The following is a 70,401-nucleotide window of genomic DNA, read 5'->3' on the forward strand; positions in this document are numbered from 1 at the left end:
GGAAGGGGGCATTCCCATCCCTACCTGGAGATGACATTGGGAATTGAACCTGGGGCCTTTCTGGATGCAAACCAGGTGCTCTACAACTCCTGGGGGAAATTGTATACAGAAATCACGCCGTAGACAAATCACGTATAACTCAAGCAATAAATAATTGGAGGGTGGGGTATCGCAGAATAAATTAATGAGCTTACAGGAGGCCGAGACGCTGGTAACACGAAACAGCGGGAGGTTTGCAGAACGTCTACTGAGATTAAAATCGGGGTGTTATTAACACGTCCCTATTCTGCATTAGTGGAGAGCGGAAGGCTGCAGCTCCACTAACTGACCCAGGCAGGTTGGTACACCTGATGGAGCCCGTTCAGGTCCCAGGTTCTGCTTTTCTCTCTTAACCCAGACTCAACTGCCTGATCCCTGCTCCCCTTTTGTGGTCCTCCCACATTTCCTTCCCCACAATTACCCAGGACCAGCTGGGAACTCAATTAGCGCAAGCAGCTTGTCCCAACCACCCAGGTGTCCACAGGCAAATCGTCCCCCACCCCCCTTGCAAATCCATTTACCAGGAAACTCTCCAAAAGCTTTTTCAGTGTGAAAACAATGTATGGGTTTATTATTATTATTATTATTATTATTATTATTATTATTATTATTATTTTGGAGAGGTGGGGATCGTCTCTGTTCCACATCTCACATTACTTGGCGTTGAAAAATGCAAACAGCTCTGGGGTGGAGCAGCCGCATCTGCAATTACACACTGCTCTGGGCTGTCTGGTTTTATTTACACATCTATACAAACTGAACAAGCATCTTAAAAAGCAGACATCACCATGCCGACAAAGGTCCGTATAGTTAAAGCTATGGTTTTCCCAGTAGTAATGCATGGAAGTGAGAGCTGGACCATAAAGAAGGCTGACCGACGAAGAATTGATGCTTTTGAATTATGGTGCTGGAGGAGACTCTTGAGAGTCCCGTGGACTACAAGAAGATCAAACCTATCCATTCTGAAGGAAATCAGCCCTGAGTGCTCACTAGAAGGACAGATCCTGTAGCTGAGGCTCCAATACTTTGGCCACCTCATGAGAAGAGAAGACTCCTTGGAAAAGAACTTGATGTTGGGGAAAATTGAGGGCACAAGGAGAAGGGGACGACAGAGGATGAGATGGTTGGACAGTGTTCTCGAAGCTACCAACGTGAAGTCTTACCAAACTGCGGGAGGCAGTGGAAAACAGGAGTGCCTGGCGTGCTCTGGTCCATGGGGTCACGAAGAGTCGGACACGACTAAATAACAACACGGTGGCTCCCCATTTGTGGAATACTCTCCCCAGGGAGGCTCATCTGACACCTTCATTACATATCTTTAGGCACCAGGCAAAAACATTCCTCTGTAACCAGGCCTTTGGCTGACTGGACATTTAATGCCCTTTTAAATGTCTTTGTCTGAGGGGGCTACTGGCTTGCTTTTGTTTTATTAAGTATTTTGTGTTCTCATTTTGTATTGTTATGTTATGAACCGCCCTGTGATCTTCATCTGAAGGGCAGTACACAAATTTAATAAACAGCAGCAACAACAGCAACAATAACAACAACAGCCCACCACTCTTCTCAAACTACAGTTGCCAGGATTCTCTGAGAGAAGATGTGACTTTTAAAAGTCTTCCATCTCCTCCATTGCAGCACCTGAAATGGCTGCTGTTCTCTTGCGAGGAGAAACAGGGTGGCCTGTTTTTGTTTTTTTCCAGGACACTTGCAGGGTTTGCTTTAGTGGTGCTCACTGTAGGAAGGCAGATTACCACCCGATACTTCACCCCCTTTTGCCTCTGGCCCGGCCCACCCCTGGCATGCGGCCCCTGGAAGATTGCTCATAAGCGAATGTGGCCCTTGGGCTGGGACTGATCCCCTGCACAAGCCTGCACTGGGAACGTAGGGTGCTGCTGCCTTACCCTAAACCGGCTCATCCAGCTCAACATTGTCTACACTGACTGGCAGCAGCTGTCCGGGGTTTCAGGCAGATGTCTCTCTCTCAGCCCTACCTGGAGATGCCATTGGGGACTTGAACCCATTGAGCCAGACTCTTCCCGCAAAGGAATCACGGAGAAGCCAACCTGTGGCTGTACAGAATTGCAGGTTCCGGTTGTGGACACTCAATGGTCCTTCACCATGCCCAGACTCCTCCACCCGTGTGGAGACCCCCTTGCCTGGACGTATGTGTGTGAGTGAGTGTGAGTGTGAGTGTGTGTGAGTGAGTGTGTTGCAGGGCAGGCGTGGGCCTCCTTGGCAGCTTAGCAAGGAGCCGGTGGGTCAAACAGGTGTTATTTAACCCAGTGCAGGAATGCTAAGTGGCTGATCAGTGTGGCTGTTGTCACCCTAATCCCTTAAGGCTCATCAATTCCTGCTTCAGGGGAAGCTACTTGCTGGCCTGATCCTGGGAAAGGCTATTTAACACAGCTGCCGCTTGGCGCACACCCTGGGCGCAGGCAATCCGCTTTGTGTGCCACCAGCCTCTCAGCTGCTTAAATCCCCCCCTCACCCCTCTTTGTCTCTCCCCCCCCTTCCTCTCCCCTGCCTAAATTCCCCCCTGCCCTTCGCAGGCTTGCTGGGAACCAGACACACCAACAAGTTGGCCCTAGGGAACAATCTCTTTGCTCAAAGGGAAGACACCATACCCTCCAACAGAAGGAAATAGAGACATTTCCCACTCCCCAATAAGTGACCCTCCTTGGCCCCCCCCATTTTTTTGTCCACCCCTCCAAGCATCTCCTCCACCACTATGCCAATGGGAGACAGCACCCATGCCCTCCTCCACCGTCCTGAGAAAGTCCCTTAATCCTAGTTTGATTTCATTATTTGGTTGATTTACAAAAAGGAAAAAACACACACACCCACACCGATAAATAAATGTTAGAAAGATGCAAGATGAGACGTGGATGCACAAAGCAATTTTTTTTAAAACCGAGGTTCCTTGTGCTCTGCTCCGTTCTCCCTTTCCTCTCACCCAGGACGGCCCTGCCCTCTGATCGCACCTCGGAGCACCTCATTGTCCTCCCCAAGCTTGGTGCTGGTGTTGTTGTTGTTGGGGGAAATAGGGACATTACGGTATCAAATCAGAAGCCTTTAGTCTGTCCCTGGAAAATCAGGACGCTTGGAGGGTATGAGATGCTGTGTCACCTGTCCTGGCCGACAGCAGTTCTCTCAGGAGTTGATAATAATAATAATAATAATAATAATAATAATAATAATAATAATAATAATAATTTATTATTTATACCCTGCCCATCTGGCTGGGTTTCCCCAGCCACTCTGGGCGGCTTCCAACAGAATATTAAAATACAATAGTTTATTAAACATTATCCATCTGCGGGTGAGAAACCTGCGGGAGAGAAACCGAAAAGGGGGAAATCTGGGCGGCTCTGCCGCTTTTACCTGGCCCTTGACCCTGCCCCCGGCCTCTGTCCTTTGTCCCATCCTGGCCGGAGGCAGGCCAAGAGCAGACCTGAGCCAGGGGGAGTGGAACCTGACCAGGTGATCCCGCCCAGTGCCGCAAACACCGCCCACCTGGGAAGGGAGGGCGGGAATTATTAAACATTATCCACTATGTGGAATACCGTAGACTCCTGACAACGGCTAGATTAAATGTCCTCGAATCTGCGGTATTGTGGGCAAGGTATAGGGGAGTCCCATACGCCCAGAGAACTTGTCATTGTGCCCTGGGAGAGGTAGAGTCCACTGAACATATTCTCCTGAGCTGCCCTTTCTATACAGATTTTAGGCAAAATCTTATAGCCCCACTCTTATCTCAGCTCTCTATCCAGAGAAAGACAGGTTTTATATTTGTTGAATAATGTTACGGGGAAAACATCTTCCTTGGTGGCCAAATTTCTTTTTCTAGCTCTTAAGCATCATAAGACTAAAATTGATTGCATTGACATGGGTTTATCTGTATAGCTTCATGTTATTGTTGGCTATGTTTTATTCTGAAGTTCCTCTAGATGTTTTAATTTTGTATGGATAAATGTATTTTTTCTGACTGTCGGTCGAATAAAGAGTGATAATGATGATTAAACATTAAAAGCTTCCCTAAACAGGGCTGCCTTCAGATGTCTTCTAAAAGTCTGGGACTTGTTGTTCTCTTTGACATCTGGTGGAAGGGCATTCCACGGGGCGGGTGCCACTACCAAGAAGGCCCTCTGCCTGATTCCCTGTAACTTGGCTTCTTGCAGTGAGGGAACCGCCAGAAGGCCCTCGGAGCTGGACCTCAGTGTCCGGGCAGAACAATGGGGGTGGAGACGCTCCTTCAGATATACTGGGCCGAGGCCGTTTAGGGCTTTAAAGGTCAGCACCAACACTTTGAATTGTGCTCGGAAACGTACTGAGAGCCAATGTAGGTCTTTCAAGACCGGTGTTATGTGGTCTCGGTGGCCGCTCCCAGTCACCAGTCTAGCTGCCGCATTCTGGATTAGTTGTAGTTTCTGGGTCACCTTCAAAGGTAGCCCCACGTAGAGCGTGTTGCAGTAGTCCAAGCGGGAGATAACTAGAGCATGCACCACTCTGGCGAGACAGCCTGCGGGCAGGTAGGGTCTGGAGCTGATAGACAGCTGCCCTGGACACAGAATTAACCTGCGCCTCCATGGACAGCTGTGAGTCCAAAATGACTCCCAGGCTGCGCACCTGGTCCTTCAGGGGCACAGTTACCCCATTCAGGACCAGGGAGTCCTCCACAGCAGCCTGCCTCCTGTCCCCCAAAAACAGTACTTCTGTCTTGTCAGGATTCAACCTCAATCTGTTAGCCGCCATCCATCCTCCAACCGCCTCCAGACACTCACACAGGACCTTCACCACCTTCACTGGTTCTGATTTGAAAGAAGGTCTTATCTTAACCTGTCCCTTGAGAGCCCCCCCTTTTTTTGGAGAGGATGGGGATGGGATACAGAATTGTTCCATCTAGCGTAGTACTATCTATTACACACTGATGGGCAGCCGCTCTCCAGGGTTTCCGGCAGAATTTCCCAGCCCAACCTAGACTACAGACGGCGGGGATTGAACCTGGCCCCTGCGCCATTGAGCCCCTTCCATTGTTATCTCTTATCCTCTCAGGATGAACGCTTAAGAAATGAGTTCTGGAACTCTTGGACCAAGTGGGAGACTGGCTGTGGCAGACACCGATTGGCTAGCATCCATAGCGTGACACTTCCTCCACCAGCCCTCCCCAACCCCCCGGGGCCATTTTGCAAGTGTTTTTTCAAATGTTAGCAATTTAGTTGGTTTGGTTTTTTTTTTTTTAAGGGAAGGATGGAGTGGATGTATAAATGAATAAACATGGCAGGGGTTACTCCCTCCCACAGAGCCGAAGGACAAAAATGGTCCGGATATACCCACCTCGAATGCAAATTTTGAAGACATCGGGTGAAGATCCCGCTGCGACTGCTCTTAAAACCTGACGCCTGTCTCCATCCTGCTGCTGTTTAATGACCTCACTTCATGCCTAAGCAAACACCCAGAGGGTGGAGAGATCCTCACATTTTCCTGCTTTCTAGCTACAGAGGTTTGTCTCATTCTATTCAGGCCAGGCCCAAAATGCATGGCAGGCAACATGCCTGCGCTATGTGGATATGATCCTTTGTGAGGGTGGGTGGAAGGAGTCTTGCAAATGAATCCGTCCTAAATTATCAGTCCAGCGACTTCATCTTTATCATAATCGTCACAAATTATTTGTTACTCATAAGAACATGGGATCAGGCCGAAGGCCCAGCAAGCCCATACACTGCAGGTGTCCTGAGGGGGGGGGGGGAATGGGACATCCTGTTTTCTCGTACAGGAGAATCCGAGTTGCTTTTTTTTAAGTCCTCAAAAAGTTCACCAGCATTTCAGAACAAATATCTCCCAAATATACACATTTTCCTCCGAAACATTGCCTAAATATACACATTTTTGCTGAGCAATTTCCCGAAATATAATGCTTTTTCGCATGCTGTTTTCACAAATGTACGCATTTCAGCGCACAACTTTACCCTAGGCCTTTAAAGATGAACTGAACACAAATCCCCCCCCCACTATAAGGGCTGTTGGGTAAAGAAATACGGTAATGACCTGCGAAGCTGACCTTAAGGCCCAGGCCCGTTTGTGTGGAAGTCAATTCAAGTGGTGATTCTCTCTCTCTCTCTCTCTCTCTCTCTCTCTCTCTCACACACACACACACACACACACACAGAGAGAGAGAGAGAGAGAGAGTGTATCTGTGTGTGTAAAATAGATACAAAAAAATTTAAGCGCCAGATTAAACTGCTCCATATTTAAAGGGAATTGCCGATGACTCGAACGAAGCCAAACTGAGATACCTACTGAATGATGAAGACCCTCCAAGATCACTTACGGTTGCCAGATTTCTGATCACCGTCCTATCCCAAAAGAAGAAAAACGGACTTCTGGGCGGATTGGACATTCCTTTTAAATCATGACTCAGGATGTAATAATTATGTGTTACCCTAATTGATGTTTTTATAATTTTTTATAGTTTTTATAGTTTTATAAATAGGGGGTGATGTTTTATGTTGTAAATTTACTGCTTAGTCTGGTACTTTAAAGTCCTTTCGAAGTTCTAAGTAGAAAGGCTAAGTATACATATGTTGTTTGAAAAATCGTGCGTGATGGGCCAATGGCCATAATAATAAATATCTATCTATCTAACTGCAGAATCAATTGCGCTGGGGGGAAACTGGGGTCAGAATCTAGGGTTGACCCCGATAAAACCAGCAGGAGACCCCAGATTCACTTCAGGAGGGGGACTCGGGTCTCCCAATCTCGCCCGCCCATCTGCCTCTCCCTTCCTTCCCGCTTCGCAGCGCTTAATGCCAGAAAGACCTTCTGTGATCGCCTAGCGGCTGAAGTCCAACCTCCCCTTTGACACATTAATAAGTCAGTGCTTCAAACCACTCACAAGGCAACCTCTCCCTGAGCTGTTTAAAACCCTCTTGCGTGGCGATTAGCTCCCGGTAATCAGGGTGCCAAAGCATCAGGGCTTCATCCCGAGGCGTTCGAGAAGAAACTCTAGGTGCAGAAAGGGCGATTCTTTTGCTGCAAACAGAAACCGGCTGAGGGTCCCCGAGGAGCGCTGGGACCTTTAAGGATAACCCCGAACCTCTAGATTCTCCACCTGGGTGTCTCCAGCTATTCCCCAGCTCTAAAACCCACCAAGGAAGGCATTTGGAGTGTAAAAAAAAAGGTAGGCCTAAACAACATTTGTGTGTGAATAGCATTTTTAAAATGGGGGGAGTTGAGATAAGTAGGGCTTGGATATCTATAGGGAAAGGTCTGATATACAGGTGAAACAGAAAAATTATAATACCGTGGAAAGGTTCGTTTCTTTCAGTAATTCAACTTAAAAGGTGAAACTAATACATGAGATAGACTCATGACATGCAAAGCGAGATATGTCAAGCCTTTATTTGTTATAATTGTGATGATTATGGCGTACGGCTGATGAGAACCCCAAATTAACAATGTCAACTTTGGGGTTTTCATCAGCTGTACGCCATAATCATCACAATTATAACAAACAGAGGCTTGACATATCTCGCTTTGCATGTCATGAGTCTATCTCATATATTAAACTCCAGTAGCTAATGAAAGGGCAGATCCTGGATGGACAGATCCTGAAGCTGAGGCTCCAATACTTTGGCCACCTCATGAGAAGAGAAGACTCCCTGGAAAAGACCCTGATGTTGGGAAAGATGGAGGGCACAAGGAGAAGGGGACGACAGAGGATGAGATGGTTGGACAGTGTTCTTGAAGCGACTGGCATGAGTTTGGCCAAACTGCGGGAGGCAGTGGAGGATAGGGGTGCCTGGTGTGCTCTGGTCTATGGGGTCACGAAGAGTCGGACACGACTGAACGACTGAACAACAACAAAGCTAATGAAAACAATTGCTTACATAAATGGACTTTTCCACGATATTATAATTTTTCGAGTTTCACCTGTAGATGCGATTTCAGGTTTCAGTTCAAGGTGGAGTTGCCAACTGTTTGGGAGGGTGGGGAGGAAATCCCGGCCTATTCCTGCACCTTTAATGGCGTCTTGATCTGTGGAAATCAACGAGGGGAGAGGAAATAAAGGCGATGGATGGCCTGTTTATTCCTGCAGATCAAGTCGCTGGTTAAGGTGCAGCGGAAAGAGGCTTGTTTGAAAGTTGGCCATCCGAGAGGCAGGGTGTGTGCGGGTGACAAAGGAGTTTCGGAGGGGTGTGATTTGGAATGGCAAAGTTGGAAAGGAGGGGTGGCAGGGATCTCGAGATGGTTTGCTGTAGGGTGTGCTTTTTGTGATCTCCTAAGAGACAGAGATGTAGTTGCTCTCCTGAAGAATCATTACATGGGATCTAAAAGCCATTTGGGCTGGGGAGAGGAGCAAAGGGTGTCCCACCTCCCTCCTCCATCAACGGCGCCCCCAACCTTTGCATAGTAGGGTGGGTTTCTAGCTACATCAAGTGGATATGGTGCCCTGGGAAATTCCCTCTGGCTAGAAGAGTCTAGCAGCCAATTAACTACCGGGCTAAGTTCAAGTTTTGGTTGCATAAATCTCTATTAGCGCTTAGGACCAGGATACCGGAAAGATCATCTCACCTCTTATGTACCAAATCAGTCAGTGCACTCTGCAGGGGAAGGACTCCCGCAGGAGACCATTTTAGAGGATGTCCCTTCCTCACAATGTAGGAATTGGGCCTTTTGTGTAGCTGCCCCAACTTTGGAAGTCCCTCTCCTTAGCTATTAGAAAGTCAGAGTTCCCGGCGTGCACAGCGGGAGGATGGCGGACTTTAACATCTTTGCTATCTATCACGAGTTAATTTGGCGGCTGCGATGGGAGTAAGCAGCCTCCCACCTCCCCGGGACGACGGGGAGGGCTGCCTTTGCCCGCGGTACTCCTTAACCCGCTTTGGGTCCTTCGGGACCGGTGGGGGAGTCTGGGCACATAGGGCTCGTTTTCAGATGCAGCTCCTTGAGCCGGCCCCGTTCGTGCACGCTCCCTTCAATTGGATATATAAATTTGTTTAAAGATTTTGGGCATGTCTCGGACAAAGGAGTGGGAAGACTGTTGCTGACTGCAGCCCTGAGTGATTAAGAATGAAGATTGGAAGAAGACGCGGACTTTACATTGGTATGTGAAGGAGGGAAAAGAAGGGGGGGGTAAGCTCTGGAATCTCCGTTTGTTTTGCCTCAATATCTACTTAACACGGGCGAAACCTCCCCCTAGAAAATCCACTTTCACAGGCAAATGGCAAGTGGACTTTAAAGACAGAATGGAAATTAGAGTGGAAATTACAAAAATAAACTGTGTGGAGGTGAAACTTGATCTGGACTTGACTTAACAGAAATGGAGGATCCTCGGCTGGCTGTGACGCAGCTGGAATTAACTGCCGAGTGCTGATGATAGCCTGTGGAGCTGTACACCACTTCAAAGGGAGAAGCCGGATTTGATGGACGATTGATAGTGGAATTTACGAGGGTCTGGCCCTCCCAGAGAGGAGTGGGGACGGCTCGCAGGGGAAGAAATTGGTGTGTCGCAGTTTGATTTACAAGTTTGACTTATGAGAGACTTTCAAGATGGCGTCAGCCGAAATGCGATATTGGGAGAGGATGGCTTTTTCCACACAGAGACATTATTTACTATAAGAGTGTCTGCTTGCTGGCATTTATCAGAGGCTGTGAAAATAACTGACTTTATGAAGCAACTGGAAAAGATCATAAGAAAGCACTCCGGAGTCCGAGACATGGGGAATTCACAAGTTAAAAATTTGGCATAATTGGAATTGTTATAATTGGAATTGTATAATTAATTTGGCATTGTAATTTGTTTGGTAATTGGAAATATATATTGGAAAATCAATAAATATGTTTAAAAAAAAAAATAGAAAGTCTGCAAGGGTGTCGCTGGGGGGGCAGGCTGCCCCGGGTTCCAGGGGAGGGGGAGTGACTCTCAGCATGCCCGCCCCACAACTCATAAGTTGCTAAGTGCAGCAGCTGGCTTACACAGCACACACTTTGCTTTTTCCTTCATGCTGGGAAGAGCCACAGAAGCACAACTCTGCCCAGCCAGGGCTCCACCCAGCAGCCTGGCACATGTCACCAGGGCACTGCCTTCTCAGGGGGCACAAAGGTGCCATCTTCCAGGGGTGACATTTGGCACCTCCACCTAGAACCTCAAGCACAAGCCAGAGCAAATCCAGTGGCTTTGGGCTTAGGACTCACCACAGCACTGCAAACGTATTAGCTGTGCTTGTTTTACTCAGTTCACCTGGACCTGGGGTACCATCCGCCCACACCCCTTCTAGTCACAGTGAGCGTTTTGCGTTTTGCGGCAAAGCATTGTGGGGGGGAACACAAAACGCTCACTGTGGCTAGAAGGGGTGTGGGCGGATGTGGGGGGGGGGTGACCAAAAAACCCCCACACCAGGTAGCACTTGGGCTTGCTACGCCTCTGAAAGCCTGGCCATCTCTGTTGTCTTTTTGTGGCCTACCAAAGACCTTCCTCTTTGTATGAGCCTTTTAAGAAGAGATATTCATCCCAGTCTGCATCTGCATTGGAACTGGCTTTTAAGAAGTTTTAAAGGCACTTCTGTTATTTTATCATTTGCTGTTTGCTCTCCTGAGTTCCTCTGAGAGGGTGGGCAGGGTGTACATTTATTGTTGTTGTTTGTTTGTTTGTTTGTTATCATGCCCAAGGCCACCCAGAGAGACTTACAACCAACCAAACTAACAGACAATAAACCCCACACAGAGACATTAACATACCTCGCAAGCGTCCGGGATAAACCGAGATGTCCCGTTTTTTATCGCGAGGAAATGGAGCCCATTTCCCACCCCCAAAAGCACTATTTTTAGGGGCTGCGATCTTGCACAGCCACCCAAAATGTGCAACTTTTGGTGCATCTTTGGGAGGGGGAAACCAGGGCGCGAAATCACGCAGGATTACAACAACCCAAATGGGTATAGTTGCGATTAAAAAATGGGAGGTTAGAAACCAGGAGGATGACATCCCGGATGTTGGCTTCAAAGTGTGGGAGGGTATGCATCAAAACCAAGAGGAAATAAAAATACATTTAAAACATCCCGGCCATTTCCTAAATGGCTACAGGTAGTTAAAGGCCAAAGGCTTTGTTATAGAGGAAAGGTTTTGCCTGGCGCCTAAAGATATGTAAGGAAGGTGCCTGGCAGGCCTCCCTGGGAAGAGCATTCCACAAATGGGGAGCAACCACAAAGGAGGACTGTTCTCGTGTTGCTGCCCTCCAGACTTCTCATGGAGGGGCCACACAAAGAAGGGCATCAGATTATGAGTGCAGGGTCCGGAAAATAAATAGAAATACATAAAAGAAATAGTCCAGATGCCTCTGAATACCAGTTGCTGGGAATCAACAGTGGCTTCTGCTTCCAGAATCAGAGGCTGTAGTTGGAGGAGAACAGCAGTGGGCCTACTGACCTCATGTCCACCTTGCAGGCTTCCGTGAAGCCTTTGCTTGGCCACTGTGAGAACAGGATGCTGGACTAGATGGGCCTTTGCCCTGATCCGGCAACTGAGGCTCTTCTATTCCAGAAGAGAATCTGATTTGGGGAGAGGGTTGCAACCCCTCGCCCCTGTTCCTATGACAACATCACTGAGGGCTTCTTCTTTTTTTTTTTTAAATAATTCTTTATTGGTTAAAATCATAAACACACTTACATATACCTCACATACATTTTACATCTTCTAAAATATATACATCTAGTTTCTATTACATTCACACGTACTTAAACTTCCAATTATCCTCTTTGCATTTTGTATTATTACATTTGTATATTGTAGAGTTATGTATATCAATTATTTCACAAATTTTTCTTCCTCTTATTCCTTTTCATCTATATCCAGGTTCAGTCAATATCTGCCTTTAGGATTCCATTTATACCATTACTCTCTCTAGGTATTCCTTAAATAAACTCCATTCTTTCCATACAGTTTGTTTCATTTGTCCTCTTATTTTTCCAGTTGTCTTAGCTAATTGTAAATATTCTAACATTAAGTTTTGCCAATCTTCTACTGACAATACTTGTGTTGTTTCGTATTATTTCTCCTTCTCCTTCACACTTCCCTCCCTCCCTCCTCCACCCAAGGCATTCTGGGTGCTTTGCCACTGTGTCCCATAGACCCTTCCCCGCACTCCTAGTTCGGCCATCTTGCTCCCCCTCGCCCTGTAGGCCTGCCTCGCCTAGCTTCCCAGTAGCCTCAGCCCGTCCCCCAAGATGACCTTGCCCCCACCAAGTGTCCCCCTCTTCTCCCCAAGCCAGGTGGCTCGCGTCTGCGAAGCCCTGCAGGAGAGCGGAGAATTTGAGCGCCTTGCCCGCTTCCTGTGGTCCCTCCCGCCGTCGCTCACCCTCCGGCACCCCGAAGGCCTCAGCTGCACTCACGCCAATTGCCATGACTTGGAGTTGTTCAGCAGCCCGATTCCCTCGGCCGCATGGTTGGCGCCCTACTGCAGCCAGGCCACTGCGGCCACCTACCACCTGGAACCGTTTGGCACCCTGCGGCCCGGAGACAGGTTCTCGATACATCCGCCAGACCGATCACCTGCCCGGAAGAAGGTCCTTGGTCTGCCGAGGGATTCTTGCCAAGATGGGGAGCAGAAAGTGAATGGCTTCAAGGTGAGCAGGACCTGATTATATTGCTATAGAGTTTTTTTGTGGGGGGGTCAGTCTGTATGATATCTTCGTGCCCCTTCCATGCCTCTTGAAGGGAAGGGAAGACAAGGACAAGGGTGGAGACAAGGGTGGAGACAAGGGTGGAGACAAGGACACCTCTTGAAGGGAAGACAAGGACAAGGGTGAAGACAAGGGTGGAGACAAGGGTGGAGACAAGTACACCTCTTGAAGGGAAGGGAAGACAAGGACAAGGGTGGAGACAAGGGTGAAGACAAGGGTGGAGACAAGGACACCTCTTGAAGGGAAGACAAGGACAAGGGTGGAGACAAGGGTGGAGACAAGGGTGGAGACAAGGGTGAAGACAAGGGTGAAGACAAGGGTGGAGACAAGGGTGGAGACAAGGACACCTCTTGAAGGGAAGGGAAGGACAAGGGTGGAGACAAGGGTGGAGACAAGGGTGAGGACAAGGGTGAGGACAAGGGTGGAGACAAGGGTGGAGACAAGGACACCTCTTGAAGGGAAGGGAAGGACAAGGGTGGAGACAAGGGTGGAGACAAGGGTGAAGACAAGGGTGAGGACAAGGGTGGAGACAAGGACACCTCTTGAAGGGAAGGGAAGGACAAGGGTGGAGACAAGGGTGGAGACAAGGACACCTCTTGAAGGGAAGGGAAGACAAAGACAAGGACAAGGGTGGAGACAAGGACACCTCTTGAAGGGAAGGGAAGGACAAGGGTGGAGACAAGGGTGGAGACAAGGGTGAAGACAAGGGTGAGGACAAGGGTGGAGACAAGGACACCTCTTGAAGGGAAGGGAAGGACAAGGGTGGAGACAAGGGTGGAGACAAGGACACCTCTTGAAGGGAAGGGAAGACAAAGACAAGGACAAGGGTGGAGACAAGGACACCTCTTGAAGGGAAGGGAAGGACAAGGGTGGAGACAAGGGTGGAGACAAGGGTGAAGACAAGGGTGAGGACAAGGGTGGAGACAAGGACACCTCTTGAAGGGAAGGGAAGGACAAGGGTGGAGACAAGAGTGGAGACAAGGGTGAAGACAAGGGTGAGGACAAGGGTGGAGACAAGGACACCTCTTGAAGGGAAGGGAAGGACAAGGGTGGAGACAAGGGTGGAGACAAGGGTGAAGACAAGGGTGAAGACAAGGGTGAGGACAAGGGTGGAGACAAGGGTGGAGACAAGGGTGAGGACAAGGGTGGAGACAAGGGTGAAGACAAGGGTGAGGACAAGGGTGGAGACAAGGACACCTCTTGAAGGGAAGGGAATTTGAGATTAAAGACATCATTAAATGGAGCATAAGTTGATTTTGCTTTTCAGCCTCCGCAGAAGAGTATTTTCTTTCCTCGTTCCTCTGCACCTGTCCTGTGGCATCCTGACATCCGTTCTCCTTTTCTCCCAGGAAAGGACACGGAACCTCCTGCGGGAATGGTACCTTCAGGACCCGTACCCTAACCCTTCCCGGAAGAGGCACCTGGCCCAGGCAACAGGGCTCACCCCCACCCAGGTCGGGAACTGGTTTAAAAACCGCCGGCAGAGAGACCGTGCTGCATCAGCCAAGCACAGGTGAGAAACAGCTGGAGAGAGTGCAAGGCAGGCCTGGCCTAACTCAAGCTGCGGTAGGACGTCTCTGTTATGCCAAAGTTTCCCTGTACCATCCCTGGCATCTGCATTTTCATAAGAATACCTAAGCAGCAATCTCAAGAAGGCAGGCTGGGATGAATCAAACGTACTCTTCAGTAACCATCGGGGGTTTGTGGTTCCTTCCCTGCCCTCCCCTTTTAAAAAAATCTACATGGCTTTTAAAAAAAATATTCCATTGTTCTGCTCCCTCCATTTGTTATCAGCCTTCCCTTGCTGTGAGAAGTGAGGTTACAGGGAGCCAGGCAGAGGGCCTTCTCGGTGGTGGCACCCGCCCTGTGGAACGCCCTCCCATCAGATGTCAAGGAAATAAACAACCACCTGACTTTTAGAAGACATCTGAAGGCAGCCCTGTATTGGGAAGTTTTTAATGTTTTATCGTGTTTTTAATATTCTGTTGGGAGCCGCCCAGAGTGGCTGGGGAAACCCACCCAGATGGGCAGAGTATAAATATATTATTATTATTATTATTATTATTATTATTATTATTATTATTATTAGACTGCAAAAGGAGCCGTCAACCCAACCTAGAGACGTCCAAACCGAGACCCTAAATAGCAAGCTGTGCTTGCCGGAAGAGAGCAGCACGCCCGGGGAGCAGAAGGATCCCACTGCAGCCACCAGTGATGATGAGAACAGCCAAAGAGCAGGGGAGACTTGGGAAGACTGATCCAGCCGAGGGGTTCTCTGTTCAACAGAAATGACTGGCTGGGGTGTGTGAGAGATGCAGGGCATGACCAATGGGAATGAGATGCAGTCATCACGAACCCCATTACTTATGGAATGGGGGGGGGAGGTTTTAAGGAAAGAGAACCAGGTGCAAGATTGAGGGTGTGGCAGGAATTATGGGAACGGAGAGTTTATTGGCTAACTTCCCTGTTATCCCGCTTGCCTTCCCCTGAGCAGCTTTGCGGCGCTGGGATAAAACCGGAGTCTAATCGTTGCCACTTTACGAAAAATAGGTTCATTTGCCTCGAGAGATGGGGCGCCAGGACCCAGGCTTAAGAAGTACAGGCTCCTGAGCGGTGAAGACTCCAGGCTTTCTTCTCTCTCTCAAGCCTGCCTTGGGCAGCATCCAATTTAACCAGAATGAAACGATAAGCCTCCCCAGATCTTCACTTCGCACCACCCAGGCCCTTCTGTAGTTCTCTGGGTGCTAAACCAGCCGGAGGGAAGGGCTCCCTGCTCAGGAAGGCATCCAGAATGGCACGTTGCCGAGTCTGCAGCCAGGACTGGAGAAAAGAGGGCGAGGAGGAGCCAGGAGTGAGGCGGGAGGAAATTGATTTGGGAGGTTTTGGAGTTAAAGCGAAAGTGAATGAGAAATAAGGAGAGAAAGAGAGAGAGAATATATATATATGGGTTTTTTTGTAGATTAAAAAGAGGTCCGGGTTCAGGGAGTAAAGATGGATGCACCTAAGGGGCCAAAGTGATGCTCTTGCCGATTTCGATCCAAAGGAATGTCTGTTAAATAAATGACAGCACCAATCACCTTTTGGGGAATGACCGAAAGCAGCTTTCCACAGCTTTTTGGTCACTGAATGTACTTTTGTCAGAGACCTACCAGCAGCGAGGGCACTTGCAGCCACACCTAGGGTTTGGGGCCAAACCACTGTGTCCATGAAGCTTTTGGTTTAACCCCTCCATCCCTCGGTTGAAACAAGAAGTCCATACAGGTGACCTGCATCTGCTCGCATTAATCCCTTGTGTAGTTTTGGCTGTCCCTCCCGATTTCATCCTCTGCCACATAAATTTAGATTGAGGGCTCCCCGGGGGGTGGGGGGTGGCGGCGGCAGAGGCCTGTCTTTTGGGGGTTGTTTGTTTATCTCTGTGTAAACTGCTGGGTGTATTTACGGCACAGTATCAATAAAACGATTCTATTCTAATATCTAGAGAGCGCCGCTAAAAATGCCAGTGCCGCATTAATAAATGATGATGGTTTTGCATTCCAGAGGCGCTGCGTCACTTAAAAACAAACAAAGGGATATCCGAGTGGCTCCCTTTTGCAGGCATGAGGTTGAGAAGCGTTTGGGATGAGAAGGAATGAAGGGCTACAGCTATGATCAACACTTTTAAAAGGCTGGAACCCTATGTAAGAAGAGGAGCTAAGGCAAGCCTGCTGGATTAGGCCGATATTCAGAGGCATTCATAATAATAATAATAATAATTTATTATTTATACCCCGCCCATCTGGCCGGGTCTCCCCAGCCACTCTGGGCGGCCTCCAACAAATACAGAGTCACAAATACAGAGTCACAAATTAAAAACTTCCCTAAACAGGGCTGCCTTTAGGTGTTTTCTGAATGTCAGGTAGTTGTTTATCCCCTTGACTTCTGACGGGAGGGCGTTCCACAGGGTGGGCGCCACTACCGAGAAGGCCCTCTGCCTGGTTCCCTGTAGCTTTGCTTCTCGCAGTGAGGGAACCGCCAGAAGGCCCTTGGCGCCGGACCTCAGTGTCCGGGCTGAATGATGGGGGTGGAGACGCTCCTTCAGGTATACAGGACCGAGGCCATTTAGGGCTTTAAAGGTCAGCACCAACACTTTGAATTGTGCTCGGAAACGTACTGGGAGCCAATGCAGATCTCTCAGGACCGGTGTTATGTGGTCCCAGCGGCACAAGATACCTCTGAAAGTCTTGTCCTCCCTTAAATCTGCTGCTAAGTCATCCAAGAGCCAAGTCATGATCCGTATGTAGGCAAAAAAACAGCACTTGGGGATCTGGTCCATTAGGGCAAATGAGGCACTGTCTCATCAGCATTGCAAGTGGTCCAGGAGGATGGAAGTTGTAATCCTGCAAGTTCTGCATCCAGTCCTGCCTGAAACCTTATTCTTCCTTAGTCCCAGTGTTGACCCTTGTAGAATTCAGTGAGGAGGGGGGACGGGACCAAATTTAGAATGGCTCAGCCTGTCAATGGCTCTGGCGCCACCTACTGGTGCGCTCCCTGCCTTCTGCCCCAATGGGCAACAGCCACCATTAAAAGGAACCCAAAACAGCTCAGTGTGGACTGAGTGCACACAATGGGCGTGGCATGGAGCGCGCTGGGAAGGGACATGGCTCGAACCCTGAACAGAAGCACGCCACTTGGCAGCATTTTGTTGAAAGGTCCCAGCTGTATTAATTCCAACCAGTCCCACTCTCAGGGCTTATCAACACTTACCTCTTCCCAGGCATGGTCCATGACTGAAAGCTCCATTTCTGAGCAAACCCTTTATTTTGGTTCCCCCACAAAACCTGCTCCTTAAAGCTCAATCGGAGCAAGCAGCAATCTGCATAAAAGCTGGATTTACTTTTGCTCCGATTCTGCTTTAAAGTAGTGGTGTACCGTGGTTTGCTACCACCCGGGGCTGCGTGGAGGTGGTGGGTGGCAGAGAGGGAAAAGAACAGAGTACGCATGTGCATTCAACTGCCTAACGGCGTCCGCGTCACCCAGGAGATCGCAGCGACAGAGGTAAGAGAGGAGCCTTTCCGTTGTCTGGAGGTCACTTCCTGGTTCGCGTGGAGAAGCCATTTTCAACCATGAAAGCACACAGCTGCATTGAGGCAGCACCAGGCATTGGAATTTTTGTGCCCCTTAACGATTTCACGCCCGGGGCAACCGCCCCTGTGCCCCAGCCCACCCTGCTACACCACTGCTTTAAATAGTGTGTTTTTGCAGGGAAAGCTCGGTGCAAAAATCCAAAATGATTTGACACGGCGTTTCTAAGGTGCGGACCTCTGCCTGGAAAGAGCAGGGCATAAGATAAGTGAGGATAAGCCCTTAGTCTCCTCTCCTGAGCTATCAGATACGTCTGGCTCCAAAGCAGCCTTAATTCCTGGGATCACAGCAGCAAGACGAGCCCACAGGGTAAAGGAAGGTTTCGCTCTATATGGGTTTGTTTTTGTTTTTTAATTGCTCCCAAATCTAGAGCCAGCCCTTCCAAGCCAGCACAGCGCGGGGGGGGGGGGGCCCTTTGCTACATCCCTAAGAAGCCTCAGGGCACACCACAAATTTACCAGTGGGGGTGCAGCGGTTAGGGTTGCCGGAGCAGGACCTGAGAGACCAGGGTCCAAATGCCCACTAATCGCACTGGATGACTTTGGGAGGGAGGGAGGGAGTCGCTGCCTCTCAGCCTAACTTACCTCACAGGGCTGTTGTGCAGGTAAAATGGAGAGTGGGGAAGAAACACATCGGCCCCCTTGGACTCCTCGTGGAGAAAGGCAGGCGATAAATGTGATAATAAAATGAAGAGTTTGTGAAAACCTAACACTTCTGGACAAAATAAAACGGGAGTGCTGGGGTCTTTGTGAGACCAGATGCCCTTTAAACTGTGGATGGGGGCCATTTTTATTTTTATTGTGGGGAAGGGAAGGAGATTTGGGGCCATCTGGGCAGGGGGGTCAGGCCCAATTATCCACACCCTAACAAGACTGCCCCTGAAGCACCATCTTCCTTGAATCAAATGAAAGACGGAATAAGCTGGGGAGCAGGGTAGGGGAAGAGAGAAGAACCTGCAGATAGATAAGTGTGGGAAATGATTGGTTTTGAAAGGTTCGGTTGTTCAGTGACGGCCGCCGACTTAGATGCCTTTAAAAGAGGATTGGGCAAAATCACGAAGGATAGAAGACCCTCAGGGGCTGCTAGCCACAACGGCGATGTTCTCCTCCTGTTGGGAGGCAGCGATGTTCCTCTGAATGCCAGTTACTGGGAGTCACAAGTGTAGCTGTTGCACTCCAGTCCTGCTTGGTTTGGATTTGAAGAAGAGTTTGGATTTGATATCCCACTTTTCACTACCCGAAGGAGTCTCAAAGCGGCTAACATTCTCCTTTCCCTTCCTCCCCCACAACAAACACTCTGTGAGGTGATTGGGGCTGAGAGACTTCAGAGAAGCGTGACTAGCCCAAGGTCACCCAGCAGCTGCATGTGGAGGAGGGGAGACGCGAACCCGGTTCCCCAGATAACGAGTCTACCACTCTTAACCACTACACCACACTGGCTCTCAACCACACTGGTTGAGATTTTACAGGCCAAGACTGGGCAGCCGCGCGAGGGGGAGGGGGAGAGCAAGGGGAGGTCTGCTCCTGGCTCTCCCGCCTGCCTGAGCCTCCCCGCCACTCTGCCATCTATCTCCATGGCAACGCCAGGAGGATGAGAGGATGCTTTGAGGCGTGCAAGGATGCAGGGATCGGACAGCACCACAGGCTTCCTTGCAGCCACCACCCGGGGAGAAGCGGCTTACTTCCGAGCAATTGACTCCCATCTGCTCGCTGCCAAGGCGGGCATCTCTCCTCAGCTGCTGCGGTTGCCAGGGCAGAAGCGGGAAAGAGATACAGACAGCTTGGCTGCAGGGCCTCAAAACCTTGGCCTTGTTTTGCCTAGGCTTAATTGATCGTGAAAAATAAAACACACGCGCAAATAAATGATGAGAGTGGCAATGGGAAGACCTGTGGCTCTCCAGGTGTTCCTGGACTACAATGCCCATCATCCCCAACCGTTTGCCATGCTGAGGTTGATGGGAGTTGGGAGTCCAGCGACATCAGGAGGGCCCAACAGATGACGGGCTAGAGCAGGGGTAGCCAACTGGGTACACTCCAGAGGCGGTTGGACTCCCAACTCCCATCAGCCCCAGCCAGCACTAAAATAGTCAGGGACAATGGGAGTTGGAGTCCAACAATATGTGGAAGGCCACGGGTTCCCCACTCCTGTCACAGGCACATGTCCTAACCAATCAGGGATCCCATATCAAATGGACTTAGAGGATGGGGAATCCATGGTTCTTCAGATGGTGTTGGACTCCAACTCCTATCAGCCCCAGCCAGCATGGGCAATGGATGATGGGAATTGTAGTCCAGCAACTTCTGGAGGGCAACAGGCTCACCACCCCAATTTAATTGTTTCCCTTTAGGTTTTCCACTGATGGATGGCGGGTGGGTGTGGAACTAAGCTCCCCTTCTTACCTGGGAGTAAGCACCAAGGAAACATATATTGTATTGTATTGGACTATATACTGTACTGGTCTGAAAGTAGCCTGCCCCCCCCACCCCCAGATTTCTTAGATCACAGCTTCTCTACCTTACAAGGGCAATGATAGGCTGCACTCAGGTTTTATACATGGCAGGTCTGGGAGGCTGATATTCAGACCAATCTATTTAACAAGTTTGTAATTTTTACTGCTTTAAAATTAAACCAGAGACCCAAAATGTTAGTTGTTGGTGTTTTTTAAACGGTTCTTTCACTGCCAAATCTCAAAAAATTGGCAAAATCCCCCCCCCCAAGTCATAAAGTTGGGTGCAAAAAAGTTGGGTGCAAATTATGGCATCTTGCCCAATTTTAAGTGGGAAAATGCCAGTTTCATTCTATTCTTTTAACACTCAGTTTTACATTGTTATTTTTTTACTATTACAGATCATACATACCTTGCTGAAATCATTTGGGGAGATGGTCAGCAGGACCAGAACAGCAGAACTGTTCTGTGATGGGCTAAGAGCAGAGGTCGGCAACCTAGGGCCCATGAGGACCACTTAACCGGCCAATGAGCCACCCCCGAGTCGAGCCTCCTGCTCGGCGAGTCCCCACGTGCTGCACTAAACCGGAGCAGCGCGGCAGGGGGACTCTCTTCTGCGGCTCCAGAAATCACTTCTGCGCATGCCCAGATCTCTGCGGGAATGATTCAGCCCATGCCCAGTAAGCCTTGCCGACCCCTGGCTAAGAGACTAACTCAAGAGGGAAAGAGCTGTAGTTTGCATGGCTAAGGACCCCTGTTCGATCCCCAAGATCCCTAGGGCTGAGAAATGCCAGAGAGCCTGCTGGTGGTCACTATAGACCAAGGTTGGGAAAGTGCAGGCCTAGGGGCAGAATGTGGCCCTCCCAGCTTCTGTGCCTTGTTGTTGTTCAGTCGTTCAGTCGTGTCCGACTCTTCGTGACCCCATGGACCAGAGCACGCCAGGCACGCCTATCCTTCACTGCCTCTTGCAGTTTGGCCAAACTGATGTTAGTAGCTTCAAGAACACTGTCCAACCATCTCATCCTCTGTCGTCCCCTTCTCCTTGTGCCCTCCATCTTTCCTAACATCAGGGTCTTTTCTAGGAATAATAATAATAATAATAATAATAATAATAATAATAATTATTATTATTATTATTATTATTAGTAGTACCCCGCCCATCTGGCTGGATTTCCCCAGCCACTCTGGGCAGCTTCCAACAAAAATCAAATACATTAAAATATCACACTTTAAAAGCTTCCCTAAACAGGGCTGCCTTCAGATGTCCTCTAAATGTCTGGTAGTTGTCTATCTCTTTGACATCTGAAGGGAGGGAGTTCCACAGGGCGGGCGCCACTACCGAGAAGGCCCTCTGCCTGGTTCCCTGTAACCTCGCTTCTCGCAGCAAGGGAACCGCCAGAAGGCCCTCGGCGCTGGACCTCAGTGTCCGGGCTGAACGATGGGGGTGGAGACGTTCCTTCAGGTATACAGGACCGAGGCCATTTAGGGCTTTAAAGGTCAGCACCAACACTTTGAATTGTGCTAGAGCCTAAAACAGGGGTCAGCAACCTTTTTCAGCCGTGAGCCGGTCCAATGTCCCTCAGACCATGTGGTGGGCCAGACTATATTTTTTGGGGGAGGAGGGAATGAACGAATTCCTATGCCCCACAAATAACCCAGAGATGCATTTTAAATAAAAGGGCACATTCTACTCGTGTAAAAATATGCTGATTCCCGGACTGTCTGTGGGCTGGATTTAGAAGGCGATTGGGCCACATCCGGCCCACGGGCCTTAGGTTGCCTACCCCTGGAAAACATCCAGAGTGGGCAACAGGCTGCAGAAAGCTGGCAGAAGCCACCCCAGTGTTAAGTCGCCCTTCATAGGATCGAGTGCCTGTCAATCACTCCGTCGGCTCAGCCCCAACTGGCTGTAACAGCAGGGGGCAGGTATATTTGAGAGGTCACAGCAGAGAACAAACTCTGCATATAGAAGGCTCAGAACCTTCAGAGGCTGCTGGACTACAACTCCCATCATCCCTTGCCCCTGGGCATTCTGGCTGGGGGCTGATGGGAGTCCCTGAACCCCAACCTTCCTTTCCAATGTTTCCCTTCCCGCTCCCCCCCATCCAGAAGACCCCCCCACACACACACAAGGACACGAGAGGCGCCTGCCTACCTCGAAAGATCTTTATTGTCCTATGAGCGAGGGACTCGAAGTAATTTTTATTTCACTCCAACATCAACAAGTCCCGACGTCCCCCCACCCCCTCCGATTTAGGTCAACAGTTCCACGTCCACATTCATGTTGCACAATAAAGAGTCTCTTCTCTTGGATTGTGCCCGTGTCGCATGGAGACGGGAGGAGAGAGAGCAGGAGGGAGGGAGAATGTGTGTGTGTGTGTGGGGGAGCTTCTATACCTCGTCACCCCCCAACCCACCCCGTCCCCCAGGAAAACAGGAAGAAACCAGTGGTCTCGATGCAAACTCACACTGAAGTTACAACAGCATGGCGATGGAGGCCCCCACCTGGGACCCCTGGGGCCTGTCACGTGTGGATGACCCTACAGTCATAATAATGGAACGGTGGGGTTGAGAACGGCAGCATCTCCCCCCGCACACTCACACACGCCGGTCCCTTTGCACACACGCATGCTTTCCTCACGAGGTGAGAGGAGAGCATTGTAGCCTGCGCATGGTAGAGTCTAAAGAGCATCAGGAAGCCTGGAAAAAAGGGGGGAGGGATGAAGTCCTACCCCCTTGACATAACTTGCAGGAGCCACAACTAAAGAGTCCCTGGCAGGAGGCCATTTGAAGGCTAGAAGAAGCCCTGCCTACTTCAGATTTTGGGAGAGGCAGAACCACTACAGTCCAGAAAAGTCCCATCTAAGGAACAAGGAACAATGGTTGGGATCCAGAATACTGGAAGAGGCAGGAAGAAAGCAAATGCGTTTCTTTATAAACTATTTTATAGAATCGTAGAGTCTGAAGGGACCACAAGGGTCACCTAATCCAACCCCCCCCCCAGTAGTGCAGGCATCTTTTCCCCCAACTGGGGCTCGAACCCATGACCCTAAGATTAAGAGTCTCATGCTCAACCTACTGAGCTATTCCAGGGTGTATCTACACTACAAGCTTGTTATCGGCTTTGCTGAGGCTCCCACCCGTCCCGGAGGATCGCAGCATACCAGGAGTGCTCAGAATTAGCCCAAGCCTTATTTTTTTATATTAAAAAAAAATTAAAATGGTGCTCCCGTCATTTGCTCAGAAAAGAGAGAACGAATTGTTAAGTCAGCCTAAATCTGTGGCTGTCCCAAGGTCGCACCCACAGCAGATATGCAAAAACACCCTCCTGCCACCTTAAGCCATGGCTCCTTGCCCCGAAAGAATTCTGGGAACTGTAGTTTACTAAGGGTGCAGGGAACTGTAGAACCAAGGGGTACCCTAACAACTCTCAGCCCCCTTGACAAACTACAGCTCCTGAGGTTCTTTGGTGGAAGTTCAAGAGCCGTTTTAACTGTGTGGTGGTGTTCCCAACGTTCAGGGCATTAAAACGATTGGGTGTGACTAATTTAGGGTGGAAAAACCAGTGCATCTACTCTTGAGTAGAACATAGCTGGCCACAACGCACGGTGCGGACAGGGCCCATGACCACAGGAGACAGGCGTGAATGACTATATGGAGAACGCACGCCTGGGCCCTCCACTGCAAGCCAGCAGGACTGGTCAGCCAATTCCTGTCTTGGTTTATAGCCGAAGTCCACCAACATCCTTTTCCACCTTCCAGCATCCTCAGCAGCCCTGAACTACCGGATGGTGGCTACGTCCCCAGGAATCTTGGCTTTCCATGTATGCAAACCAACTCAGTAAGCAATAGCTTCCCCGCTAGCTACAGAGGCACCTGAGGGCCGCAGGCTAGTTTCGGGGGCCAGCTCTGTGGCCCACACTCCGTCCTCCTCCCACCGCTCACTCACTGCCCTGCCAGCTCAGACACTGCAAAGAGCAGCACCGCCAGGAGCCAAGGCGCACATGCGCTTACGAAGCGCTTGCTTGAGTGTGCGGCCGGGTCTGGTTGCTTTTCTGCTTTTCCTTGTCGGGCCGGAGAAGTTTTCCCGTCAGGCTGCGCAGAGAACAGGCAACACAGCCAGTCGGACAAGCAACTGAGGAAGCGTCACTGCTGGACAGCCAATCAGGAGGAACAGCTGAGTAGGGCTCCGCCCCCAGCGCCCCAAACATCCGCCACCTCATTCTACCTAATGGGAGGGCCGGCCCTGTCTGGTCCCAGGATTCCTGAAGCTGTTCAGTTATGCTTCCCTGCCCCCTTTTTGTGGCGGAGGTCCCGTCCCCCCGCAATAACATTTGGTCCGTCGATTCTGCACAAAGCTTTAATGGATGGATAGCCGAAAGCGAGAGCATTTGCTTGCCCTTTCTTTGGAAGTGAAGTACCATCTCCCTGGATGAGACCCAAAGTCCGTCTGGTCTAGCATCCCGTTTCTGGCGGCTGACCTGCAAGGCAAGAGCTCTCCCCGTTTGCCTATATCCCCAGCAACCGGCGTTCGAAGGCATACAGACAACTCCCCATTTTTACGCGGTGGTTACAATCCCAAGTGAAATTGCGTATTTTGGGAACGCCGTTGAAAAAGCCTGCAAACACCCTCTGAACCTCTGGAAAGCCCTGAAAACCCCTTTTTATTTAAAAATAATAATAATATGCACCAAATTCCACCACTATTTCTCCCTCCAAACCTCCTCGCTCAACCTCCCAACTCTCCACAGGCCTCAGAGGTCAGTGCAAAGGCTCCTGAGATTGCTGGGTGCTATTTTTGCTGCTGTCATGCTCTTTAAAGGACATTTTTGCCGCTTCTGGGTGTGCGGCGAAGCTCGGGTGCCTTGAATGTGCATAAATGGGGAGTTGCTTGCACTGTCCCTGAACCCAGAGGCTACATTTACGTAGCCAAGGGGCTAAGCCCACAAAGAAAGGTGTACACGTGTTTTTGTCGCCGTTTTAAACGGCAGGCAAAAAAACCTGGGGTGGGTCGAGGCTCCTGGCCCTTTGATATCTCCGTTACAAAGCTTTTCAAAGGCGCAGGTCCTTAATCCGTGAAAAATGGGGCCACCCAACTCCCAGTCAGGCTTCAGAAGGGAATTCTCTAACCTCCCCCCCCCCCCACTTTAATGCACCTAAAGGCCAGGAGCAGTCAGTGTCCTGTAAATAAAATGACGGAAAGAGCTGCAGGGCTGGCTCCCGACACCCTGAGTGTGATTCTTAGCCCTCGTGATCATGGAGGGGCTCAGTGGTGCAGAGTGGAAAAAACCCCAAAAAACTTAAGGGGAGAAGTGACGTCAAGGCTTCTAAAGCAGCCCAAACATAGGGGTTCACATACCCCTATGTTGCTCTTGGTCTCTCCTCTCTCCCTCAGCCCCCAGAAACGGCCTGCTTCAAATCCAGACACCCCTTCCTTCCATTCTCAGAGAACTAGTTGAACAACCACATCCAAAGAAGAAGAAGAAGAAGAAGAAGAAGAAGAAGAAGAAAGGGTGTTTTGTTTTGAAGCAATGGGTTGTGCAAAATAAGCCAGCCTTTGCACAACTGGCTCCGTTTGCACACATGTGCGCGTACACTCTCTCTCTCTCTCTCTCTCTCTCACACACACACACACACACAAAACGGGTCCTTCGTTTCCCCATCCCCCGGATGATAACTTAGAGGGGGTTGGAAATGGGTGGGCCAAATGAACCTACAGCCCGTTATTTTTTTGTTTTTTTTTTTGCAGGGGCACTCAGGTAATAAGGGGAACAAGCCAGGACGGAGGCTTTTGGGTTGCTTTTCCATTTCATCTTCCCACCCGGTGGGGCTCCTCTCTCTCTCTCTGGGGTCACAGCGGAGTCCCCGAGGCCCTCCCCGAAGGGCCCGGCCTCTGCCCGTTGCGGTGGCAGCCCTCCCCGCCGTGCACGATCAGCACGGGGAAGTAGAGCGCGTCCTGGTAGCAGGGGGGGCTCTCGAGGGGCTCCGTCTCGATGCTGCTGCCCACGTGGCTGCCGCTCAGGCTGCGCAGGATCCCCCCGCAGCGCCGGGCTCCGCTCAGCGAGAAGCGGCTGCAGCTGAAGGGCAGCCGGGCGTAGAGGGCCCGGGTGCCGCGCGAGGGCAAGGAGTTGCTGCTGACAGTTCGGCGGCAGCGCTGGCAGCTGCGCAGGTAGGCTGCCCCGGCCACCACGGTGGAGTCCATGAGCACGGCCTCCGAGTAGCTGGGCACCAGCTGCTGGTTGGAGCGGATGTGCCACTCCAGCTCGGTCATGTCCACCGTGTTGACGCGGGAGATGCGCCGGACGTAGCCGCCCACCGCGTCCAGCGGGCTGGGCCCGTCGTCCGCCCCAAAGAGTTTCTCCACGTGGTAGTGGACGTTGGCGGTGCGGTACTCCGCCAGCACCCGCAAAGGCCAGGAGAGGAGGAGGAACGAGGCCAGCCAGAAGACCCACCGGCGGGTGTACCAGGGGGGACGCCCGGGGTCGGGGAAGACCATCATGTGCTCCTTGAAGTCCACGTTCTTGAGGTGCATGCCCTCGCGGGCCTCCATGTAGTCGTCCAGGCCTTCGTTCTCGCCGAAGAAGCGGGCCCGCTGGGTGAGGTACGCCGCCTCGGCCTCCCCCGTGGCAAAGCTGAAGCACTTGGTGAAGCGCAGCTTGGTGACGGGGTAATCTGAGAGGCCCAGCAGCTCCTTGGAGACGTCCTTCACGCCGTGGCCCGCGTAGTCGAACTCGGTCTCAGCCACGTGTGTGTTGACGCGCTCGTGGTAGACCTGCGTGGTGGTGTAGGCGTCGCCGTTGCGGTAGCGGGTGACCTGCCGGGTGCGGCGGATGTAGTGGTAGCTGATGGCCTTCCACCAGATGCAGGGCGTGGCCTGCTGCATGCGCTGCACCTTCTCGTAGACGCTGGCGGTGTCCACGCGGTACTGCATCTGGCCCTTGGCGAAGCGGTGCCAGCACTCCACCAGGTAGACCACGTACAGCATCCCCAGGAAGGCCAGGGGGATGTAGATGTAGCCGTTGGAGCAAGGGCTGTCGTGGTAGACCAGCGAGGCGTCGCGGTAGGAGTCGGCGTAGTTCAGGCGCGTCACCGTCGAGAGGCGGCACCAGGCCATGACGCCAAAGCAGCCGTACATCAGCAGCGTGAGCACCAGGCATTTCCAGTGGGACTCACGGCAGAGGGAGCTGCTCAGAGATTGCTTGAGGGGGCGCTGCTGCTCAGAGAGACAGAGAGAGAGAGAGACAAAATGGTGGGTTAGTGTCGCGGGTGTTGGCTGGCCGCAGAGGAATGGTGGAGGAACCCCAATACCTCAAGGACCTCCTCTTTCCATATGAACCTACCCAGACCCCGAGATCACCTTCTGAGGCCCTCCTTCGTGTGCCCTCTCCTTGAGAGGTCCAGAGGGTGGCAACATGAGAACAGGGCCTTCTCTGCAGTGGCTCCCCGTCTGTGGAATACTCTCCCCAGAGAAGTTCACCTTCATTATACCTTTAAGCGCCAGGCAAAAATGTTCCTTTTTAATCAGGCCTTTGGTTGATCCAATTAACATCCTATGCCCTTTTAAAATGTGCTGGGGGGTGCTATTGGGTGGTTGTTTTTTATTTCTGTTAGGTATTTTGTGGTTTTATATCTTGATTTAATAATAATAATAATAATAATAATAATAATAATAATAATAATAATAATAATAATAATAATAATAATAATAATTTATTATTTATACCCCGCCCATCTGGTTGGGTCTCCCTGGCCACTCTGGTCGGCTTCCAACAAATATTAAAATACAATACAAAGTCACAGATTAAAAGCTTCTCTAAACAGGGCTGCCTTCAGGTATTTTCTAAATGACAGGTAGTTGTTTATCTCTCTGACCCCTGATGGGAGGGCATTCCACAGGGCAGGCGCCACTACCGAGAAGGCCCTCTGCCTGGTTCCCTGTCAGCACCAACACTTTGAATTGTGCTCGGAAACGTATTCTGTGAACCACCCTGAGACCCCCGGGTACAGGGCGGTATATAAATTCAATTAACAACAACAAAAACAACCAGCTAGGAAGCCATCAAGGGGAGAAGTCTCAGGGAATGGTGGTGCAACAGATGGAGAAGACTGTGGGGGAAAGGTGTTGGACGATGAAGAGGCAACAGGGTTTAGTGAGTGGGGAGAGACTGTGGCAGACAGAAGTACAGAATCAGAGGCAGAAGCTGAAGTAGGAAAGGGAGGCCAAGAAGCAGAGATGGGTGAGGCTTGTGAAGAGTCACGGGTGTCTCCCACTCCTGCTGCAATAAGCTCCCCACCCCTGTCTCCCAGAACCGGGAGAGGAATAAAGCAGGAAGAGGAAAGACAGGCACAGAGGCGCAGTTTCTGATTGCTTGGTGGGAAACCCTGGAGAGAGGAGAAGACATAGCTGGCTGTGGGGAAGCAGGGAAACTCTAGTCTCCGCGACTGATCCATGGGGGCAACTCCTAGGACCAGAAGAGGTATGAAGAGAAAGGAGCAGAGGCAGGCTAGTAGGCTGAGTGTCAGATGGCTTGGGAAGGACGCTGGGGAGATTTAGGCAGCTGTGGAAGGGCAGGGATCCTCAGCCTCCACAACTGCCTCATAGGGGCAAGGCCTACCAAGAAGAGTTGCTGTGCTCATTAGGCTCGGCTGCCCTGAGCAGGCCTTGTTTCTTCTAATGTAGTTAACTTTGTGTACTTTGTGTGATTTATTGCTGGCTGGCTCCCTAACAGTTAGATATTGCAGACCCAATTCCTGATTTGTCCAGCTTCTGTTAAAAGCAGCATATACAACACAAGTTGCTAGTCCTCCTGCTGGTGCACACTGAGATTGATAGGGTGGAAGGCAGGGAGCCCAACAGTAGGGGGAGCCAGAGAGCCAGTGACAGGCAGAGCCAATGAATTCCAGCTTCTTCCACATCTTCGTCATCCTCCTCCTCCCTGCTGAGTTCTCCAAGGGGCAACACTGAGATTAAGGAGGAGGGGGACAGGCAGAGCCATCGCCTAGAATGGCTGGAAGTAAGAAGGCAAGCAGAGTTTAATGGGGCACTGCCCCATTTAACCTAATAGACCAGCCTGCAAAGTATAGGGGGGGAAGCATACTGGCAGGATTCTGACCATTTGATTGTTAAGAGAAACAAGCTTCTGCTTTCCTGCACCCCGGCAAGGGGCAACTATGATGAATGACAGGCCTGGCCACATCCTGATGTTGCCGTCATGTTATTAGAACTACTAGACACATCCAGGAACACACCGCATGGCTTGGATTTAGGCTGGAGGGAAGCAGTCTTTTTAGGGACATTAAGAAGAATGCTGTTGCTACATCGGACCCAAGGAGTCTAACCCAGTACCCTGCTTCTCGTGGTGGATAGGCTGGTGTTTCTAGGAAACCAGCACGTCTTCCTTCCATTGGAAACCCTTTAGCATTGGGGATAGACTGCTCCTGAGCATCGTGGCACCATTCGGCCCCCAGCAAACTTCTGGACCTACAGAAACTGTACTGCTGTCTGGTTCTTGTCCCCACGCCTCACCCCTGGGTTTCACTGCAACTACACTGGTTCGAGCAAGGGTGTGTTTTCATATTGCGTACTGTCACTGTCCTGACGCAGATCAAACCACGCTCCTGGCTAATGGATCGCCTGACTTAAATCTTTTCAACGAGGTTTACGGTAGGCCCATCTCCCTAGCGGACTGCACCCTCTGTTGTGGGAAGCGATGCTCAGGGTTTATGTGCCAATAGTCGTTCTGCCTCGGACCAGCGCTGCCCACATCCTCCCACCCTGGTTTCCCATCCCAGGATGCAAAGGTTTTGGCAAAGGCTTCTGGGAAATGCGCCAAGAGCAAATGGCTATTAGGGTGGTCCCAGGGGAGCCGGGGGGGGGGGCATCAGGAAGGAGCTTGTCCATTTGCAGTCCTGCACTCAGAGAGCAGGAGTTAGAGGAAGGAAAACACGCGATGAAAGCGTAAGGGGACTGCAGCTTGGTTGAACTAAAAAGCCTATGGAGTCCAGAATGCCGTTCCTCAGAGTAGTGTTAGAAACTCAGATCTATGAAGGCACCTTAAACCTTGGTTCGGTCTCCACAACACAATGTCTAGGCACGTTTTCCCCCAAATGAGATTTATCATCAACATCATCACCATCATAATTTCTATATCACTTTATGTTTTAAAGAAAAGTACGCAGCAAACTCCCTGCATGTAAAAAGCCAGAATGTCAGGGGAAAGCGTTCTGCATAAGTTTTTTTACCTTGGTTTGCTAGATTTCTGTATGCAGTGACATGTGCTTTATTTTAGTGGGATTACATTTAAACATGCAAAACTCCTCCCACCACCAGCTGCAAGCAAAAGGCCGATGTGGTTCAGCCCACACTCAGTTCTGCCGAGTGTATAAACAGGAATGAAAACGCTAAAACCAGACTGGGGGTGGAATCAATAATCTGGCCCACAAACTGCACAGGCAGCTAGCTCTGAAAAGGGCCGCGCTACCCCACAGATGTTGAAGAAAACAAGCTGAGAGCCCCCTTGTTAAATTTCTCATGTCAATATTAATAGAATTTCCATCCAGGCTGGAATATGGACAACACGGCATTGGCCTGAACTACTGCTCCTGGCCAGTAGGGGGGGCACAAGGAATTATGGGAAATGGACAGGGCATCATGGGAAGTACCATATATCTGTTTCAAGTTGCTTAAGTGAACAGTATGCCTGAAGGGTATTTTTTTTAAATTACTGATTTGAATATGTTATTTAATCATAATTATATAAAGATATGGTTGAGATTCTTTCTCCCCAACAACATTCAGACACCAACCTGAGTCCAGATTTTTGAAAAAAAAGATGTTTTAGATACTTGGAATGCCAACGTCAAATTTTTAGGTGCTCATGGGATCTAGAATACAAGGATCTTGCAGCACTGAAATACAGGTGCCCCTGAAAGCTGCAGGGGACTTAGCCCAGGTGTCGCCAAACCAGCATCACCAAAGGCTCAGAGCTTCCATTTCATTTCATTCTTTCTTTAAAAGTCTCCAGCTCTCCTGGAAAGCACGAAAAGTGGCAAAATGTGCAGGTAACCTTCTAAGCGATTTATGTGAAGTGAGATTGCGTTGCAGCTACCTTGTATATTTCTGCTGGCGCCGAAGAATGCCCCCTGTTGCTGTTAGACAGAAGCAGCGTCAGGGCGTGTGTGTGTGTAATCAATAATGTGTGATCTTCACAATCAGGGCCAGCAGGACGCTACTGACATCCCGCAGGAAACATAAGGTTTCCAGAAGTGGCCGTCTCTCCAATTTCGTGTTATGCTGTGCTCCCTGTGGCAGCCATTTTGTGTTACGCCACACACACACACACACAGCTATTGATTTGTGACTGGTGCCGCCAGCACCCTCTCAAAATTCAGAATGTGCCCACTAGGCACAAAATGTTGGCGATCCTTGGCTTCGCCCATCAAGACACCAGCAGAGAGAGAGCCTGGATTAGACCACTGGCCCATCTAGTCCAGCATCCTGTTCTCACAGCGGCCATCCAAGATGGCGGCCATCACTGCCTCCTGGAGTAGAGAAGCCATCAAGACGCCCTTCCTACTTTGCAGGAATAATGTCTAGCCTTCACTTCAGAGCAGGAAGTGCATTAGCCCTCTAGATCAGTGTTTCCCAAACTTGGGTCTCCTGCTGTTTTTGAACTACAACTCCCATCATCCCTGACCACTGGTCCTGCTAGCTAGGGATGATGGGAGTTGGACTACAACAGCTGGAGAACCCACGTTTGGAAAACCCTGCTCCAGATGATGCTGGACTCCAACTCCCATCATTCCTGACCACCGGCCATGCTGGCTGGGGCTGATGGGAGTTAGAGTCCAACAAGATCTGAAGGGCCGCAGGTCCACACCATACCAGACAGGAGGATCCACTGGGCCAATGTGGCAGAATGCGCTTTGCCTTATATTCTACTGGGGCTCAGAACAACAGTCATCTCAGCACAGGCAGGGAAAATAGTTGGTGCCACCGCTTGTCAGGATCAGGCTGATACGGGTGTGTGTGTGTGTGTGAAGGGCACTGGAATTGGCAGACAGGAAAGATGCAGCTCAGGAAGAGGGGCCATGAAGGACCTTGAAAGATGTAAGGTGAAGAGTCGGAGGCTAGAAGGCTAGCAATATCCTGTTGCTTTCAATTGCCCTGTCTTACTTCCCCGAAAGAATCTTGGGAACTGCAGTTTGCTAAGGGTGCCGAGCGCTGTTTGGAGACCCCCTGTTCCTTGCGTACAGCTACAATTCCCAGAGTGACTTAGCAGCGAATCATTTGTTAAGAGACTCCCGCATTCCTCTTCACAGAGCCACAATTCCCAGACCACCCTGGGCAGATCAACTGACCGTTAATTCACTCTGGGAATTTGGTCCTGTTTGGAACAGGGGCGTCTGTTGACAACTACAGTTCCAAGAGTGGTTACAGGGAACTCTGGGAACTGAAGCTCTGTGAGGGGAATCGGTGTGTCCTAACAACTGTCAGCACCCTTAACGAACTTCACTTCTCAGGATTCTTTTTTGGGGGGGGGGGTGCCAGGACTGTTTAAAGCGGTATGATATTGCTTGAAGTGCAGGTGGGGCCTCTGAATGACAACTGATGAGAACCGTAAGCAGGGAGAGATGCTGCTGCAATTAAGGTCCAGCTTGAAGACTCGGGACATCTGGTTGACCATTGCGAGGAACAGGATGCTGGACTAGATGGGCCATTGGCCTGATCCAGCAGGCTCTTATTATGTTCTATGAGCAAATCCATTAGAAGTCTCAACCCAAAAACATTCTCCTTCCCATTTCAGCTCCCTGTACTTTAAATATTGCCTCTGTTGTTGATGAGGGAGGTGGGTGACTCCAATAAGCTCGCTTCTGTGTGGATTCTAGCAGCCACCAAGTATCAGGCTGTACTGCAGGAGCTACCTTGTCCTCCTGGCCTGGATGTTGTCATCAGTTCTGCTCCTGGATCCGGCTGGGCGGGCACTGTTTATCAAGGCCAAGAAACCCAGAAATGCTGCTTACGCCAGCTAGGCCTCTCAACTGTGTTTTAAAACACGTAACTTGTGCACTTCTGTTTAAGCTTGCTTTATCCTCCTCCCTCCCCATTCCTTCTTCCTTGTGTGTCATGTCTCTTCAGATTAAAAAGCTTGAGGGCAGGGATCGCCTCTGAATGACTTTTGCAAGCCACTGTCAGAAAGCCTTTTTTTCGCAAAAGGGCGGGGTATAAACCCCTCCTGTAAGTAAACAAACAATAAATATGTGTGCGTGCGTGGGGATATTGATCTGGGGAGCTTTGGAGGAAGGAAGCGGGGCAGGTTTGTCCTCCAGATAAATCTGAATTTTCTACAATCAGCTAAAGGAGAAACTGTTCCCAATTATCTCTCTCCTCTTGCCACCAGACACCTAACACCAGCTTTTTCTGCAGGCTTAGGAGAGAAATGGTGGAAACGTTGCACCATCATCAATTCCCAATGGTGCGCAATCAACTCCAAAAATACAGCCTTTCCTCCCCTCTTTTTTCATTATTTCTCTTCCACCTGCCAGGCTTGGTGGCAGGATTTTCTCCCCCTCGCCATCGGACGCCCCTCACATAAAAAAAAACCCACCAAGCCACCACCCCTCCCTCGTCCCCTTGCCTGCTCGCTTTGTCTCCCACCCCCGCCAACTCCCTTTTCTTCGGAGACAATCCCTCCATCATCCCCATCAGGAGTCGCTGCCACCAGCATAAAAAAAGGAGCGAGCGAGCAGCAAAGCCGAGAGAAGGACGTTGCCTGCTTCTGGTGCAATGCAGAACTTCGTGCGGGCGGACGTTTTCCCCCACCCGCCACGACCCCCTCCCCCAACGCCGGTAGCAAAATACACACCCCTTTCTTTGCAGATCCATAAAGGCTTCCTCTAGCCCTAACCGATTTCTCTCCCTCCCTCCCCGAGCTCGGAATCCCCCGCGAAATCCCGCCACCATCACCCCTTTCTGGACGCGCACAATTCACAACTCCAAATCACAACGCTGCAAAAAATCCCGGCGATGCTGCTGAGGGTGGTGGTGGGGGCGAGGAATGGGGGGGGGGTCCCCTATGGTGATGATGGGACAAATGAAGCCCTGCTCGCGCCGTCTACCCGCTCCCCCCCCATCCCCGTTTATTTTTAACCCTCGTCTGGCTATTAATAAGACACAAAGCAGCACGTGTTCCCTGCAGCAAAACCGCCGTTGTCTCCCTTCCCCCCCCCCCAAAAAAAAACCCCACCCCCACGCAGCCTCGCCCACCATCGGGGGTGGGGGTAAGTGGCCCGAAGCTCGGAGAAGCGGGCCCCGATCCAGGAGTCTCGACCACCTGCCCCACCCCGCTTTTTCCGGAGTTTGGAGAAGCCCCCCCGGGGTCTCCAAATCGGTGCGCCCAGGGCGCAGCGCAAAGCGCGCCTTTCTCTGCCTCTCGGCTTCGGGGGCTGGCCGGCCTTACCTCTTCTCGAGGAGGTCCCCCCGCGGGGGTGAGCGTGGGGAGCTCCCCCGCCCCCGGCTGCTGCGCCCCCTCTTCTTCTGCCAAGCCTGGCATGGTTCACGCGTGGCGCCGGCAGCAGGCGCCCCGGCCGCATGTTAGGGGCGGGCGAGGGGCTCCGCGGCCCCGAGGCAGGAGCTGCGCCGACTCGCCCAGTCTCTGCAGCGGGGCATGGAGACGGCCGCCCTCGCCTGCCTGCCTGGCGCGCACCTTCCCCGGGCTCTCCGCTCTCCGTCCGTGCGCTCAGCTCCGGCTCCGCCCTCCTCCTAGCGGCTGGAAGGGAGCCCGCACCGAGCCAGGGCCGCCTTCTCCACGCTGGGCCACCCCCGCCCGAGGCCCAAGCCAGGGGCCACACGCGGCCTCCGCCTCAGCGCCTCCCGGAGCTCTCCAGCAGCTTCGCCCCAATCCTCCATCTCTTTCTTGGGGGCATGACTAAGCACTGTCTAGATGCCCACGTGTTTGCCCCGTGAACGCACGGTCAAGGGATCTGGCCTGCTGCTCGTCTGAAAGCAGCACACGCGACTCCGAAGAGTGCCTCTTCCTGCTCCTCCTCTCCTATCTTATGTTCACTTCACTTCGGAAGGCGCCTTGCTTTTGTTTTAAGAGGAGTCCTGCAGACGTTTCGCAGTTCTATGCACCTTGGTATTATACGGTGGTCCTTGGATCACATCAGTGAGGCCGAGAGGGGGGTGGTCTTCCTGTCATTTGGGCAGCCCAGGACCTCCATACACAACTGCCCAGGCTTGAGCCCCGGGGAGGTCACTTCAGTGCTGCTAAAGCAGTGGTTTGACTTCACCCCTGAAGGCGCACTCCAGTGTCTCTCGAGGGATGCGAACAAAATAAACCATCAGGCCCCATCTAGTCCAGCATCCTGTTCTCACAGTGGCCAACCAGGAGCCTGTAGGAAACCAGGAAGCAGGATTTGACTAAAAGGGAACTCTCCCCTGTTGCAGATCCCAGCAACTCCTATTCAGAGCATAGCACGGCCATGCTGGTTAGTGGCTATTGATACCAATGAATTTGTTTGATAATCTTTTGAAAGCAATCCATGTTAGTGGATCCCTGCTCCACCAACCTCAATCCGCCTTGAGTCAGCTCCCTCCTGCCTGCCTGCCTGCCTTCTTACTTACATCCAGCTCCCTCCCCCTAGGTTTCAGTGTTGCCTCTTGTAGAACTCAGCAAAAAGGAGGAGGAGGATGGGGACAAAACTAGAATGACTTGGCTCTGCCTGCCGTTTCTCTGGCGCCACCTACTGTTAGCCTCCCTGCCTTCTGCCCAGTGAGCACCAGCCTCCGCAGGATTTGGCAGTCAGCCTCTCTGAGGCTAATGGACCTTATTCCTAAGCAAGGAGGTCATAGGATTGCAATCTCAGCTTCCTGGCACTTACCAGGCCCCTTGAGGCATCAGTTGATGTACTGTATGTATAATATGTGTGGACCAGATCCAAGTGATGTTGAAACTAGAAAACAGGGATGGGAGAGATGGGAAGCCTCCAGGTGCTGCTTAGCTCCAACCCCCATCAGCCCCAGCCATAGCCAATGGTGAGGTTGTTGGGGGTTGCGACCTAAAAGTTTCTCTATCCTAGCTGTGTTGCCTTAAAACAGTCTTTTGCCTCCTCAAGGCACAATCAGTTTCGAGGATGTGCACACCATAGGTTTAAATCGACCTCCTCACAAGTGAGAACTGTAGTATGTGAAGGGTGCTGGGAATTGTAGCTCTGTGAGAGGTAAACTACGGTTCCCATGGTTATTTGGGGTTATTTGTAGAGCGGCTGAGGGCGTCCGTATGGGTTGCTGCTCTTGTGCGCCGTCTGTATGGGTGTCCATACAGGATGCAGCTCGCGTGGAAGCCTGTACAATTGCCGTGCATGAGCGGTATCCTGTATGGACTGCACATGTGCGGCATCCTGTACAGACTGCGCACACGTGGGACGCTGCACATGCACAGTCCATACGGGCTGCGCAGCCCCGGGTGCCGGAGAGATTTCCTCCGCCACTGGAGCCCCCTATACTTTCTTAATGGACCGTTACCTTTCCTTTTTTTTTCTCTAATGGCTCAACTCCCAGGCAATTAACTCATTGGGAAACTGACCAGGCTTATATTTTCACCCAAGGAGACTTGGTTACATTCTAACATTTACTAGATCAAGGAATTTGGGGGAGTCTGGCACCCCTGAACTCATAACAATACGGAAGAAGGCAGGCTTTCAGGTATCCTGCTCCAGGGGTGGGCAGCCTTTCACCCTTGAGACCAGCCACTTCAGACCTCTGGCAAGAGACACCTGTCCCTCTTCAAGCAGCCTAATGGGCGGGCAGGGGGAAACAGAGGGGTGGCATAGGGAGAGAGATATAGAGAAGGAGTGGCAGAGGGAGGGGTGACAAAGAAAAAATGAGGGGTGTCAGAGAGAGAAAGAAAAGGTGGCAAAGAGAGAGAGAAGGGATGGGAGAGAGAGTGTGTGCAGGGGGTTGCAGAGAGAGAAAGAGGGAGAAAGAGAATCATAGAATTGTAGAGCTGAAAGGGATCCCGAGGGTCATCCATTCCAACCTCCTGCAATGTAGGAATATTTGAAGCAGCGTGAGGCTCGAACTTGTGACCCTGAGATTAAGAGTCTCATGCTCTACTGACTGAGCTATCCCAGGAGAGAGAGGGTGTGTGTGTGTTTCCATCCACTTTTGTCTCTGGCTGTGTCAGCTACCAGTATACAGCCCCCAACACAATTACCCGGGGGGGGGGGAGGTTCCCTGCTCATGTCCACGTCTCAATCCATAAAGTTGTGGATTAGCTGCATGAATTTGGGCAAACTGCTATCAGCTTGTCCTTGGGTTCTTCTTATGAAATGAGCAGGGATATTGGCCTATGGTAGCTTCTCCCAACCTGGTGTCCTCCCGATGCCTTGGACTACAACTCCCATCAGCCCCAGCACAGCACAGACGGTTGCACATCCCTGCATGGAACCGCATAAGAGCAGAGTTCCCACTGGCTGGCACTGAACACTTGCATTTCCAGAGCTGCTCAGTAGATGGCAGGATTGAGTTGAGAAATACACCTGAATTGGTCCAAAGGGAGTATTAGCGTTGGGAGCGAATGTTAATATTCTCTTGTGAAAATATAACAATATGATCATATTGCAGTAATGGGTTGTGTGATGGTATGTTGATTGGGGTGAGGATGTAGGCAGGTAAAGGCTTACCTGAAGACATATTGTTATGGTCATTAATTACTATTTACTTATATAAATTATAATAAATGTGCCAGCATTTGGGACCTTAATTAGTTTATCCAACAAAAAAGTGATGGAGGGCAGGGCATGACAGAGGTGTATAAAATGATTTAAGGTATGGAAAAGGTGGACAGAAAAGAATTTTTCTCCATCTTTCATAACACTACAGCTCAGAGCCAATCCAAAAATATGAATTTTTGGAGATTTGGGACAGACCGGAATGCCAGATATACAGTACATAGTTTCAGGGTTCTAGCCAATGCCATCCCCAGTAGACCCACTGAAATTAATTGCTATTACTAATTTGGTTCTAGTCTGTGCAACACTATTTAAAAAAATCTGAAAAATTAATTAAGCAGATCGGCTCTGAATGAGGTGCTAAGAGTTCGAGACTGTGCCATTTCAGAATCCAACTGCAGGGGTCGTATTTACAATTATTATTATGATTATTTTATTATTTACACTTATCCCCTCTGTGTATGCACATCATTAAATCAATAAATCAATACCCCATCAAGTAGAAAACTGTCAGAGCAAGGAAAGGGATACAACCTATTTCCCTGATGAGCTAATTATTTACTTGCAGGGAGTTATTAATGGGTTGTGTTTCTTTAAAAGGGGAGCATTCAAAAATGACACACACACACCATCCTACATCAGGGATGGGGAACCTTGGGCCCAAGGGGAGAATGCAGCCCTCCAGGCATCTACCTGGCCCTTGGGTCTCTCCCCAGGCCAGAGGCGTAGCTAGGGCTTTTGCCGCCCAGGCGGTCACTGAGTTTGCTGCTCCTCTTGTTGTGCCGCCCAAAAAAACGTGCGGCCACCCATACCCTGTAGCCACGCTAGTGCCCCAAGCCACAGCCCTCACCAGCCCTGCTGTGCACCCTCCTTGAATAATGTTGCCTGGCTGAAATGTGCCCTTGACCTCTGATCCAGCTTGTCTGGGAGCAGTGGCGGAGCAAGCCGATTGGGCGCCTGGGGTGGCGCGCATGCCCTGCACCCAGGGGTGGGCCCAGCCAGGGCAGGACACTCCGTGGGGCCTCCGAGGTGTCTGCCTGCCTCCTCCCACTCAGCCGCACTACAGCTGAGGGAGAGGCAGCAGGTGGACCATTTGGGGCAGCGCGGAGCCTGTGGGTGCCCAAGCCACAGCATCACTCCCAGGAGAGATGCATGGCTCAGGCATACTGCAGGCCCTGCAGTGAGTGCTGCCCGCATTCTGTCACCCCCCTCAGTGGTGACACCCGGGGCAGACCACCCCCACCGCCAGGGGCGTAGCAAGGTAAATTTTTGCCACACCCCCCCAGGCATGGGAAGGTCAGGTGGTACCCGGTGCGGAAAATTTCTTGTCAACCCCCCCATTGATCCCCCCCCCCGCAAAAATGGTTTTACATTATTTCATATTTTCTTACAAAGGAATAATAACAAGTAATAATAATAATAATAAACTTTTATTTATATCCCACCCTCCCCGGCCGAAGTCGGGCTCAGGGCGGCTAACATCAGATACATAACATTGGTATAAAATCAAACAATAATTAAATTACCTCCTAAAAACATCTCAAAATCAAATTAAAGTCTAATTAGATGGCTTTCCACAGGGTTAGGGTTGGGAACAGTAAGTGTTCTCTGAACTGAAATTTCAGCCTTCATGACATAGGAAAACAGCCAAGTGAACAGCAATTTTGGTGGAGGGGGGTCAAGATATTAACCGATATGCATGAAATTTCATATATCGCTATATAATCCCTAGTATAGTAAGATAAGACCTTCGGAGCAGGCATTAAAAAAAATTCAATTTTTTTTTAAAAAAACCAAGATAATTCCCCCCCCCAAAAAAATTGTTCCTTGATAATTTGTCACCCCCTCCATTATGGAACCCAGGGCGGCCCGCCCCCCTTGCTACTCCCCTGCCCACCGCCACTCCCTTCCTTCCTCCATCCCTGCCTGGGGGAGCACAGAGAAGGGTGCATGAATGCATGTCGAAACAAGCCTAGAGCTTCCCGTAAAATTAGCGTTAAATGCTCTGCCCACTTTTCCATCTCGCCCCACCCAGCCCTGGCAAATGGCCCCTGGAAGATTGCCCAGAAGGGAATGTGGCCGTCAATTTCCCCACCTCTGTCCTGCAGCCCAAAGTGCTACAGTCCCCTCTCTTGCCTCCCCTTTTGCGTGGGCTGTGCAGTGCCTACCCAGCGCTTTGAAAAGAGGAGACGGCTTGAAGAACTCGCTGCATGCTGCCGCCACGCAGGTTCCCTCCAGAGATTTTACGGCCCATATGTTTTCGATCACACATTCGAGATGTCCTGAAGGAGCCTGTGCAGATTCAGTTCTCTGAGCACAGATGGTAGGAAGTAGAGTGGGACCGGGGGGGGGGGGGGGCGGGAGAGAGAGAGAGAGAGAGAGAGAGAGAGAGAGAGAGAGAGAGAGAGAGAGAGAGATTGCAGGGGAGGAGGGCAGCAGCCCCTGAACAGATTGTGACAAGGGACCGCGCGACTTGCATCCAAAACTTTACCAGGGAGAAGATGTTAATTAAGAAAATGTGAATGTATTCTAAATTTAACCTGGGCTGGGTGAAATGGGTACAGCCGCACATCCGTTCATTAAATGGAAGCAGGATAGAAAAGTGGGTGTGCAATCATGTGTTCGCTTGCACTTACAATAATAATAAAAATAATAAATATGTTGTTGTTATATAACACAGTGCGGTCTAGTGGTTAGAGCGTTGGACTGGGACCTAGAGACTAGGGTCCAAATCCCCCTCTGCTCAGCTAGGAAGCTCACTGGACATGACCTTGGGCCAGTCGCTGCCTCTCAGCCTAACCTACCCCACAGGGTTGTTGTGGTGATTAAATGAGGAGGGGGGAGAACCACGTAGGCCACCTTGAGCTCCTTGGGGGGGGGGAAAGAACCCATGGGATATAAATGCACTTAATAAATAAATAGAAAAATAAATATTGTTATTATTTAGTGAGAGAAGTGAGAGCTGGACAATAAAGAAGGCTGATCGCCGAAGAATTGATGCTTTTGAATTATGGTGCTGGAGGAGACTCTTGAGAGTCCCATGGACTGCAAGAAGATCAAACCTATCCATTCTCAAAGAAATCAGCCCTGAGTGCTCACTAGAAGGACAGATCCTGAAGCTGAGGCTCCAGTACTTTGGCCACCTCATGAGAAGAGAAGACTCCCTAGAAAAGACCCTGATGTTGGGAAAGATGGAGGGCACAAGGAGAAGGGGACGTTGGACAGTGTTCTCGAAGCTACTAACATGAGTTTGGCCAAACTGCGAGAGGCAGTGAAGGATAGGCGTGCCTGGCGTGCTCTGGAGAGCCAGTGTGGTGTAGTGGTTAAGAGCGGTAGACTCGTAATCTGGGGAACCGGGTTCGCATCTCCGCTCCTCCACATGCAGCTGCTGGGTGACCTTGGGCTAGTCACACTTCTCTGAAGTCTCTCAGCCCCACTCACCCCACAGAGTGTTTGTTGTGGGGGAGGAAGGGAAAGGAGAATGTTAGCCGCTTTGAGACTCCTTCGGGTAGTGAAAAGCGGGATATCAAATCCAAACTCTTCTTCTTCTTCTTCTTCTTCTCTGGTCCATGGGGTCACAAAGAGTCGAACACGACTGAACGACTGAATAACAACAACATTATTTAGTCGCTGTACTCGTGGAGATGACTGAAAGCCACAGAGAAATGCTAAAACCAATTAGGATAAGCACAAAAACCAAAGCTTTAGAGATCCTGTCCCACTAAAATAGGCCTCAAATACTTTAAAAACCTTCAAATGCCTGGCTAAGAAGTGTTGGTCTGGTGCCTAAAAATGCATAAAGGTGGTACCAGGTAAGCTTCCCTGGGGAATGCATTCCACATGCAGGGAGCCACCACTGAGAAAGCTCTGTTCTCATGTTGACACCCCCCAGAACTCCTGTTGATGCTGCGGATGTCAGACTGCAGCTTCAATCATCCCTGATCATTGTCCATGCTGGCTGGGGATGATGGGAGTTGGAGTCTAGCAACATGTGGTGTTGCACAGGTTTCCCACCCTCTCTTTATGCAAGTGCATTTAATATGTGATCCCTGATTGGCTGGGGCCTGATTTGTCTGGGATAATAACATACAGATAATAAGAAGTGTGCATGCACATGAAAGCTCATACCAAGAACAAACTTAGTTGGTCTCTAAGGTGCTACTGGAAGGAATTTTTTTTATTTTTTTTTTATTTATTTTTTTGACTATGGCAGACCAACACAGCTACCTACCTGTAACTGGAACAATTTAATAATAATTTATTATTTATACCCCACCCACCTGGCTGGGTTTCCCCAGCCACTCTGGGCAGCTCCCAACAGACTATTAAGAACAGAATAAAACCTCAAACATTAAAAAACTTCGCTAAACAGGGCTGCCTTCAGATTTCTTCTAAAAGTCAGATAGTTGTTTATTATTTCCTTGACATCTGATGGGAGGGCATTCCACAGGGCGGGCGCCACTACGATGGGGATGGAGGTGCTCCTTCAGGTACCGGTATACTGGGCACAGGTTGTTTAGGGCAGGGGTCCCCAAACTAAGGCCCGGGGGCTGGATGCGGCCCAATCGCCTTTTAAAACTGGCCTGTGGACGTTCCAGGAATCAGCGTGTTTTTACGGGTTGGGTGGCCAGCTGTCATGGATGATTCAGCCGAGATTCCTGCATTGCAGGGGGTTGGACTAGATGACCATTTGGGAAGGGGGTCCATTCCAACTCTACAGTTCTAAGATTCTACGATTCTACATCTGTGGTCTGGCTACGTTTGGCATACAGTTCAGTCCCAGTGACCACATTTTGACAAAAGAAGATTGTGGAGCTGGGAAAGTTGCTGAAAAGAAAGAATAGTGGGATTTGCCCTGACAAGATGTGGCAATAGCCATTGGCTTAGATTGTTATTAAAAGCGGTATCGGGCATGATTGATAGGAAAATGGAACTCCCATGGTCAGAGGCAGCTACCCATAAATAACAGGTGCTGGGTGGGTGGGGGGGTAGACAAAGGAGGATGCTGCTTCTTTATGCCTTGCTTGTGAGCGTCAGAGTGCTGTCTGGTGGCTGGACACATCAGTCTCATCCCTATGCATTCCCCTCCCTTGCTTTCCTCTTCCCTCCACATTCCTTCTTCCTCTTGTATCATCAGAAAATAAAAAGAGCCTGCTGGATCAGGCCAAATACACAAATAGTCCAGCATGGTGTTTTCACACTGGCCAATGTGATTGTGTCTTAGTAGGCTGGGAGCCTTTGGGCAAACATTTTATCTTTCATACAGCATCTTGAATACTTAAATTTTAAAAAAAGTTTTATTTGAATCGTCCCAACAAAAAGGATCATACAGATTTAGTTACAGGTGGGTAGCCATGTTGGTCTGCCATAGTCGAAACAAAATAGAAAATTCTTTCCAGCAGCACCTTAGAGACCAACTGTGTTCGTTCTTGGTATGAGCTCTCGTGTGCATGCACACTTCTTCAGACACACGAAAGCTCATACCAAGAACAAACTCAGTTGGTCTCTAAGGTGCTACTGGAAAGAATTTTTGATTTTGTTCATACAGATTTATTTATTTATTTATTTTAAAAAACGACCACACTGGCATAAAGAATAGGAGAAGCCATCAACATTTCAACTGCCATATATACAGTACAGTTAACTGCTAATAATTGCTTTGACACAAGAGGGGCGGGGGAAATGGAACTTCCTCGCGCGCATGCGTCCTTAAGAGGACTTCTTGCTGAATGTTCAGTCGGAAACTCCGCCCCTTTGGAACAGCTGCGAGGAAGCAAAGGAAAAAAAGGGAGTGAAATGGATACATTTCCCGCCAATCAGCGCTCAGGGCCCTGAGCGCAGCCACCGTAGCAGCCAATGGGAAGCTGAGGATTTGCGGCGCTGGAGGCTTTGAGGACGTGGCTTGGACTTGCGTCTCCCTCCCCCTTCCTTTGGCTCCGTCTTCAAGTCTCCCTCCCCCGCCCCCCCCACTTTGATTTCAAGTTGATCACACTTTCAGAAGAGGGGGCCCCGTTTTGCAAACTATCGCGGGGAGCCATGGCTTATCCCCCTGGCTATGGGGGCCCAGGTAAGACCTTTGAGGACTCGGAGGGGGGGAACGGAAAGAGGGTAACAGGCCCCGGCCGGACGTGGCTTGAATGTTGGGGTGCCGATTCCTCCCCCCCCCCACGCAGTTGTATCCAGACAGTGTGGAAGACGGGTCTCTTGAGGGGGGGCGCTTGCCTCGGGATGAGGGCCTTAGCACCAAAATACCCTTTCTCTCTCCCCGCCCCCCGATAATCCTGTTGCTTCCTAAGGGGAGCTAAGTGAAAGGGGCCTTAGCTCAGCCGCAGAGCACGTGCATTTCTTTTGGCTCTTGGACCGTCCTGGGTTCAGTTCCAAAGAGACTTATAATCATAATTAAAGCGTCCTCTTTGCTACGTGTTCTTCCCTCGTGGATAAAAGAGAGAGAGAGAGACTTAGCTTCTGTCACAAATCCTTAGTAAAAATAATAATAATAATTGTTTGTGCCTTCGTTTTCTTTCTGGTGTGTTTTTAAAATTATTATTATTAGACCTGGGTTGTATCCCAACTCAGTTCCACTTAGGATTTAACTGCTGAAATCAATGGAGCTTTTTAATTTAAGTGGGTCTATTCCGAACTAGCATTGGATACAGTTTGTTATTGCTATGTGATGTGTTGTGGATGTTTTCCCCTTTTCTGTTTTTAATTGATTTTCATTATACTCTATATTTAAACTACCTTGAGCCCCCACCCCTTTTGGAATTGGAAAGGCAGGACACAAATCTCCTTTCCAAATTTTTTAAAAAATCTAGTTTGTTTATTGATTCCAATAAATGAATAAATGAACCCCTAGGATTCCCAGTTAAAAGGGGGAAGGCTATGGGGAACCACTGCCAGGTGGATAATAACACTGGGTTAGCTGGAGTGACGTTTTGTCTCGCGAGGAGGAGTGTTCACTGGTCTCTTGAGAGGTTTGTAGCATTGGGCTTTAAGGGGTAGTAGGCCATAGTTTAGTAAAAATTATGAGGATTTCTGTGGAGCTTCTCAATGAGAATTTGGGAGCCTGTGTGCCTGTCCAGATGCTTGCTGAACTACAACTCCCATCATCCCCATGTTGGCTGGGGTTGATGGGAGTTGAAGTCTTTACTACAACTGTGCAGCTCTGTCAGAGTAAAGCATTGCAAGCTTTACTCTCTCCTCCCCCCCCACCCTCGCCTCGGTCTCATATTGTAGAGTTGGAAGGGACCCCAAGGGTCATCTAGTCCAAACCCCCCCCCCACCACAATGCAGGAATCTTTTGACTAATGTGGGGCTCGAACCCACAACCCTGCGATTAAGAGTCTCATGCTCTACTGACCGAGCTATCCCAGTCTCCTCTGCCTTAGGCAAACCTCATCTGCCAAGTCGCCTTTCTCTCAAGATTTCTACCCTTCAGACGCACAAACGCTCAGTCTTCCGTCTCTCACCTCCCACTTGGTTCTCTGTCATGCTTAGTAAGAAACCACACTGCTCCTTTCCTTCCGTACTCTCCAACTTTGGGCTCAGAAGCAGCATTTCCTCTGAGGGGCAGGTGCTGGAGGCCCTCGCAGGAGCATAAACGTTCTCGCTGGGATTGCCTCTCTTGGCGACTGTTTTGTCGTGGCCCCAAAACTCTCTCTTGTTGGGCAGGAGCCAGGTAGCTTGGCCTCGTATCTAATCGGCAGCCACCGTAATACAAGGGGATAATAGTTTCCTTCCTTAAGGAGCTTAATCCTCCTGAGATTCTTAACTACCATTGTGAAATGGAGCTGAGTGTCCCGTAAGGAAATAAACCATATATTGGCATTTATAATAATTGTGCTCAGATAAGATCCTTGGGACGTTATGTAACCTATGGTAGGTGTTTGTTCTTCCAGGCTCTTGGCAACCGTAAGGGTATATCTGACCATCTGATATGCCTTACTTTCTTTTTAAAAATTCTCTCTCCTCCCTCCTAAAACCCCGTCTCTTGTAGGTTCTAAACACAGGACAAGGATCCCTCCTGTGCCGCAGAACGCAGATGCCCCCCAGCTCTTTGACGACACCAGTGCAGCCTACGGCCCCCAGCAGCCGGGTTACCCAGCCCCAGGCATTGACATGGGTTTCAACCAGATCTTTGCCGACCCGGTGGCCAACGTAGCGATGGCCTACGGCACCACCATCGCATCTCAGGGCAAGGACATCGTCCACAAGGAGGTAGGAAGAGGCATTCATCCTATGGGCTAGGCTTGCCTCGGAGCTGTACATCCAAAACGCTGTTACACCTCTTCCTAGATTTTCAGGGGACTATGGAGATGGACAAGAGGCACTTAGGAGATTGTCTCTTTAGGTCCGATGCAGAAAGGGATCTAACCATGGTGGCTTTTACCAAGAGTTCGCCATGGTTCCCACTCATTAAAACGGAGCATACCCGAGCCAGTTACCTGTCAAAGCTCCCACTTGCCGTGCTTAGAATCGCTTTCACAGAATTACGATTCCAATCGATGCCCTCGGCGGTGTCGGATGGACGCTACGGCAAAGTACATTATGAAGAGAGGACTTTGTCTGTGTGGGCAACCCTGTGTGGAGGACCTGTGCCTCTATTTATTGCAGTGCCCGCTGTATATAGACCCAAGAGACCTGATTCGTAAAACCCCTGTTTCCGAACGGAACTCACTTGAATAGGGTGGAGAGGGTGAAATGGCTGCTGAGCGATACTGATGCCTTTGTAACTTATAAAGTAGCACTCTATGCGTTGGCCGCTAAGAAGATCAGGAGGAAAGAACTAGATAAAACAGCAGTCAACTGCAAAGGGGATTCGGATATTTAATTTGGCACATTTTTACTAGAGAACCTTCTGCTATTCTATTTTATGCAACGAACAATCTTAGTAGTTGTGACTGTGGTTTATATTGTATGTGTGGTGCCTGGTGATTTTTATGGTTATTGCTGCTTTTCCTTTTGTTATTTTTCTGAATGATGCCATGGCCTATGACTAGCACAATGAAAGTCTATGATGATGGCGATGTTACACCTCTTCCTAAACAGTTGTCGCTTCTCCCAAAGGGCCCTGGGGACTGTAGTTTTAAGTGTGCTGTGAGTTGGTAGTTGCCAGAGTGGTTTAGCAAGCAGTCTATGTTCCCTGGGAAATCTGGGAAATTGTAGCTCTGGGAGGAGGCTAGGGGTCTCCGAACAATGTCAAACTACAGTTCCCACGTTGTCTGGGGGAAGCTTGTATAAAGTGGTACAGTGCTGCTTTTAATGTAGGGTGCACGTGGGGCCCTGTAGTCATTGTAACATAAACTTCCATGGCTGCATGCGTGTCATGCAACTAAAGCATATTTCCTTCTGTACCCCCAAAGATTCCTGGGAACTGTAGTTCACCCCTTGCAGACCTACAATTCTAAGCACCATTATCAAATAATACTCTGGGGGAAAGCCATGACTGGATAAAGTACTTTGAATGCATAATGCAGGTGGGGTGGAGCTTAGGGTTGGTTCATTCGCCCCTTCCGGGTTTTGTGTACTCCCTGTGCTCTTAACTAGCTACAGGTTTTGCCCCCCACCCTTCATGCTTTTGGGACCCCCTCTCTAATATAAAACACTCTTTTTTGCCAGCCTGCTACAAAACTGTTGGAGGGGAGGGAAAGGGGAAGAGATATCATTATACTTGTCCACACAAAGTCTGCACCTATAAGCAATGCGTTCATAAGTTGTGATAGTTGTCGTATCTTCCGTCCATTGACCAAAAGGGGCCATAGATTTATATTCCCAGTGCATCAATATCGGTCTTTTGGGCGTAGTAAGGGCACAGAGAATCCATTTATGCTGCCCAGTTGTCAGATTCCTTACGGAATCGTAGAATTGTAGAGAAGGAAGGGACCACAAGGGTCATCTAGTAGTCCAACCCTCTGTAATGCAGGAATGTTTTGTCCAACGTGGGGCTGGAACTCACGACCCCGAGGTTAAGAATCTCACACTCTTATCGGCTCAGCTATCTCCCAGGTATAGTAGGTGTGTAATTCAGAAGAATACTTTCCTCTGAGCTGGATAATTTTTCATTCTTGAATTTTGCTTCCATCAGATCCATCGGTTCATGTCCATGAACAAGCTGAAATACTTCTTTGCGGTGGACACCACGTACGTGATGAAGAAGCTCGCCCTGTTGGTGTTTCCTTATGTACACCAGGTACAGATAAGGAGGCAGCAGTTTGCCCTCTGTTTTTGTTTGGGGGGGAGTCTTGGTTTTATTTATTTACAGCTTTTACACCCCGCCCTTCAGCTGGAAAAGGCCCTTCATAGTGGCATACGGTTCTGAGATGGTCCCTCCCTTCCCTCAGGCTAACCACCTTAAAAAGATACGTCACGTGAGGAAACAGGATGGTGGAGGGAGGAGGAAAATAGCAAGCTCAAGCACAGGTTCCCAAAGTTACAGTTCTTAACTCTACAGTTTGTGTCAGTGGCGGTTCTGGCACTCTTGCCCTTGATAAGGAGCAACTGTCACTCCCATGGATGAGATTCTGGAGCAGAGCAGGTGACAGACATTTAGTTCGGGAGGACAGGGCAGTTTCTGCCACATAGTTCTTTCCTCAGACTGCTAACTTGGCCGCAGTTAAGATATTCACAGGAAGGGACTTAAAGGGTCGTTAACAGCAACTTAAGAGACTACACTGCTGGATTTCATTCTCTGCTATTGGTGGGTGGGGGAAAGAATCTGGGTGTGTTCAAAAAAGAGAAAACATGTACCCACAGTATTTCCAAGCACATACAGAACACCTTTCCCTTGCCATTGGCTTGGGCCTCAGCAAGGGTGTGGTCGTTGGGGATACTACTACTACTACTACTTCTAATAATCTACTCATACTTTAGGGATGCGTGTGGCGCTGTGGTCTAAACCACAGAGCCTAGGGCTTGCTGATCAGAAGGTCGGCGGTTTGAATCCCCACGACGGGGTGAGCTCCCATTGTTCAGTCTCAGCTCCTGCCCACCTAGCAGTTCAAAAGCACGTCAAAGTGCAAGTAGATAAATAGGTACCGCTCCGGCGGGAAGGTAAACGGCGTTTCCGTGCGCTGCTCTGGTTTGCCAGAAGCGGCTTAGTCATGCTGGCCACATGACCCGGAAGCTGTCTGTGGACAAACAGCAGCTCCCTCGGCCTATAGAGCGAGATGAGCGCCGCAACCTCAGAGTCGTCCGCGACTGGACCTAACAGTCAGGGGTCCCTTTACCTTTACTCATACTTTGCCCATCTGACTGGGTTGCCCCAGCCACTCTGGGTGGCTTCCAACAGAATAAAAACACAGCAAAACAACAAACATTAAAAACTTCCCTAAACAGGGCTGTCTTCAGAAAGTCAGATAGTTGTTTATCTCCTTGACATCTGATGGGAGGGCGTTCCACAGGGCAGGCACCACTACCAAGAAGGCCCTCTGCCTGGTTCCCTGTAGCTTCACTTCTCACAATGAGGGAATCTCCAGGTATACAGAGCCGAGGTGAAGTTTTACAAACTTATGCATGGTACAGAAGAAGTGGATAGAGGAGTTTTTTCTTCCTCATAATACCGTATTTTTTGCTCCACAAGATGCACTTTTTTCCTCCTAAAACGTAAGGGGAAATATCTGTGCGTCTTATGGAGCGAATGGTGGTCCCTGGAGCTGAATTGCCCAGGGGCCAAAAGAGGATCATGCTTTTTATTTTACAAAGAGAAAAGGGGGTGTTGAAAGGACCCCGCTCAGCAGCTGATCAGCAAGAGATCGGGAGAGAGATAAGAGTCCCAGCTCCCTTTCAGCCCCGCCCTCCATTGTTGAATGTGCTGCAGAGGGAGGTTGTTTGTTTCCCCAGCGACATGTGACTGGCTGATTTAGATTATCTGTCTGGAAACTGTAGAAAAGGCTCCCTTTCCTTTAGAAGCTGCAGAAATGTGAGTTCAACACCATAAAAATGGGGCTTTTCCTCTTTGCTTTTCCCCCTTTGCAAAAGGAGCTGCAAAACTTTTAGCTGATCCTCAAAAAAACCCAGGGTTTTTCCCTTTGCAAAAAAAAGCTGCAAAACTTTTAGCTGATCCTCAAAAAAACAGGTCTTTTAGAGCAGGAAAACCAGGAAATTTTTTTTTTATTTCTTGTTTACTCCTCTAAAAAGGAGGTGCGCCCTATGGTCCTGTGCGCCCTATGGAGCGAAAAATACGGTACCTGGAAATGGAGGTCATCCAATGAAGCGAAGTGGGGGTAGATTCAGGACAGATGAAAGGGAGGGCTTCTTCACACGGTGTATGTAGTTAACTATAAGGCAGGTTCCTAAGTTTCTAATTATGTCAGCCATTTACCGTATTTCAGAACCATGAGGACTGTCATCTTAGAAGGCAGATTCTTATGCTCCTACATTTTGTTTGAAAGGGACAGTTTGGGTGTAGGATATATTAAGGATCACTTGAGAGGCCTTGTATCCCAGCTCAATCACTGAGATGGTTCGGAGGAGAGCGGCTTGCTATTCCTCCATGTTACAGAGGCACCGCCTGGCTTCCATGCAAAGTTGGGCATTTAGTTGTTGAACACGCTTCAGCCAGAGATGCGGCAGGCACCCTCGCTGTTGACTTTCATGAAAGAGACTTTTTAATGCTACCAGGCCCTGGGCAAATGTTTTAAGTTCAGTTCACCCATCACCTCAATGCTTATGTGTATTTTTTAAAAAATAAAATATGCGGTGCTTTATGTTTTAACAGTAAACGCTGCTCAAATATTCTATAATACGGCTGTACAGAAAAATAAAATTAAATATCCAAGCTTTGCCCACCTCAGCTTCAGTGCCGTTTGAGAACAACCGTGAACCCCTCTTTTAAAAAAAGTATTTTGAAAAGGGTCCTCACCTGCGCCTGTTCTCCTTCCTCTGCAGAACTGGGAAGTCCGCTACCACAGAGATGTCCCCCTCACGCCTCGGCAGGACGTCAACGCTCCAGACCTCTACATTCCTAGTGAGTGGAGGCCCTCTCTTGAACATAGGGGGGTTTCTTTACTTATTCCTTATTTTACCGTTAGTAACAACCCAAAACTACAGTAGGCAGAGTGTTTCACCGTACCCTATTCAAAGCAAAAAAGCAATCAGTAACAATAGAGAGAAATGGTGGCACGCCAATATAAATCAGGCCATCCTTATTTCCTGAGCTGGCGTGGAGGGTGAATGCTTAGCGCTGGAGTCCAAAGCACAGGAAATAAAATCCCATCAGATGACAAACATGCCTTTTGGATCCTCCGCCATCCATCCGTACTCCCAGAAACACCGTTTAATTTTTTTCCGCAGTAGCCGTATCCCACAATTTTTTTTACCACAAATGCATATTCCCTCCCTCCCTGCCCCCGAGGTTTTCCATTGCTGGGCTGCCGAAATCCTAGCTAATGTCCATGCCAAAATTTATTGAGAGTGGCAAGGTTTTATGTTGATTGTCCACATATTGATAGTCGGGGGGGGGGGACTGAACAGGTGATTCATAGCAGCGTTTCTCGATGTTCGCCTCCGTAACAAAAACCAGGGTTTGTTAGTTTTAAAAAGCACTTTCTAAAGCAGAGGTGGAGTGGTGGCTTTCAGACCGAGGGCCACGTTTCTGTGCGCGCAGCCTCCTGGGGGCCGCATTCAATTTGTGGGCAGGGCCAGAGGAATAAGTTTATTAGGGTGCTGAGAGCTGTTAGGGGATGTCTCTATTCCTTTCACGGAGCTACAGTTCCCAGAGTAGCTTAACAATCGATCCCTTTTCACAGGGAACGCTGGATATTGCAGCTCTGTGAGGGGTATTGGGGGCAGTGTCTTCTAGCAACTCTCCGTACCCTTTACAAACCTAGGTCTTCCAGGATTTGCTGGGGGACTCCATCACTGTTTAAAGTGCTGTGGTCCTGTTTTAAAATGCACAGTGAAGATGGGACCCAGTTTCCAAAGCAATAGGGTTAAATAAATTGTTGGTCTTGATTCAAATTTTTAGTCTATCTCTTAGAGCAGGGATGAGGAGCCTGTGTCATTGGACTCCAGCCCCCATCACCCCCAAACCTTTTGTCACCTGGGCTGATGAGAATTACAGGCTCTCCCTTCAGGGTGGATAAAAATCAATGATTAAAAAAAATAAAATAAAAATCGGATTTTTAAAAAAATTTAAATTGGATTTTTTAAAATTTAAATTGGATTTTTTTTTAAATAAAATGCTTTTTGAGGAAAATATTTTACCATCCAAAGGTTATTCAATCATGAAATAAAGATTAGTTTTTTAATTACGTAGAATAAGGCTGTATATGTTTATTTTTTGGGTAAACAAATTCCATTAATCCATTCACAATGTCATTTATGCTCTTCCAGAGGTTTTTGTAAAATTATTGGGCAGTTTCTCTGCCTACAAGATATTATCACAGATGCTTGGTTTACTTTTGCAGTTCTCAAAACTGAACTTGACTCAGCAGAGATCACATGCCTCTTCTTCACAGCAAAAACGTTATAACATTAACAGAGTTGAGAAAAAGACCTTATTCCTATTGTTCTACAAACCTATGAATACAGAATCAACCCCTTCAGTGTTAAGTTTCAAGAACTTCAGTGAATAGAATAGAAACAATACTTTTCTGATTGTTTGGAGTGGAATGGATCTAATAAATCTATTTAAATTGCTATTATTAAGGTAATGATTATTTTTCTCCTTCCTAAGTACAACAGAAAAGTTGTCCAAATATGAATGATTAACCTATTAAACTGGGGATAAAAAAACTAATATGAGAAGTTGTTATTCTAAAAATCTTCATCTACTTGCATATTAAAGTTATACCAGCAAGAATTAGTCTTTATGTAGAAAACTGTTATTTAAATCAAGCCTTACTGACTAGTGATTTAAATCAAATCCACCCTGTCTCCCTTCTTGTTTTAGAGTTAAGCTAGACAGGATAGCTAATTTTAGTAGAAGCTAACTCTCTGCCCTTTCCATCCCCGCCACCCCGGAAAACTGCAGTTTGTTCCATCAAATTGGCTGGTTCTCATGAGTGTGATTCTTCTTCTTGCCCTCTCTCCAGGTATGGCTTTCATTACCTATATCTTACTTGCTGGGATGGCACTTGGTTTACAGAAAAGGTAAGCAACGAGGTTCCCCCCCCCCACCCTCACACGCTTTAATTCCCACATCTGGAGGTCACAGGTTCCTTATTCCTGCTTCATTTCATAACTTGCCCTCTGTAGTAATGTTGCTAAATGATCATAGAGTTGGGAGGGACCAGATGACCCTTCCAACTCTATGATTACAAGTAGGCAGAGATGCTCTTGTAAAACGCAACATCCTTCCTCCTCTTTCTGTGGTTCCTTAAATTTATTTTTATCACTTCCTGCATATTACAAATTAACTTATTCTTTTCTTCATCTACTTTAATTATATACTCTTATGAAACTGCATGTTATTGCAACAATCCTGCCAGTGTCCTCATCTGTTTACAATTTGTTTTTTTTCAATATTCAATACACCATTTCCATGCTTTTATAAAAAGTTTGTTATCTTGATTTCTTATTTTTCCGGTTTTGCCATTTCTGCATAGTCCATATGTTTTTGTATCCGTTCTTCTTTCGTTGGGACTTGTAACATTCTTGCCACTGAATAAATTTCTATACTGTTCAGGTAGTTCTATCCCTATAATTCCCAGAAGAAAAGCTTCTGGGGTGTGTGTGTGTTTACAAATGTTATTTTAAACATCTTTTTCAGTTCATTATATATCATTTCCCAGTAAGCTTTAACCTTGCCACAAGACCACCACATATGATAAAAAGTACCTTCTTTCCCTTTGCATTTCCAACACTTACTCGATTTTGATTTATACATTTTTGCCAGTTTACTCGGTGTTAGATACCATCTATATAACATTTTAATATAGTTTTCTCTTAAGCCATAGCATGCTGTGAATTTTATATCCGTATTCCACGATCGTTCCCACACTTCCATATCTTTATTATAACCAATATCTATTGCCCAATGTATCATTGAGGATTTTACTTGCTCGTCCTTTGTCTGACAATCCAATAATATCTTAGACATTTTAGACAGCACAATAACATTGCATTCCAACATCCAGACTCTCCTCACATATTTATGTTCGTTCCTGACATTCATTCCGTTCTGCTCTTTCCGCCTTGTTCCTTCCTAGGTTTTCACCGGAGGTCCTGGGGGTGTGTGCCAGCACGGCGTTTGTGTGGGTCGTGATTGAGGTTCTCGCCCTTTTGCTGGGACTGTACCTTGTGACGGTCCAGAGCGACCTGGGCACCTTCGACCTGCTTGCTTACTGCGGCTACAAATACGTTGGGTAAGTGGGCCTCTACCTTCTGCCTTGTGGCCAGTACACTGTCGGCCTAGCGCACTGGGAAGGAACTATAAGAGCAATGTGTGGTGTAGTGGTTAAGAGCGGTAGACTCGTAATCTGGTGAACCGGGTTCGCGTCTCCACTCCTCCACATGCAGCTGCTGGGTGACCTTGGGCCAGTCACACTTCTCTGAAGTCTCTCAGCCCCACTCACCTCACAGAGTGTTTGTTGTGGGGGAGGAAGGGAAAGGAGAATGTTAGCCGCTTTGAGACTCCTTTGGGTAGTGAAAAGCGGGATATCAAATCCAAACTCTTCTTCTCTAAATATTGGATGGACTCCAGCTCCTATCAGCCCAAGCCAGCAAGGCCAGTGGTCAGGAATGATGGTGGCTGAGGTCCAGCAACATCAGAAGGGCCACATCTCTGGCCTAGCGGTCCTTGGGACCATAGGAGGCTGTGTTTACGTGAGGTCAGACTTATTGTCCCAACTTGGCTCTTTCACTTGGGGTCTTGAGCGGTGTTTAAACTGACTCTTGTATTTTCTTCGTTGAGGCTTTAATGTGGCTCGAGACCACAATACCTCAAGGATTGCCTCTCCTCACATGAACTGAATCAAACCCTGAAATCACTCTCTGAGGCTCTTCTCTGTGTGACCCTCTCTGGGATGTCCAGAGGGTGACGACATGGGGACGGGCCTTTTCAGTGGTGGCTCCCTGCTTGTGGAATGCTCTCCCCTGGGCACCCTCTTTATCTAGCTATAGGCACCAGGCAATAACTTTAATGTAGTGTGACCTTTTGGCCCTTTAAATTAGAGTACCTGTGGCCTCTTTTAGTAGGGCTGGATCTATAAGACCTGTCATTCGTGTGTGTAGTTGTGTTTTTTGGTTTGTGTTTTGAAGTGTTGTGTTTGCTGTAATGGTTTATAGTGTTTACAAGTTGCTTTGGGTCACTTTTGTCAGGAACATACAGAGTATTGTTATCACCATCACCCACCGCCAGCACAGCCCCCTTTTTGCAATGACTTCGCCACACACCTCCATGCAGTGTTGTGATGGCATCTCAATGAGGTGCAGCCCTCTGAATGTTATTAGACACCAGCTCCCATCAGCCCCAGCCAGCAGTGATCAGGGATGATGGGAATTGTAGTCCAGCAAACACCTGGAGCACCATCCCCATTCTCCAAATGCCACTCTCCAAAAATTCTCTATAATGTGCCTCTGGGCATTTGCCAGATACCTGTACGGCCACCACCTAATGTCCCATCCATGTTCAGATGGGAAGCAAAGGCTTCTGATTCAGAAGGTGAGTGTACAGACAGCCCTTTAAAAACACACGTGCACAGACATATTTATTTGGTTAAATTTGAAATTGTGATATACATTTAAATTTTATAACTAAAGAGATTGTTCTGGGGAAATTTCCCAACACAGCACCGATTTTTAAAATGCACATATGTGATTATTATTTGCAGTATCTGTCCAGAAGGTCTGTATAATTTTGCTAGAGTTGCCACATTTCCAAAAGTGAAAATCCAGACACAAAAGTTGTTGAGCTCAAAAAAATAATGAAGTCTTTGAGCTGTTTTTAAAGAAAGTTGCCAAAATCTCGACTTCGGACATGGGTTTCCATACAACTGGATTTCCCCGGACATTTAAGCGAATTCTGCCCGGACACCGTTTCTGACTGCTGTATTCTGGACTTTTTGGCAGCCCTAAATTATGCATACACATAAATGTCACATATAGGGAAACAAAATAGAAAATTCTTTCCAGTAGCACCTTAGAGACCAACTGAGTTTGTTCTTGGTATGAGCTTTCGTGTGCATGCACACTTCTTCAGATACCTGTATATAGGGAAACAGTTCTGCAGTTACCTTGTTTAAAAACTACCACCATCTGCTTTTACTAATAAACAGAATTTTTGCCTCCCATAATGCTTCCAGTATTACTCCCCCAAAATTTTAAGTTGAACTTGTACAATTCCAGCGCCGAATATATTTATGCCAACAATTTAAGAATCTTCCCCCCACCCCTCCGTCCCGCCCTCACGATTACATCGTTTTCCCCAAAGTTTCTTTTTAATATGCTATGCGTAGGCACCTTGGTGTCCCGGCACCTCTTAAGCTTTTAGAAATTTCTATAAAGCTTTCAGTGCTGAGAACTGACAGTGTGTCTCGCCTGACTAAAAGAGGGTGATTGGCAGAGATCTTAACAACAGCTGTGAATCTCAGAATGCTGGGCCTGGATGACAGCCTTGACAGGAGGGGATTTAACAGCCATGATCACACTTGCCATTTCCTCCTCCTCCTCCAGGATGATCCTAGCCGTGGTGGGCGGCCTCGCTTTTGGCAGCAATGGCTATTATATCGCCTTGGCTTGGGCTTCCTGTTCTCTTATGTATTTCATGGTGAGTACTGGGATCTGGGCCCTGGCACTCCCAGGGTGCCGTGGGGCAGGAAGTCTCGTCAGCAGGCCTTTCCCCGGGGACCCACAGAGTTCCTGGTAGATCAGACCAAAGGGAACGAGGAGCCTGCGAGCTTCTGCATGCTGCTAGACGGCAACGACAACAACAACACTCACATTTAAAACATTTATGGCTCCACTTTAAACCGCCATGGCTTCCCGCAAAGCATTCTGGGAGCCAGGGCCGTCTTAAGCATATGTGGCGCCGGGGTGCAAAGGTCTGCCTGGCACGCCCCCCCCCCAGTTGCCCAGTCCTAGGTGCTCAGGAAGGTGGAGCCGGCCGGCCACCTCAGTGTCTCGCTGTCTCTGTCTCCCCTGAACTTGCGGCACAAGGCCGCCCGCAGCAGAAGAGCCACCGGCGGGTGGGCTTTTCCCCAAACTCAACCCTCCAGGCCTGGCGCCCCTGAGAGCCTGGTACCCGGCTGCCCCACACCCCTAGCTCCTATGGGTAAGATGGCCCTGGTGGGAGCTGCAGTTTGCGTAAGGGCGCAGAGAGTTATCAGGAGGCACTCCCCCCCCCCCCACAGAGCTTGCAGTTATCACACAGAGTAGTTATACAATCTGTCCCTGGGAACTCTGGGAATTGCAGCTCTTGAGTGGAAAAGGGGTTCACCCCAGCACCTTTAGCAAACTAAAATTTAAAGTGGTATAACAGTGCTGTGGGTTAAACCACAGAGTGTAGGGCTTGCTGATCAGAAGGTCGGCGGTTCGAATCCCTGCCACGGGGTGAGCGCCCGTTGCTCGGTCCCAGCTCCTGCCCACCTAGCAGTTCGAAAGCACGTCAAAAGTGCAAGTAGATAGATAGCGGGAAGGTAAACGGCGTTTCCGTGCGCTGCTCTGGTTCGCCAGAAGCGGCTTTGTCATGCTGGCCACATGACCCGGAAACTGTCTGTGGACAAACGCCGGCTCCCTCGGCCTATAGAGCAAGATGAGCGCCGCAACCCCAGAGTCGGACACGACTGGACCTGATGGTCAGGGGTCCCTTTACCTTTTTAACAGCGCTTTAAATGTGGGTGTGGCCTACAACTCTCACCATCCCTATTTGCCTTGCTGCCTCAGCGCTGATGGGAGTCGAGGAGCCCAGCAACATCGCTCAGCGGGTTAGAGCGTGGTGCTGACGATGCCAAGGTCGCAGGTTCGATCCCCGTTTTAAGGCACAGCTGCTTATTCTTGCAGGTCGAGGGGATTGGACTAGATGAGCCCCAGGGTCCCCTTCCGACTCAATATTATTCTGTGAGATAGCAGGGTCACAAGTTTCTAGCTGCATGAACACCTGGGAAGGCTGCAGGTTGCCCACCCCTGCTTTTACAATAAAGGAGTGAATTGTGGGGGTGGGGGGAGAGGCGAGTCTTCTTCCTTAACCTCTGACTTGCGGCACATTTCCTCTCTCCAAACCAGGTGCGCTCCTTGCGGATGAAGATCCTTCCTTCAATGGTGCAGGAAGGGATGAGCCGGCCTAGCGGGAGGGCGCAGATGTACGTCACCCTAGCAGCAGCCGCCTTCCAGCCTCTGATCCTCTATTGGCTGACTGCACAGCTGGTTCATTAGGCGAGGCAGAGGAGAGGACCCGTCCGTGGAGGCCCCAACGTTTGCCTGGGGAGGTGGGGGTGGGGGCTGGCTTTGCAAGGACCCCTCTCTCTTCCTGCCCTCTGATTTCTCCCACCCACCGGCCCCAAATTCCCTGATGTACACACTCCACCTCTTCCTGGGCCTTGCCAAGGAGGACGGGGGTTCCGCTGACGAAAGGAATGATGCCGAATAAGGGAGGTGCCACGTCCTCTCTTGGGGCTCCCCGCCCCTCACAAAATCACGAGAGCGGAGGGGAAGTGAGGACTGTCAAAACTATCCAGGCTTGACACTGCCTGCCCCCCGCCCCCCCCCCCGGCTTGACTCCCAAATCTGTGTCCTGTTCCATTTCCACTGGTCGTTGCAAACGTCTCCTTGCTTGGGGGGCAGACTCGGATAGGGTGGGGCAGGGTTGTTTCGGACACTCCTCCTCCCCCCTTTCATGCTCCTGGGAGCACTTTTGCTATGCAAAGAATTTTTAAGAACATGACTTCTGGTGTATTATTATTATTGCCTTCTGGAGCAAAACACCCTTTCCCTCTCTTCTGAAAATCAGCTGGTTTACTTTAAATGACTTCTCCTGCTTCCCCCCCCCCCCAAATTGGTGGTCTTTTGACCCCCAGCACCAACACCTGAGCATTGACAGGGGACACCTGCTGAGCAAGGAGCTCCCCCCCCCAAAAAAATCCCCCACCCTCTGCTGTTATGTTGTCGGAGAGCAGAGACCCTCCGCTCTCAAAGACTGTATACTATTGGTCATCAGATGCTGTGTTGTTGAGGTACTTTCAAACACTTTCCCACTTGTTTTCATTATATTAACCTTTGTTGGGGTTTTAAAAAAATGTCTATACTGCCACAGATACAAGCCAGCAAAGAGTTGGGTTTGGGTAGACAGGGAGGTGGGGTGGGGGGGAATCTTAATGAAATCTGCAAAGCAGCTAAGTTGTGTCTTTTAGCCAACTTTCAGAGGAAAGACTTCGCATTTCAACTTTCCCCCCATCTGTTTATGGGAGAGTTCATTCTTGGAAGCGACGATAAAAATGTGCTTGACAACTTGTGCGTTTGTTCACATTTCATCCGGCTGGGGGTGGCTGCCAACTTTCTCCCTCTCCCCAGCCCCAGTAAAGCGCCTGTGCTTCTTTATTTTAATAACGGCGTGTGGCTAAATAAGCTTGGCTTGATCTAGTACCCCCCCGTGTGGTTTTCTCTTTGGGCACATCCACACTTTAAACTGTCCTGGCTTCCCCCAGAGAATTCTGGGAACTCTCATTTGTTAAGGGTGCTGTGAGGAGACCCCCTTTTTGCCTCACAGAGCTACAATTTCCAGATTTCCCTGGGAAGGGGGATATATTGTGTAGCCACTCTGGGAACTGTAGCCCTGTGAGGAATAGGGGAGTCTGTTAACAACAACAACAACAACAATTATTTTATTTATACCCCACCCATTTCACTGGGTCACCCCAGCCACTCTGGGTGGCTCCCAACAAAATACTAAAAACACAGTAAAACTACCATTAAAAACTTCCCTGAAGAGTGCTGAGTATTGTTCACAGACTACCTAGCTCCTCACAGGGCCACAATTCCTAGAGTGATTTAATGGCCAGGGTTGTTCTGAAAATTGTAGCTCTGTGAGCGGGGAATAGGCAAGTCTAGAACAACTCTCAGCACCCTTAACAAACTACATTTCCCAGGATTCTTTGGGGGAAGTCACAGCTGTTTTAAGAGGTAAAGGTACCCCTGACCATTAGGTCCAGTTGCAGACGACTCTGGGGTTGCGGCGCTCATCTTGCTTTACTGGCCGAGGGAGCTGGCGTTTGTCCGCAGCTTCTGGGTAATGTGGCCAGCATGACTAAGCCGCTTCTGGCGAACCAGAGCAGCGCATGGAAATGCCGTTTACCTTCCCGCCGGAGCGGTACCTATTTATCTACTTGCATTTTGACGGGCTTTCGAACTGCTAGGTTGGCAGGAGCTGGGACCGAGCAACGGGAGCTCAAACTCTCCCTTCTGATCGGCAAGCGCTAGGCTCAGTGGTTTAGACCACAGCGCCACCCGTGTCCCTAGTGCTTTTAAATGTGTGGAGCGAATCTGGGCCTTCACTTCCCTGCTACCTTCTACCGCTCGCCGTAACCCTCCCATCCTCTTAGCTTAGAATAGTTACTCACCTCTGACACCAGGTGGCAGCAGACACATCATGGAGCAGCTGCAGAGAGACTGGCTTGGTACTTGGCTGTGTGTGGGATGTTTGTGTGCGCGCACACATGTTTCAATGGCTTGTCTGGAGGAGCGTTTATTGGAGTGAAGAAAAAAAATATTTTGTTCACTGTTTGCAATTACGGGGGAACTTCACGGAGGAGCAGTTTCCTGTTCCCAGGAGGGGGTTGAAGGGGAAGTTCTACGGCAGCTGCTGGGCCCTGCCTACTCTCTCTTTGGCTGTCAATTCACACAGGTGAGATTCCAAAAGGTGAGAGGCCAAAGCTCTTTGCTGCATAGGATGGCAGGACGCAGCTTGGGTGTTGTAGGCCAAAAACATCTGGGGACCCAAGGTTGAAAAAAGCTGCTCTATGACATAATATTTGTGTGCACAGCAGAAGTCAGGGCCACAGAGCCCTCCAAAACCTCTCTCATATATATATATACAAAACTTCTATACCACTCAACTGTAGTAAAAACCTTATAGCGGTTTACAAAAAAAAAGTTAAAACATCAAAATTATCCTTTGAAAAGAAGGTTGGCACATATTTGGAGACATTTAAAAGCCAAAGTCAACAATGCACACACACAAAAAAACCACATTAAAATACTTGTCCGTGTTCTTCTACATCCCTGAATAGGCTTGTCTAAATGACAACAAAAAAATGTTTTCAGGAGGTATCAGGAAACGGTCCAGCAAAGGCAGCTGCCTGGTGTCAATAGGCAGGGAGTTCCAAAGATCTGCTTCCTTATTCCTGGAGGGTAGGGCTTATCAGCGGCTACTGGCTGGGTTGGCTGTGCTCTGCTGCCGTGGTTGGAGGCAGCAACGCTTTCGAATGGCAGTTGCTGGAAACCTCGGGAGTGGTTTCTTGTGCTCTGCTCCTGCTTGTAGGTTTCCCAGAGGCATCTGGGCAGCCGCTGTGAGAACAGGATGCTGGACTAGATGGGACATTGGCCTGATCCAGCAGGGCTCGTCTTACGTTTGTAGAGCAGCTGGTTTTGCATGCAAACGGACCCTGCTTCCATTCCTGGCATCTCCAGGAAGAGCTGGGAGAAAAGACCTCTTATCTTAAACCTTGGGAGGAGGGGTGCCAGTCAGTGTACAGGCAAGGAGAGAGATGGGCCCCATGGCCTGACTTGGAGGAAGGCAGCTTCCTTGCGTTTCTAATGCTGCTTTTGGGGAAGGATGCAGTTCGTTGGCATCCTGTGTGCAGGAAAAGGGAGACATGGGGGTGCGAAAGCCTTTCCTCCTTTTAACTTCTGCAGCTTTTCCTGCAAAAAAAAATGTGCATTGGGGAACATAACCTCATCTTGCCACCTTCTGCACAGTTGCAATTACACGGAAAGGGGGTAGTGGGTTGGCAGGTTTTGTTTTTGGCATTCTCTTGTGGCTTCATTATCGGGGGTGGAAAAGAGGGTAAGTGAAGTTTCTGCAGCAAAACTCCCTCCTTGAAAGCGCAGATATGCTGGATTATGATTATCGGTCTGGTGTGCAATCAGTATTTGCCGTTGGGGTTTTTTCTTCTTCTTTCCCTTTGACTATGGCTCTATCTGCAGTACACATTTAAAGCCAGGTCATACCGCTTTAAACAGACGTGGCTTCCCCCAAAACCATCCTGGGAATTGTAGTTTGTTAAGGGAGCTGATGGTTGGACAGTGTTCTCGAAGCAACTAGCATGAGTTTGGCCAAACTGTGGGAGGCAGTGAAAGATAGGCGTGCCTGGCATGCTCTGGTCCATGGGGTCACGAAGAGTCGGACACGACTGAATGACTGAAGAACAACAACAACAAGGGAGCTGAGAGTTGTCAGGAGACCCCTATTCCCCTTCCAGAACTACAATTCCCAAGTGCCAATTCACATCTCTTGGCACCCTTAGGAAACTACACTTCCCAGGATTCTTTGGGGGAAGCCACCACTGTTTTTTAAGTGGAATCGTAGTGTTTTAAATGTATGTTGCGGATATGGTCTAAGTGTATCCCTTGGGAACACCCAGTCTCCTAGTGCTGGGAGGTTCAGGCTAGATTTGAACTGGGTACTTTCTCTCGGGTCAGGTGTCAGCACTTGAGCGAAGTGTGAAGCCTCACCCACAAACTTAAACCTTTGTATACCTGCAAGGGCCTGTCTTTTCTTCACAGCTGCCTTAGATGTCTGTGTGCCCGTACGCAGCCCCTTCGGAGGCTGCATAACTTGCAATGCAAAACTGCGGCGTCAGGATTTACTCTGCGCAAAGCTATCTTTCCCGTGCGCTCCCTTCCGTTCCAAACTCCCAGGCCCAGGGCTTCATCCTTTGCATCTCAAATGCCAGGTGCTCCGAGGCAGAAATTCAAAACCTCTTTAATTTTTGATTTCGCGCAGCGGCTGTTTCTTCGGTCCACGAGCGCAGAAAGCAACGGGGAGGGTGGGCATTGCTTGTGTGGGCAGAGGAGGAGGCGTGTTTGCGGCATTGCTAATGATGTCGGGAGAGAAAGGCAGGGGTGCAAAAGGCGTGCAGGCAGCCCTGCTGGAACAGTTGAAGGAGTTGGGTATGTTTAGCCTGGGGAAGAGAAAGCTGGGAGGTGACACGACAGCCATATTCAAATATCCAAAGGGCTGTCACATTCGAAGATGGAGGAAGAGTGTTTCCTGCTGCTCCCTAGAGGGCAGGACCGGAACCAATGGATCCAAATCGCAAGAGAGTATCGGCGACTCTCTCCTCCTGTGGATTCCAGCAACTGGTATTTATGGCTGTCATTACTGATTGCATTTGTATCATACCTTATGGTTCTCTCTCCCATAAATACCCTGTGAGGTAGGTTAGGCTGAGAGACAGTGGCTGGCCCAAGGTCACACCCAGTGTGAGCTTCATTCGTGGCCGAGTGGGGGATTCGAACCCTGGTCTCTCCTAGTCCCAACACCAGGCATAGGCAAACTCGGCCATCCAGATGTTTTGGGACTACAACTCCCATCATACCTAGCTAACAGGACCAGCGGTCAGGGATGATGGGAATTGTAGTCTCAAAACATCTGGAGGGCCGAGTTTGCCTATGCCTGCTCTAACCACTATACCGACATGCACTGGCTCCAGCCATGGATTGGTCTAATCTTTTAAAGCCATCCAGTTTGGTGGCCTGCAGGAGGGAGTCCCACAGCTGAACTATGCATGCTAAGGGGAAACTGCCCCCCCCACTACCACCGCTCCCCAGTTCAAAACATCACCCCCTTCTCACAAAGGCACATCTGTCCCCAATAAATGCAGGGGACGCAGTCCCCAATATATGCAGGGGACGCAGAACGGTTAGCACGGCGTTTAAAATGAATCACGAAAGGAAACCAAATCATGGAGCACAATTACACTTTTGGCTTGAGGCAGAAGGGAAAAAATCCTAAGCAACAAAAGGAGAAAGGAAGACTGAAAAGAACTAGCTATGTTTAGCCTTGCAAGCAGAAGGTTAAGGGAGAGAGGGAGGGGAAGTGTGGAAGGATGGAGAGATGGGTCTGCTGACAGCCTTCAAACGGCTTCAGATTACATTTTTTTTTGCAGCCTACAAGTGGAGATCTGCACATATTCGTGGATGTGGGGGCGGCTGTTTGTGTGTGTAATAGCGTCTCTTATGTGTCCTGCCTTCCCTCCCTCTCGCAGACTTCCCATTCACAGTACTTCTTATAAACTGTGCCTATACAAAAACACACATACGCATTTCACCCCTTCCCCCAGAATATTCTCAGACGCAGTCTAACAGCTGACCCCACTCTGTGCTGGGTTTTGCTGGGAGACCGACAGAGAGCAGCCTAGGATTTTTTTTGATAAGAGGCAATGCTCGGGGACAGATCCTGCACCTTTACAAGCTTAGATCCTCAGGAGCCGTTGGTCACTTGCCCTCTGTCACAGAAGGCAGGTCACAAAAACCATATGTCTGTTTTCTTTTATTTAGGGAACGGTCTCTCAGTCAGTGAACACAGGTTTGCTGTTTAAAAACAGGCTGGGGGCCACTCACCTCCCAGCACAATAACACCGTGTAAGTGTCTGGAGGCGGTTGGAGGATGGATGGCGGCTAACAGATTGAGGTTGAATCCTGACAAGACAGAAGTACTGTTTTTGGGGGACAGGAGGTGGGCTGCTGTGGAGGACTCCCTGGTCCTGAATGGGGTAACTCTTGCCCCTGAAGGACAAGGTGCGCAGCCTGGGAGTCATTTTGGACTCACAGCTGTCCATGGAGGTGCAGGTCAGTTCTGTGCCCAGGGCAGCTGTTTATCAGCTCCATCTGGTACGCAGGCTGAGACCCTACCTGCCAGCAGACTGTCTCGACAGAGTGGTGCATGCTCTGGTTAACTCTCACTTGGATTACTGCAATGTGCTCTATGTGGGCCTACCTTTGAAGGTGACCCGGAAACTACAACTAATCCAGAATGCGGCAGCTAGACTGGTGACGGGGAGCAGCCATCAAGACCACATAACACCGGTCTTGAAAGACCTACATTGGCTCCCATTACGTTTCTGAGCACAATTCAAAGTGTTGGTGCTGACCTTTAAAGCCCTAAACGGCCTCAGTCCAGTATACCTGAAGGAGCGTCTCCACCCCTATCGTTCTGCCTGGGCACTGAAGTCCAGCTCCGAGGGCCTTCTGGCGGTTCCCTCGCTGCGAGAAGCCAAGTTACAGGGAACCAGGCAGAGGGCCTTCTCGGTAGTGGCACCTGCCCTGTGGAACGCCCTCCCACCAGATGTCAAAGAGAACAACAAGTACCAGACTTTTAGAAGACATCTCAAGGCAGCCCTGTTTAGAGAAGCTTTTAATGTTTAATAGACTATTGCATTTTAATATTCTGTTGGAAGCCGCCCAGAGTGGCTGGGGAAACCCAGCCAGATGGGCAGGGGTATAAATAATAAATTATTATTATTATTCAAAACGATAGCGCAGCTCGCCATTAATTCTCCAATTGTTGCTGAATGCCGGGCCTGTGGAACTAACCGAAAACCAATTCCTTTCCCCCCTCTGTACCACATCCAGAGAGAGATGCTGTTGCACACAAAAGGGCCCAGCTGCGACCCTTTATTGTAGCTGCTAGTCACTGGAGACCAGGTGCATGTTTGGGTTTTGTGTGTGGAACAGCGGGACTTATTCCGCCCTGGGGCAAAGCATCTGGGTTCTGTGAGCATGGGAGAAGAGGGACTCACCTGGCTGGATGAAATCAATTTGTGCATTAGTTTCAAATCAAGCAAGAGGCCTCTGCACCGCTGCAGAAAAAGGAACGGCCGGGAGGCAGAGGACATTTCCAGGTTGACTGGCTCCACTGGGGAGGGAAATTCTGCCGGGACTGCCGCTTTTCGAGAGAGCGTTGCTATTTCAAGAGGAATCCAGCTGTGGACGGCTCAAGCTCCGTGGGATACATCTGTGCATCGCTTGGGTGAGAACAGTAACAGCCTCTGATGCCCTATAGCAGGGATGGGGTGGGGAGCCCGTGCCCTTCCAGGCCTTCTGGACTCCAGCTCCCATCATCTCTGACCATTGGCCACACTGGCTGGGGTTGATGGGAGTTGGAGTTCAACAACTTGGAGGACCTGATCCATAGTGAATGAGGCCACCTGAAACAGGTGCTGGGACATCCTAAAACACAGGTGAGGAACCTTCGGCCTTCCAGTTGTTGTTGGACCGCAATTCCCACCAGCTGCAGCGAGCTTGGCCAATGGGAGATGATGGGAGTTGTAGTCCACCAACAGCTGGGGTGCTAAAGGATCCCTACCTCTGTCCCAAACAGCCTTAAATTCATCCAGCCTCTAACCAGGGTTGAATAGCAGAAGAAGGCTATTGTACAGAAGGTCCTGCCTGATGGTTTCATTTTGGAGTTTCGGTCCACTGTGGGAAGTGTGTTCCTGGATTAGAGAGGGAGGCCTTGTGGTCTGATCCAGCAGGACTCCGTCTTTCCCTCTTTGTTTTCTTCCATATTTCTATTAAGCCCTTTGCCTTCCCTCTGTAATCCTTTCTCCCAAACGAAACGTAGCTTAAGCACATCTGAGCATTTAAGCGCCGCACCACTCGGTGGTAAGAAACGCTGCTTTGCATGCAGAAGGGAGAGGCTGTTGCACTCAGCTTCTGCTTGTGGGCTTCGCATTAGGGCTTCTGGTTGGCCACTGCGAGAACAGGACACTGCCCCCCTTGGCCTGGTCTAGCTTTTCCTTGTACGGGGAGGCACATTTGGTGTTGTGAGTTGGGACATAACTGCAGAGCAGCGATGGGCAACCTCTGACCCCTTCAGCTGTTGCAGGGCTACAACTCGCAGCAGCCGTGCTCACTGGGGACGGAGGGTTGCAGTTTCCCCAGCCCCATAAAAGCTGGTTGATGTGGAAAACCGATCAAGCAGGTGCATTCACTACAAAGAAGCAGGCCTGGCTGGCCTTTTCCTGGCCAGTTTGCAAACCACTTTAGAGGAGGGAACAGTGTTAGAAATTAGCCAGGCACATTTTGCACCTGACCAACGACCATGATGACGCCTGGCATCTCCACCATCTGGAGGTGCAAGTCTGGTGATCCTTGGGTCTGGACTGTTTTCACACACTAATACCCCAATCCTGTAGAATTCCATCTGTTATCTGCACAATTGGAATGAATGTCAGGAACAAAAATTCTTCTCCTGTGCAGCCTGAGCCAGGGGCGGTGAACAATGCGATAGTGAATTGTTGTTGCTTGTCTTCACTTACTGCCCTGCTCACAGTTGTGAAGAATATTCTTACATTGTGAATGGTCACCATTAATAAAAAGAGGTCGGAATAGGCTAATATATATGTGGACTGTCCCTGGGTCAAGGAACTTTTCTTCTTTTAAATTCTCAAAGTTCTTGACCGAGCTCAAGATTGTCATCTGAACTAGCCAGATGTTTAACTGTGAATCCGCCAGTCCATCATTTGAAAAATAAGACTTTGGAGCTGTCCTGCTTTCCCCCAAAATGCCAACTAGACATTCCGCTTTGGCGAATGTAACCTTGGTTTAAGAAACCATTTGGCGCCTAGCTTATATTTGTGAGTTTCTAACCCTGGGAGGGAAATGTGGTGTGCATGACCCCCCACCCCCAATATATCAGGATGATGGGACTATTCACCAGCCACAGTCAAATCGTTTCTTTTTTTTATTTCCAACAGAATTTCTTTATACAACAGTCCCCTGGGGAGTGGGGGGTTCATCAGTTTTAAAAAAGAGCGCAAGGAAGGGAAGGGGCATAGGAATCAATAGTACCACGGTGAGGTGACCGTCCCCACCCCCATTCCCACCCCAAATCCTCTAGGGCAGGACTTTCCAGATTTCATTTGCTGTCCGTCCCCTTTGTTTCTGTTCTGACCACCCCTAAACTGGACACATCATAAGCAGGCTGGATCCAGACAAAAACATTTCTCCCATAACGAGCTTAAGAGGACACCGTCAAGGCAAGGAAATCCAAATAGAAAGCAGGTTGTCACAGGGTTATATCACACACACAACATTTAACCAGGTCCCAAGAAAGGTTGGTCAACTTAATTAACTGACCATTGCTCCGAAAACCCAATTTGAACTACAAAATGTTAAGAAATGATCATCAACATGTTCCGGAACACATTCCCTGCTGGTTTCTGAAGGTCAAGCAAGTGTTTGACAAATAAATAAATAAAAATCACAGGAGCAGGCCAGGCCAGGCCGGGTTTCGGGTTTTTGTTTTTTTAGATTATTTTTATTTTTAAAAACTGCTAAACTGGCAACCCCTAAGCCCAGGACTTCCATCCAAGTTTCCGTGCGCTGTAAATAATGCCGGCAGGAGGAGCCTCTGAGAACGCACAGAGTGCCTTTCGCAGCCTTCACTCTTTCACACAAACACACACAGAGATTTATGTTGAATCAGTAATCAAAACTCACACATAAATATATGGATTTGAAAGGCCCATTTCCACCCCTACCGGCTTTCTTGGGTGTACAGATCTACTGGGGGGCAGGGGGCAGGGGGGGCTATTTTGGCAGTTCAGGGAATGACCTCTTGGGAGCTTGCTCTGTGGCAGCTCCCTGAATGGCTGGGACTCCCTCCCCCTGCACAGAGAAGGGTGTATATAGCATTGTCACGGCACAGCTTCTGCCGTATGCAGGAGAGGCCCCTCTGTACCCCGGCCTTCAGCGGTTAAAGGTATTTTGTTTTGTGGGACTCCAGCTCTTTTGTTGGATTCTGCTCTATTTGGAACAGTTTTGATTGCTAACTGCTTTATCTGGGTTGTTTTTTTTAACAATTGTACTGCTGTAACCTGCCCCTGGGACCTTATTGAGTGTGAAGAGTGGGTAAGAAATCGAATCAATCCATCAAAATTACTTGCAAGGTGGCCTTGCCCCATATATGCCCACTTGACAGCTCCAAAGGACAGCAGAAAATGTGCTACATAATGCTCATTCCACGTTTGTAGGAAGTCAGTATTTAAGTGTGCCAGCACCCCTGCTTTGGAATTCCCTGCCTATTATCATCAGGCAGGAACCTTTCTGGCACCTGCTAAAAACGTTTTTGTTTAGGCAAGCCTACCCAGATGTGTAGAATGCTGGCCTTTAATCTGGTTTTTATCTTATTGTTGATTCTCAGTTTGTTTGAAAAGGTTTTTACTTCTTCTTTTTGCTGAGGATTTTATTGTTTTATTCTTTCTGTAAACTGCTTTTGAGGTTTTTCTTTTTTCTTTTACAATCAAGCGGTATATAATTTTTTTTAAATGAAAAATAAATAAATAAGATGGTGTATTGCAGTACCTCTGGGCTGAGCAACACCCAGCTTTGGTTCTGCTATTTCCACCTCTCGGTGATTACAAATATCTTTATTGGTTTGAGGAAAAAGTATTTTCCATACATGTGTGTGTGTGTGTGTGTGTACACACACTACGTATATATTTTGTGCGTGTGCATCTTAGACTAAGAGGTAAGAGTGAGAATAATTACCATGTTCAGTCCTCAATCCAGAAGAAATTATTTGTGTATAAATCTCAATAATTTCAGTAGTACCTAAGGATGACATCATTATTATTATTATTATTATTATTATTAGGAATTTTTTGGGTAGAAAAACAGCTTCAAGTACTAGGGTATTAAAAACCAGAAAAAGAAAGCCTGGTTTAAACGATTATTCATTAAAAGATTTAGATATTTTACAAAAAATAATATCTGGATATCATTGATAGCCATCCATCAATAGGCAGCACCCTTAAATAAGTGCTGAGGGCCACTGGGCTGATTTTTCTCTGCTGGTTAGTGTTTTAATCTGTATTTTTCATTTAATTACCCTTCTTTTAAACTGACTCCCAATAATCATAATACCGGGTAATAATAATAATAATTTTATTATTTGTACCCAGCCACTTATCTGATTTTACTGCAGTGTCCCTTATGTGGATCAGTTAAGTTTGGGGTGTGCATTTTACTGTCTGTAAGCTGTTTTTATTGAAAAGTAGAGTCTTAAGTGCAATAAACATTCAAAAGGCTTGGTAAAAAAAATCCTGATGCCGAATTGATTTTCAATTCAAGACACAGTGAAGGCCTTTAGGAACAGAGGAAGCCGGACCATGGGTCATAGCTGTCAACTTTTCCCTTTTCTTGCGAGGAATCCTATTTCGAATAAGGGAATTTCGCTTCAAAAAAAGGGGAAAGTTGACAGCTATGCCATGGGTACATCTTAGCTTAGTGTTGTCCACACTGACTGGCAGCAGCTGCAACAGGGACCCTACCCAGAGCTGCCAGGACTCGAACCTGAGACCTTCTGCATGCAAAGCAGATGCTCTCCCACTGAGTTATGGTCCTTCCTGGCTCACGTGGGCTTTCTCTTCAGATGGCTTTTAGAAAAGGATGAGGCACATTCTTGAAGGGGGTGGGGGGTATAAGTCTATCAACAGCTGTCAGCTACGATA

The 70,401-nt window shown here is 49.2% G+C and overlaps 3 protein-coding genes across 3 annotated transcripts; 2 read left to right on the forward strand and 1 right to left on the reverse strand.

The window, feature by feature from the left end:
• Window positions 1-12,182: 12,182 nt before the first annotated feature.
• On the forward strand, window positions 12,183-12,817 carry LOC117039153 (homeobox protein SIX3-like). Its single transcript, XM_033136222.1, has 2 exons — window positions 12,183-12,657; window positions 12,749-12,817. Exons 1-2 carry the CDS (start codon window positions 12,259-12,261, stop codon window positions 12,815-12,817), a joined length of 468 nt encoding a protein of 155 aa, XP_032992113.1. The 5' UTR covers window positions 12,183-12,258.
• A 13,198-nt stretch (window positions 12,818-26,015) lies between these two features.
• On the reverse strand, window positions 26,016-35,216 carry TMEM151A (transmembrane protein 151A). The gene is made up of 2 exons (XM_033174988.1): window positions 34,741-35,216; window positions 26,016-27,494 (listed from the first exon to the last, which is right to left on the reverse strand). The coding sequence occupies exons 1-2, from the start codon at window positions 34,831-34,833 to the stop codon at window positions 26,133-26,135; spliced, it is 1,455 nt and encodes a 484-aa protein (XP_033030879.1). The 5' UTR covers window positions 34,834-35,216; the 3' UTR covers window positions 26,016-26,132.
• Window positions 35,217-43,935: 8,719 nt separating this feature from the next.
• Window positions 43,936-59,397, forward strand: YIF1A (Yip1 interacting factor homolog A, membrane trafficking protein). Its single transcript, XM_033174572.1, has 8 exons — window positions 43,936-44,081; window positions 46,011-46,231; window positions 48,099-48,203; window positions 50,900-50,978; window positions 53,047-53,104; window positions 54,163-54,318; window positions 56,627-56,720; window positions 58,175-59,397. The coding sequence occupies exons 1-8, from the start codon at window positions 44,051-44,053 to the stop codon at window positions 58,322-58,324; spliced, it is 894 nt and encodes a 297-aa protein (XP_033030463.1). The 5' UTR covers window positions 43,936-44,050; the 3' UTR covers window positions 58,325-59,397.
• Window positions 59,398-70,401: the final 11,004 nt, after the last annotated feature.

This window comes from Lacerta agilis, chromosome 17, assembly GCF_009819535.1.
Source record: "Lacerta agilis isolate rLacAgi1 chromosome 17, rLacAgi1.pri, whole genome shotgun sequence".
NCBI lineage: Eukaryota > Metazoa > Chordata > Lepidosauria > Squamata > Lacertidae > Lacerta > Lacerta agilis.

Excerpts from the sequence above, each read along its gene's own strand:
- LOC117039153 (XM_033136222.1), top strand. The coding sequence starts at position 12,259 with ATGACCTTGCCCCCACCAAGTGTCCCCCTCTTCTCCCCAAGCCAGGTG. Across the intron at positions 12,658-12,748 it reads AGAAAGTGAATGGCTTCAAG|GGAAGGGAAGACAAGGACAA; the intron begins GTGAGCAGGACC and ends TGCCTCTTGAAG.
- TMEM151A (XM_033174988.1), bottom strand. The coding sequence starts at position 34,833 with ATGCCAGGCTTGGCAGAAGAAGAGGGGGCGCAGCAGCCGGGGGCGGGG. Across the intron at positions 27,495-34,740 it reads GGGGACCTCCTCGAGAAGAG|CAGCGCCCCCTCAAGCAATC; the intron begins GTAAGGCCGGCC and ends CTCTCTGAGCAG.
- YIF1A (XM_033174572.1), top strand. The coding sequence starts at position 44,051 with ATGGCTTATCCCCCTGGCTATGGGGGCCCAG. Across the intron at positions 50,979-53,046 it reads TCCAGACCTCTACATTCCTA|GTATGGCTTTCATTACCTAT; the intron begins GTGAGTGGAGGC and ends CCCTCTCTCCAG. Across the intron at positions 56,721-58,174 it reads GTTCTCTTATGTATTTCATG|GTGCGCTCCTTGCGGATGAA; the intron begins GTGAGTACTGGG and ends TCTCCAAACCAG.